A 64617-nucleotide genomic window follows, 5' to 3' on the forward strand; every position below is an offset into this window, starting at 1 on the left:
GATGAGTGGCGGTTGCCTAGTAATGAAGACGTGTTGTTGCCACCCGAAGGCTACGTTGTGTCCTTTGCTCACTTTCATGAGCGGGGATTTGCCACCCCTGCCCACAAGTTCCTTTGGGGCTACTAAACTACTACAAGGTGGAGCTACAGCATCTTACTCCCAATGGGGTCCATCACATTACGCCATTCGTTGCCCTATGTGAGGGGTTCTTGGGGATTAGTCCCCACTTCGACCTATGGTGGTATTTCTTCGCTGTCACCCTCTTGAAGAAGCGAGAGAAGAAACGAGAGCTGAGTGTGCCGATGGGATGCGCCGGCATCTCGCTCCGCAACAACCGGGTCAATGAGTACCTATCAATGCATCTATCAACCTCCAATAAGGGGTGGCATTCGCATTGGTTCTACATTAAAAACGATGCAACCGCCCTCTTGCCAGCGTTCACTGGACGCCTCATCGAAGAGGTCCTAGAATCATGGAGGATGTGGGTGTCCTGGATAAAGGCAAGAAGAAAATCCAGGACCATCTCACCGCCCTCCAAATTCTAAAGGAGAGGGGCTTAAAGGGGTCGGGGATCATCGACGCCTACCATATGTGGAGGGTGGTGCCGCTGATGAGTCGTGCACTCCCCCTATACCTGATGGCGCCTAGAGCATCATTCGATGGGACGACGCTTGTCGATGAAGTGCTCTTGCCCTTCGAAGTGGCGCAGCGCATCAAGGAGGCGATGGATCCTTTGAAGGATGATGCTGGCGTCGTTCTTGATTTTGTGTATCCGGTGCTGGGGCACCCTCAATGCGGTTGGAACCGAGGTACATCGACTTTGTAAGTTCTCTTTTCCCATGCCTCCTTTTTAATTGAGCTCCCGATTCCTTGATGCTGATATTGAGATAGCAAGACTAGCCAAAGAGGCTCGTCCTTATGGACCATGTGGCTCCACTGCCAAAGGACCCGCTCATGGTGATGGTGAATCGCACCACGGCCGAGTGGGAGAAGAAGACAAAGGAGGTCAAGAGGAAGAAGAAGCAGGAGAAACTATGGGCATGGGAGTGAGGAGAGGAGACAGACAGTGACGACGACGACGACAAGGATGACGAGGTTGTCACCGACATTGAGTGGGACAACCTGGGAAGCGAGGACACGCTGACAGGTACCCACTCGTCAATGCTAGGGACCCTTCCTGTTCCACGCAAGGGAAGGTAAGGTCGTGAGGCCAGAGGAGGTGGACCGGACCGCTGGCCCATCCTTAGAACCATCAGGGGCGGGCGGATTTGCCGCCTCACCCAAGGTGCTAGTAGGGGGGGGGGAGCGGCCCCACTGCCATGCCTTAGGAAATAGCGGGGATAGGCGTACCCATTGTTGCACCCCAAGAGCCGGCAGGAGTAGGCGGATCCGCCACCGCGCCCATGGTTCTAAGAGACGGTAGTGGCTCCACCGCTGTGCCCCTAGATACGAGAGAGGCAGGCCCCTTGGCCTAGGAGCAGGGGATGGGCTCAAAACAGTCCCACCCTGACGAGGTGGAGCAGGGAGCTAGGGGTTCGTCCCCCAAACGTCTCCACCGCCCAACAACGCCAACATAAGTTGCCGACTCCTCTATTATCTCTATTTTCTCTATTTTTTATAGTGACTTATGCCTTTTGTTTCTTCTGCAGCGTCGGGAGATGGGTCAGATAGGGCACTTCTATAGTGCTGGTGCCCAAGAAAACCATCGCCCTTTAGGCAAGGCGAGGGCCGCCGCCTGACATTGCTCCTGTTTCGGGCGAGAATGGAGCTGGCGTCACAGCCTCATCTGCCGGTCTGGCGCCGCCCGCGGTGGTGCTCGTGCCCATGGCGAGTCAAGTTGTCGGTGAGGCCGAGGAGGCACCCTTGGAGGTTGCTGCTCAACCGGCGATAGAAGTGATGCCGTTGCCGACGTCGGGGTAGGCGGAGCTGTTGGCCACACCCGTTGCGTCGTTCATGGTAGGCGCAACACAGCCGGACGAGGTCCCATCGATGGAGGTGGAGGTGATGGTGGCTACAATGGATGGGTCGCAGCCAAAAGCTATGGCGACAGTGCCCGAGGTAGCAGCGCGTCCCATGCTACCGGCGGCCCTAGAGACAACGTCCGTCATGGGCAGGACCGAGGGGGTCATGACCCATGGACCCTTGAACACCACGGTGGTTGCCGAGGAGATTGGTAGGGAGTTGTCCCTAGTCCTACCATCAGAGGGCCACCACCCACCCGCACGGGATGAGCCCCCACTCCGGTGGGTGAGTCCATGAGAACCGTCATTGGAACTCTTCACCCTCGATGATGCCGCTGAGGGCATGGAGCGGGAGAAGCTCAGCAAGGGGTTCATGACCATGCTAGAAGCTCTAAACCGGGCCAGTGGCACCCTTCGAGATGTAAACGTTCCCATTGGCCGGGTATTCACTTGGTCTTGCCTCTCGATCTCTTTTTTCTTCATCTATTTTTGTTTTTTGATCGCGTCTTTTTTTAGTCTCTTATTGCTCGCAGCCAGGAGAAATCCTTATTCCTTCATGAACATAAGGAGGATTGGGACTACCTCATCGATGAGGCACAACTACATAGGGACACGACCGCCCAGCTTTGACAGAGGGTGGCCAAGCTGACACCCCTCGCCGCAGAGGTGGACAATCTTCGACGACGGGCGACCGAGGCCCGCCGAGATGCGGAGGACGCCGAGAAGTCCTTTGATGAACTATCAGAGAGGGCATGGCAGGATCAGGAGGAGGCCGCTAGAGTGCAGAAGGAGTGGGATGAGCTGCTCCAGCGGGATGCCAAGACCCACCAGCGGATCATCGACCTCCTAGTCGAGGCTAAGAGGTAGCAAGATCTTAGGCTGGTGGCCGAGGAGAGGTCCGTGGCCCTAGAGCATAGGGCAAAACTAGATGTCATGACGGTCGCTTAGCTGTGCACAAAGCGAGATGAGCTACACCATACTGCGGAGAGGCTCCGCTCGGAGCACGGCACGGCCTATGGGGAGCACGACCAGGCCATCCGAGAGTGTGATGAGGTGTAATGAAGGATTAGCTCCCTCTAGGCAGAGCTGGAGACTGCAAGAGCCTAGAAGCTAGAGGCCAAGGGTGCCGCTACCGGACTGGCCATGGATCTCGTCGAGGCGAGGAGTCTTCTTTAGGCGGAGAGCGATGAGCTCGATATCCTGAAGGTTGCCCTTGGTGTAGTCTGTGATAACCTATAGGTGGTGTAGGCGGAGGGGACTAGCTTGCTCGTGGCCCGCGCCATGGATATCACGGCACGGGTGCGCCAGCTGGAGAAGGAAACTCTTCGCTCAGGGATCACCCAAGCCTTCGCCGTCGCCCACTTGCATTATGATGACAACATCAATTTCAAGGCGATGAGCCTCAGTTTCACGCCTGGTTATGAACCCTCTGAGCTGGATGACATAGAAGTGACAGTGACTCCTTTTGTGGAAACTCTGGCGAGCAAAATTGAAGATATGGTTCTCCCGAGAGGGGGTAGTCAGTTGAATGAGTCTAATGGACATTTATCTGTAATCTGTGGACAAAGTGTCGGCACTTTTGTTTTTTGAAAATAGATTCACAACTTTGTTTCATTAAACAAATTTGCAATTTTGTTTCGTTTGATTGAACTTGCTTTCTTCCCTTTTTGCATTCGAAAAAGGTGCTCATGCAATCTGACCCTTCCGTTTGTTAAGGCCGTAGGGCCTGAGGTGTATAAGAGGGGAATTTCGATTATGCTAGTGAGCAAAGTTACCATAGCCATCGGGGCTTGGGTTTTTTGTAATCTTACCAGGCATGCTCGGTTATTTGTTCCCACAAACCTTGCCGCTAACCTTAACAGGAGGAAGAGGTTTGATGCAGCGACTTTTTCGAAAAAGGAGGTATTTATACCTTTATCAGCCCCCGAGTGAGGTCCGACCCCTTGCGGTTGTAGGGGTTGGATGTCACTGGAGATTGAAGAGAGGATAACAAAACTACTCTGTATTCGCATGTATCCCTTCCTTAGGATTTTAGCTATCGTTCTGCGATCATGCGTTCGGTCTCGTTGCAAGTCCAACCTTCCTTGAGCCCCCACGCGTGGCAGGGATTCGGTCAAGGGTCGGCTCATTTTTGTGAGTATCGCCCCATCCATAGTTTTTGCAACGGGAGGGGTTGAGGCGATGTCACTTGCCTCGATGGCTCGAGTGACACGCTTGATGAGCTTGCTAACAGGGATGTTCGAATGGAATCGGGTCCCGTCGCTTGTGACAGTGTCGGCAAAGCCCTCAGGGTGGCATTCCATTTCTCCATAACCCGTATTCCAACAGATTTCCCCTCAATGGGGATTCTATAGGGCTCGGCTAGAGGCTGGATTGAGCTAGAAGGTTGAGATGACCCTATCTGCCTCTATGTGGGTTGGGCAAAGGCCGCTGAGGCTCATCTAGCATTTTCTCCCCTAGCTCTTGTTCGATGCGAGGCGGCCTTAGGCCCTTCGCAGGTGGCCTTTGAACCTTGGTCTCTCGATCTAGGATGAAGTGGCTCGAGCCCCCGAGCCCCTTGGGGTCTCACAGGGGTCGGCCATGTTTCACGCGTCAACCCAACCTTGATTTCTACAATCAGAGGGGCTGAGCTAACGACACTTGCCTCGATGGCTCGAGTTTTGCACGCCTAATGAGCTTGCTAATGGCATGTTCGTGTGGAATCTGGGTCCGTCATTCGCTGATGAGGTCAGTAGAGCCCTCATGTGGCATTCCACTACTTCTTAACCCACCTCCCGATAGATGCCCGAGCCATTCGATAGGCTCAGGTGGCCCGTTGGCCTCTCCTTGACGGAGATTCTATGAGTTTGGCTCGAGGTTAGAATTGAACGAGAAAGGTCGAGATGTCCCTGTCCACTTCTGAGCAGGGTCAGGCAAGGCTACTGGAGCTCATCTCAGTTTTTCTCCCCTAGCTCTGTTTGACATGAGGCAGCCTTGAGCCCTTCGTGGGCTGGCCTTCGAACCTCAGTCAGTTGCCGCTCATATCGAATGAGGTGACTACCGCTTCATGACGCGACGTGAAGCGTTGAGATGCGACAATTGCATATGCAATGCTTGAATATATGGAATGAATGTACAATGTAATGGAAATGAAAGCGAGGGCCGGTGATGTTACCTTGGTGGCATGAGTGATGTGAAGTTCTTACCAAACATATCCGTGTGGGGTTCGGGTTCGATGTTTGTGACTGGGCCAGTGTAACCTGCACGAGCATCACATTTTTTTCGTTTCTGTCTCACGGCGGCGATCTGAGCTGTTCGATTGACTTGGGTGACCTGATAGCTTCTCCTTTGAAGGAGATTTCACAGGCAGACCCCTTCAAACCCTTCTCGAGAAGGCAGATGCTAAAGCTCTGGGTGTGGAGAACTATGAATTTGATTACGCTTGTGAAAAGAAATGTCATAGCCTCTGGGACGTGGGGTCTAGCAGTTCGTTAAGTTTTACTCAAAGTTTTACACTCGCACACCGCACCTCCAGTTTTGAAAGGTAAGGAGGGGTCGGGCAAAGAGAATGTCTAAACAAGTAGACACCCTCGACAGCCCCCGAGCGATGTCCGCGCCATGCCGTTGCTGGGGTTGGAGGCTCGGTAGTAAAACTGACACGCAAAGTAAGTAAACAAGGGTGCTTATCTTTCAATGGCCATTCGTTCGACATTTGTTTGGGCTGTCCGATCAACCTAGGAGGCCTGTTGGGCTCCCCTTGATGGAGGTTCCATCGTTGGGTCCTTCTAGGTCCTGCCTAGGAAAGCGAAGAGTCACCTGCATGCGGGTGCGCCTTATTTCTCACGCTCGGCGTGCGGTAGTGGTGGGCCATGCCTAGGCCATGTCCTATTTAACTAGGCATCGTCTCATCGTGTAGGGCGCATCCCATCGAGCGAGGCACGTCCCCTCGAATTCCCATCAGTATCAAATTCCCATCTACATTGAATAGGGGAAGGGAGAGGGTTTTTTGTCCCAACCTTTTGCCTTTCTTCAACTGCTGCATCTCCTCCTTAAATAGGGGGAGGAAGAGGGTTCTCATCCCATTTCTCCACCTAGTCTTGAGCTGCTATCTCTCCCCCTTTCTCCTTCTCACCAAGTGTGTTCGCATGTCGCGACGGTTCCTAAGTGAGAGAGGGTAATGCGAGGGAGAGGAGAACTCATAGATCTATTCATGAATCCAGAGCATGATGTCGAGCTGGAGGTCACCCAATGTAGATGAGATGGTGCTAGTCGCCTTCATCGAGAAGGGGCCGCTTCCGCCGAAGGAGGAGGCATACTGGAGGGTGCTGAGCATCGTCGGCTTTGTCGTCATTCATGAGGCCTTCGTTGGGATGGAGCTGTATGGAAACCTCTCCCGATGAACCTTCTCCAAGCGAGCCCTGTTGATGGGGAAGCCACCTAGGACTGCGTTGATGGGGGGTTTCGCCCTTGCAGCCGCTCAGATCGGCCAGTTCATGAAGTTTGATGACATGTCAGAGACATCCATCAGCCATGGCGGCCATTCTTCGATGGGCAGCGCCCCCGTCTAGGTGTCGTTGTCAGGGTTGTGGCTGATCACGATGGCATAGTCCCTGGATGTCCTGGCGAACACACCACGGTCACCGATGTGGTGCTCGACGTTGCAGACGATGGCACCCTTAGGGATTTTGTGGAGCGGTAGGACGTTGCCGATGGAGAGCGTGGCGCGGCGACCATAGTAGTATTTAGAGTAGAACTAGTCAGAAACTGTATTCATTTAAGTTGTGGGGGGAGCCCCTGTGGGAATAGTTATTTGTATTAATGAATATATCAGTCCCTTTTTGTGATGAAATCGCTTTTGTAAGCGATGAATTTGTGCAAAAATAAACAAGTTCTTAAATTTCATTACGGCAAACAGCTTTTCAGCTCTTCTCCCTCTTTTTGTAAAGGAGGTTCAATGCCTTTCGACCCTTCTCGTAGTTAAGGTCGCAAAAAGCTTAGAGTGCGAGCGAGCCAATTCTGATCACGCTGGTGAGCAAGGAGACCGTAGCCGCTGGGGCATGGGTTTCCCGCAGTCTTACTAGTTATACTTAGAGTTTGTTCCCAAAATCCTAGCCCTTAGGACTTATCATGAGAAAAGAGGGAAAACACAGAGAATGTTTATAAGATAAATGTACTTATACCAGCCCCCGAGTGAGGTCTGACCCCTCGCACTTGTAGGGGTTGAATGTCACAAAAGATCAGGGATTTTGATGACAAAACTGATAAGAGAAAGTATGCGTTTATTTAGGGGTAAAAATGACGTAGCTACTCAATGTTCCAGGCGTTGGTGAAGACCTCGCCATCGATGGTTTTCAACTTGTAGGCGCTTGGCTAGAGTACTTCCATGATGATGTACAGCCCCTCCTAGGGTGGGGGAGCTTGTGGCGGTCCTTGTTGCTCTGCACGAGGTGGAGAACCAGGTCCCCGATGTTGAAGGCTCGGTCCCACACACGTCGACTATGGTACCATCGCAGCGCCTACTGGTACTTGGCCGAGTGAAGGAGGGTGATGTCATGAGTTCATCTAGCTAGTCCATGGCATCTTTGTGGGATGCCTTGGCTCCCTGTTCATCGTATGCTCTAATCCTTGGCGCTCCATAGTCGAGGTCGGTTAGGAGGACGACCTCAGAACCGTAGACCATGTAGAAAGGCATGTAGCTAGTGGCTCGGCTAGGAGTTGTCCTTAGGCTCTAGAGCACCATGGGGAGCTTGGTGACCCAGCGTGCGCCAAATTTGTTCAACCGATTGAAGATCTTGGGCTTGAGACCCTGTAGGAGCATGCCGTTTGCGTGCTCGACCTACCCGTTCATTCGGGGGTGTGCGACGATGGCCCAATCGACCCAGATGTGGTGTTCATCGTAGAATTGAAGGAATTTCTTGCTAGTGAACTATGTGACATTGTTCATAATGATGGAGTTTGGTACTCCAAAGCAATGGATGATGTCGAGAAAGAATAGTACGGCTTGCTCGGACTTGATCGTGGAGATCGGCTGAGCTTCTATCCACTTTGTAAACTTGTCTATGGTAACAAGAAAGTGGGTGTAGCCCCTAGGCACCTTCTTTAGAGGTCCAACCAGATCGAGCCCCTAGACCATGAAGGGCCACATGATGGGGATCATCTGGAGTGCCTGGGCTAGGAGGTGAGTTTGGCGAGCATAGTACTGACCCCCTTCGTAGGTGGGCACGATATGCTCGGCGTCGGCTACTGTAGTGGGCCAGTAGAAGCCCTACTAGAATGTGTTTCCAACTAAGGTTCTAGGTGCAGAGTGGTGACCGCAGACCCCACCATGGATATCGCTTAGCAAATGCTTCCCCTGTTCGATGGGGATGCAGCGCTGTAGGATCCCGATGTGGCTCTGCTTGTAGAGTTCGCCCTCCACAAGAACAAAGGACTTGGCACGACATGCAAGTTGTCAAGCTTCCATCTTGTCTGTTGGCAGTGTGTCACGGAGGAGGTAGTCGAGGTAGAGTGTTCTCTAGTCGACCAGAGGGTCAGGCTCTATCGCTGGATCCTCTTCAAGCTCCATGACCTTGGGGCCGAACGGAGCCGTCGGCTGGTTAGCCCCCGAGGCTGGATTGGATGGACCATCGTTGGCCTATTCTAACCCTTCATAGCGCACCAAGGGCTTGTCTTGGTCACTGGTGAAGACACCTACTGGCATCGGCTCTCGGCCAGATGTCGCCTTCGCAAGCACATCGGCCGCCTCATTGAGGTGCCTTGGGATGTGATTGAGTTCGAGGCTATCGAATTTGTCCTCCAGCCATTGGACTTCTTGGTAGTACATAGCCATCTTGGCATTGTGACAGCTTGACTCCTTCATGACTTGGTTGACGACCAGCTGAGAGTCGTCTTGGATGTCGAGGCGTCAGATGCCCAACTCGATGGCAATGTGTAGGCCGTTGATGAGTGCTTCATACTCAGCCACATTAATGGATGTGGGGAGATGGAGACGAACCATGTACCTCATGCGTACCCTGAGGGGCGATATGAAGACTAGCCCTGCACCGGCGCCCTTCTTCATTAGTGATCCATTGAAGTACATCATCCAGTACTCTTGATCGACGACCGTCGGTGGTATTTGGACCTCGGTCCATTCCGCATTGAAGTTAGCCAACACCTAGGACTTGATCGTCGTTCGAGAGGCATATGTAATGCCCTAATCCATCAACTTGAGCGCCCACTTTGCAGTTCTTCCCATGGCATCCTGGCTTTGGATGACCTCGTCGAGGGGGAACGATGTCACGACTGTCACCGGGTGTGACTCAAAGTAGTGGCGTAGCTTCCTTATAGTCCTCTGCCGACTCGAACGACCCGGTCGACTTCTTGGCGTCGGGCGCTTCTTTAGTGACCTCCTTGAGGGTGGCGAGTTCCCCAGAGGTGATGATCGCTATGGCATGACCGTAGCACTCGACCTCGTACTCATAGACGCGCTAGAAGGAGGTGCCGACGGTGATGATCCCGTGGGGGCCTAGCATTTTTAGCTTGAGGTATGTATAGTTGGGGACGACCATGAACTTCGCGTAGCATGGACGTCCTAGGATGGTGTGGAAGGTTCTGGGGAACCCAACCACCTCGAAGGTGAGGGTTTTTGTGGTAGAACCGCCCAAAATAACACGCTTACGGAGGTGCTCACCTTCCACCAGGCACTAAGCACCCCAAAAACAAGCTACAGCGGGCGGTATCCGTCGGGCACACCCCAAGGGAGAACCTAAAAGATCCACATTTTCCCAAGGATCCAATAATGAGAATGAGTTACAATACAGGTCCATCTCATACATCTGAGTTTCTTAAAAATTACATTATTACATTACTAAATGTTAGAGTGTGGAATGATAAACAATAGAATTTAAAATAAACATCTAGCAATAAGAATGAGGATCTGTCTGAGCCCACTAGAGGAATCCTCCACACAAAGGTACTTCTCATGCATCACATGCAATAGGAGTAAATAAACCCTGAGTACACAACGTACTCGTAAGACTTATTCAACTAGTGGGAATAATTTCCTGACTCCAAGGAATATGATAAGCTTCATGGTTTGCTGGTTTTCTTTTAGCAAAAAGTAATACTAATAGTGAGTCCTTATTTATGTTATGATTATCAGCCGTATTAAGTTATTATCTATCCAGTCTATATAAGCACATGTTATACTTTCAAGCAAGAGTTGAGCAATCAGTTCAATTTCTTCTTCTTTCAACTTTTAGTTCTTACTGTGATGCTAGAGGTAAGACAAGTCGTACCAACTCGACGATGATTCACGAACCAATGTGTCTAGCTAGGTGCCCCTAAAACACATGCCCCGCTTGTACCCTAGGCATAAGCAGGGCTAACCCATCACCCTCTTGTCCTGGGTGTCCAGGTCCCCGTCCAAACTTAGACTCCAAGTCCCCACTCCTGAGTCCTAGACTTAGTGAGGTGCAAGGACCTCCACTATCTCCGCCTCCAATCAGTCGGTCCGGAAATAGCCAGATCCATGACAAGAGAGCAACAATTCTTCCCTATGCCCATACCCAAGTATGCGCTCAGGACAATACATCTGTGACTTGCCTCACGCCCATTGCAACGATCGGTCCTTAATTCACACAGACACAGAAAAAGTGTAACCGAGCTATGCCCTGTTGGCCGTAGGACACAACCCTTTACACCCACTAGTACCCAAACCATATCCCTGCCTGGTCATCAATTTTCTTTCCACCATTTTATCATGAGTGATCGTATTTATCACCTATTTACGAGTAGCGGCATGTTACTCACGCTACTGATATCCTGAACATAGCAGCTACTTGACCTGTACTAGTAGGACTCATAGGTAGATATATTTATGCATGTAGTTTCCATAAAATGCCTATAACGTAAATACACATCATAAATATATATTAAGTGATTATTTAAAATAAGGGTTATGTACCAGGGCTTGCCTTGGGCAGGCAGGATGTCAGCAAAGTCAGCAACTGATGGCTCCGGGACTCCCTCCTGCATGAGAACCTCCTCCTCGTACTCCTCGATCACCTCCTCGTAGTCCTACTCGTTCACAGTCATGAACTCTACCAACTCGTTATCTACATACATGAAATAATAATGTAACGCTTAGTAATACGGCAACAATAACTCTTAAAATAAGAATACATCTACCAAACTACTAAGCTAACTCTAATGACTAATACGCAAAGTTACCTATTATTCCGACTAAACAGGTATGAAATATTTCATGTATTATCTTAGCAACTAAAGGCATCCTTATTGTTAATATCAATTTACTATATATAAGATAAAACAAGGTGCACTAGCTACCATATTTATCAATCTATTCTAAGGCTACAAAAATTACAGTGAGCACATAATAATACAATGAACCTACTATAAAAAAATTTTAGGGCTAGCACTTCTACCAATGCATCACAAAAATTCATTCTCTAAATAACCATAATAATAATATGTATTTCAAAATAATAAAGTAACCCTAAAGGTATCACTGAACTATACGAACTAATTACACTAACAGATAGATCATGAATTTAGGAATCTAACAAAATTTATTTTACAATAAATAAATAAATTCAAATAAGCTCTAGAGGTGAAGAAATAATATTATTGGAGGAGGCTAATCATGCTATTGGACTTATTGACCAGCACATGACTGTGAGTCTTTGGTCCTTAATGTGATGAAGGGGGTGCTGGTTCATTTATGCGGGTCAAGGAATTAACGGAGGAGGAGACCACGGGTCAAGAAAATATTGGAGAACAAGGGAATTATTGCAGGCTAGCTACCTCAGTCGATTGCAGCTTAGGAATGAAGTTCGACAGAGTGCAACTTTCTCGAGCAAGACAGAGAAACTTGATTTGAGGAGGAAGAAGGTGAGCGGCGAAGTGGGATGGCTTGGTGGCTCAAGGTGTTCTTTTATAGGTAGGAGAAGCGAAGGCGCGACAGCAACGCGTCGTAAGGTTAGTGGCTAACTAGCTTGCTTAAGGTAATAAAGCGCTGCTTGTGCACGACATGCTACTCGGATAAGCAGTGTTTTCTGTGGTGAACAGTGTTTTCTTCGTGCTACAGTTCTATCGTGTAGAAAGGTGTCTGAGCTGTGTTTGCAAAGCAACCGAGCAGTGAGTAAGCGGCGTGTGCAGCGGGCAGAGTTTGTGATTGAGATTAATGTGTAGCGTGTGCGATGCTGCTGCCGGTCGATCATGTGCTACCAACTTGACTTGCTTGACACGACAAAGTAAAAGCACAGCCTCTTGCCAAAGAATGTACTGAAGCGTGCTTCGCGGGCTTGCGAGTGCCGAGTGCGTGCATGGGAAATTAAGGAGGAGAAGAATAATAAGAGCTGGAGTTGGATCAGGATGAATGAAAGTGATTTGGGCTACGGGAGAATACTTGGACATAGAATAAAGTAGATCTCAATTTGAGAATTAGTGCAACAAAATTTAAATTCTCATTTTACCACATGCAATAATACATAAACATGATGCTCATGACATGGTTTTAGCAAAAATTGTACAATATAACACCGAGGGTATTACAAATCTACCCCCCTAAAATGAAATCTCGACCTGAGATTTTATGTGCTTGGTGTGAGAAAGAGATAGGAATTACATTTCGATGCAGCAATTAATTATCAGAACCAGAAAGGAGGTGGGGGTAATGGTTCAATAGGCCACTCTCTTATTCCCACGTGGCCTCAAAATTTTGTAAGGACCCATGTATCGGGGAGCTAGCTTGCCATGGATACCAAACCGATGTACTCCTCTCATAGGAGATACCTTGAGGTACATATAATCCCCAACTTTAAACTCCAAAGGCCTTCTTTGCTTGTCTGCATAGGCTTTCTGTCAGCTCTGAGCTACCTTCAAATGATGCTGGATAAGGACAACTTGCTCTCGAGCCTCCTTGATGAATTCTGGCCAAAGTATCCACGGTCTCCCACTTCAACCCAATTAAGCGGCGTCCGACATTTCTTCCCATATAAAGCTTCAAATGGTGCCATGCGAATGCTCTCTTGGTAGCTATTATTATAAGAAAATTCAGCTAACTTCAGGCATCCAACCCACTTCTCAGGAAAAGAAATGGCACAAGCTCTCAACATGTCTTCAAGCACTTGGTTCACCCTTTCGGTTTGGCCATCAGTCTAGGGGTGATGGGCGAAACTACGGAGGAGACTAGTTCCAAGACACTCCTAGAGTTGATCCTAGAAGCGAGAGACAAAAATGGATCCCCTATCAGAGATGATAGTGAGGGGAACTCCATGTAGAGTCACAATCAAGTCCAAGTACAACTCGTCATACTATCTGGCGGAATATTTAGAATTCACTGGGAGGAAATGAGCTGACTTGGTGAGGCGATCCACATTGACCCAAATAGAGTCATAGCCCTTGTATGTGCGGGGTAAACCCACCACAAAGTCCATAGAAATATCTTCCCATTTCCAAACAGGAATGGGCAAGGGCTACAAATATCCTAGAGTACGCATATGATCTGCCTTAACTCTACCACAAGTGTTACACTTCGCAACGTGCCGGGTGATGTCCTGCTTCATGTTGGACCACCAGTACAAATGGCGTAGATCATAATACATCTTGTTGCTGCCAGGATGAATAGATAGCTTTGAATGATGGGCTTCATTCAAAATCTTCATTTTTAGCTCCTCATTGGATGGGACCACCAGTCTATCCTTGTATCTCACTACTCTATGCTCATCAACACTAAAGTGAGGGCCACGCCCCTCGACCATCAATTTTCTGATGTGGGGAATTTCTTCGGGGTCTTGCTTTTGCTCTAGAATAATCTGCTCAAGCAACTCTGAGGTCAAAGCAATGTGAGCCAACACTTCTGCATGGTTGAGAGACAAGGTTGTTTCCTCAACCTGGCATGACTTTTGGCTCAAAGTATCTGCCACTACATTGGCCTTTCCTGGGTGACAATGGACTTCTAAGTTATAATCCTTTATCAATTCTAACCATCTCATTTGCCTTATATTCAGCTCAGACCGAGTGAAAATATACTTGAGGCTCTTATGATCAGTAAAAACATGCACTTGTTGCCCAACAGATAGTGCCTCCAAATCTTTAGAGCTTGGACCACAGCAGCCAGCTCTAAGTCATGGGTGGGGTAATTCACCTCATGCTTTTTCAGTTGGCGCAAAGCATAAGCTATCACACGCCCATATTGCATAAGCACACACCCTAGCCCCGTCTTCGAGGCATCACAATATACATCAAATGGTCGGTCAATATCCGGTTGGGCCAATACAAGGGTAGTGGTCAGAAATGTCTTCAGAGCTTGGAAGGCTTCTTCATAGGATGGGCTCCAATCAAACTTAGCTTCTTTTTGGACCAACTTGGTCATTGGCTGGGCTATCTTCGATAAATCTAGAATGAAACGCCGATAGTACCCCGCAAGACCAAGGAACTAACGAATCTAGTGCACAGATCTAGGAGACTTCCAATCCAACACATCTTGCACCTTGCTAGGATCTACTAAAACGCCGTCAAGTGTCAACACATGCTCCAAAAACTACACTCAATCTCCAAAATTCACACTTGCTGAATTTAGCATAAAGCTTGTGTTCCCATAGTTGATATAGTACTATCCAAAGGTGTTAGGCATGCTCTTCATCATTCTTGGAATAAATCAGTATATCATTAATGAATACTACCACAAACTTGTCCAGCTCTGGCATAAAGACTGAATTCATCAGGTACATAAAAAAGGCAGGAGCATTGGTGAGACCAAAAGACATCACTAGGTACTCATACAACCTATACCTAGTAGAAAAAGCTATCTTCGGTATGTCATGTGGTCTAATCTTGATCTGATGATAGCCTGATCGGAGGTCAATCTTCAAGAACACCTTGGCACCAGCTAGTTGATCGAACAAAGTATCTATGCAGGGCAACGAATACTTGTTCTTAACCGTTACCGCATTAAGAGGGTGGTAATCCACACACATCCACAGAGTACCATCCTTCTTCTTCATGAAAATGGCTGGGCAACCCCATGGTGAAGAACTAGGATAGATGAAACCCTTTTCCATTAACTCTTCTAGCTGCTTCTTCATCTCAGCCAATTCCCTTGGAGCCATGCGATACGGGTGTCGGGAGATAGGAGCAGTACTAGGCTCTAGCTCAATGGAGAATTCCACCTCTCTGTCCGGTGGCAACCTAGAAAGATCTTCAGGAAAGACATCTAGGAACTCACATACCATAGAAATGGGGGTAAGATTAGGAGAGGCTTCAGTATGGGCAGCAACAGGTAAGACTAGATCAAAGGGTACCAGAAGAGACATCCTATCCTCAGAAGAAGGAAGCCATAACTCCACACTTCTCCTCTTCGTATCCAAGACTACCCGATACACCCGCAACTAATTCATTCCAAGAATAGCATCAATGCCTTGCCTAGGCATTACCATAAACTATAGGCAGTAAGTATGGGTGGCTAATACCAAGCTTACTGTGTCCGTTCAGAAATTAATGAACATTTGCGAACCCATAGTACGGATTCTATAGGCATATGGTATAGCCATAAGTGGTAAGTTGTGCTGGCCTACAAATCTCATGCTCATAAATGAATGTGATGCACCAGAATCGAACAACACATAAGCTGGATGGGAATCGATGGTAAATATACCAGCCATCACTGGTTCCTGCTGCAATATCTACTTCGCATCTGTGAAATGCACCTGTCCGGACTGGCTGGGCACCTTCCTCTTGATCATGGTCCATTTGACTAGCCTAGAGTTCACCTATGGTTGAGCAGACAGAGTTGGCTGATTCTAGGGACACTCCCGAGCATAGTGGCCATCTTTGTCGCACTTGAAGCAAGCACCAGGCTCGTTTCCAAATCCTTGGTGAGGTGGGACCTACTGTCCCTAAGGCTGCACCTACTAAGTGGGTGCACGATACTATATAGAAGAAGTCTGAGAAGTCTACTGGGGCTGCCAAAATGAAGGCCTGCCTGATGATTAATAGGGCCCCTACCGAACAATATGTACCTTCTGAGTATGAGGGTGGCTAGAAGACCCCACATCCACCCACTTCCTCTTCCACTCTGCTTGGCAATCCCACTGTAAGCTCTCCAGGCTATGGCAGCATTCATTAGTGCCCCGAAGGTCTAATAGTTTGCCGTGTACAGCTTCTCCTGAAGGATATAAGAGAGGCCACGAAAGAAGCGGTCCTTCTTCATCTCGTCAGTGTCCACATGAATGGCAGCATACTAGGACAAGTGATTGAACTTATTAACATAATCCATCACTGTCATACTCCCCTAGCGCAGCTCTAGGAACTCAGTTAGCTTCCGATTGATGACACCAGCAGGAATATAGAACTCTCTGAATGTTGTGGTGAACTCCTACTAGGTTGCTAGATAATCTGGCTACTGCATGGCATGGAAGGTATCCCACCATGCACTTGCGGACCCTAATAGGTGTTGCGCTGCAAAGCACACTTTCTGCTCGTCAGCCACGTTGAGCAACAGAAACTTCTGCTCCAGAATGCGAAGCCAGTGCCCTGCATCCAGGGGCTCATCTATCTGTGTGAAAGTAGGTGGGTGGGTCTTGAGGAAATCCTAGTAAGAGGAGGGTCCCTCAGGATAGCGAACACCATCCTCGTTCCCACCATTACCCCCGTGGTCTCCGCGAGCGAAGCCCGCGACAGCTTGTGCCATGATTTCCATGGCACGGGCTAACTCTCGGCGAGCAGCCAATAGCTCCACCATCATCTTTGTGTGAGTCATCAGAGGTGGCGGTGGCAGAGGAGGAGCCAGAAGTGGAGCCCCATGGCTTTCCCTGTTGTGCTCATGGGCCTGGCCACTCTTGCCTTGGCCCTCGCCAAGACCGTGAGCCGCCCCAGCACTAGTGCTCTCGCGTTCGGACCTTAGATTCATCTATAAGTGGTAGGAACCATTCATTTAGAACAACCTTCCTGATCAAAAGCAGGGGATAGAGAAATGACAACACATTTAATTAAAGCATTCATTTAATTAATCCTATCACTTTACTAATATAATTATATGTGTAGGGGGATTTTAGTTTAAGCAAGATGCTAATATCATGATGCATGCTTCGGCCTATACATTCACTCAAGCCGGAATATAGCGGCATTCGTAAAATTTTCGGCACATCGCACACTCACTTTCTGTATACTAAGCGATTCTTACGCAACGTAAGTTAGTGTACCTACAGAAATCTGATTAGATAAAACCAGTGAGGCTATCCTAGATAAACCATATTGCTATTGCTTATACTTATTTAACTAACTTAATCGCATCCTACTTTTCACAAAACTTTTGTTGGCCAAATTTTTAAGTTTTGAAAAAGAGTGATGAAACTCGTAACCATTATTAGCTCTAGTACTAACTATGGTAGAACCACCTAAAATAACACGCTTACGGAGGTGCTCACCTTTCACCAGGCACTAAGCACCCCGAAAATAAGCTACAACAGGCGGTATCCATCGGGCACACCCCAAGGGAGAACCCAAAAGATCCATATTTTTTCCAAGGATCCAATAATGAGAACGAGTTACAATACAGGTCCATCTCATACATCCGAGTTTCTTAAAAATTACATTATTACATTATCAAATGTTAGAGTGCAGAATGATAAACAACGGAATTTAAAATAAACATCTAGCGATAAGAACATGGATCCATCTACGCCCACCAGAGGAATCCCCCACACAAAGGTACTTCTCATGCATCATCCGCAACAGGGGTAAATAAACCTTGAGTACACAATGTACTCGCAAGACTTATCCGACTAGTGGGAATAATTTCCCAACTCCAAGGAATATGATAAGCTTCATGGTTTGCTCATTTTCTTTTAGCAAAAAGCAATATTAATAGTGAGTCCTTATTTATGTTATGATTATCAGCCATATTAAGTTATTATCTATCCAGTCTATATAAGCACCTGTTATACTTTCAAGCAAGAATTGAGCAATCAGTTTCATTTCTTCTTCTTTCAACTTTTAGTTCTTACTACAATGCTAGAGGTAAGACAAGTCGTACCGACTCGACGGCGATTCGTGAACCAATGTACCCAGCTGGGTGCCCCAAAAACACACGCCCCGCTTGTACCCCAGGCACAAGCAGGACTAACCCATCACCCTCCTGTCTTAGGTGTCTAGGTCCCCGTCCAAACTTGGACTCCAAGCCCCCACTCCTAAGTCCTGGACTCAGTGTGGTGCAAGGACCTCCACCATCTCCACCTCCAATCAGTCGGTCCAGAAAGAGCCAGATCCACGACAAGAGAGCAACAAGTCTTCCCTGTGCCCATACCCAAGTATGCGCTCGGGACAATAGATCAGTGACTTGCCTCGCGTCCATTGCAACGACCGGTCCTTAATTGACATAGATAGGGAAAAAGTGTAACCGAGCTATGCCTTATTGGTCGTAGGACACAACCCTTTACACCCATCAGTACCCAAACCATATCCCTGCCTGGTCTCCAATTTTCTTTCCACCATTTTATCATGAGTGATCATATTTATCACATATTTGCGAGTAACGGCAGGTTACTCACGCTACCGATATCCTGAGCATAGCAGCTACTTGACCTATACTAGTAGGATGATATATTTATGCATGTAGTTTCCATAAAATGCCTGTAACATAAATGCACATCATAAATATATATTTAGTGATAATTTAAAATAAGGGTTATGTATCGGGGCTTGCCTTGGGTAGGCAGGGTGTCAGCAAAGTCAGCAACTGATGGCTCCGGGACTCCCTCCTACACGAGAACCTCCTCCTCGTACTCCTCGATCACCTCCTCGTAGTCCTACTCGTCCGCAGTCATGAACTCTACCAACTCGTTATCTACATGCATAAAATGATGATGCAACATTTAGTAATACAGCAACAACAACTCTTAAAATAAGAATACATCTACCAAACTACTAAGCTAACTCTAATGACTAACACACAAAGTTACCTATTATTCCCATAAAACAGGTATGAAACATTTCATGTATTATCTTAGCAACTAAAGGCATCCTTATTGTTAATATCAATTTACTATATATATGATAAAATAAGGTGCACTAGCTACCATATTTATCAACCTACTCTAAGGCTACAAAAATTATAGTGAGCACATAATAATACAATGAACCTACTGTAAAAAAATTTAGGGCTAGCACTTCTACCAATGCATCACAAAAATTCATTTCTAAATAACCATAATAATAATAATAACTATTTCAAAATAATAAAGTAACCCTAAAGGTATCGCTGAACTATACGAACTAATTACATTAATAGATAGATCATGAATTTAGAAATCTAACAAAATTTATTGAATAAAAAATAAATAAATTCAAATGAGCTCTAGAGGTGAAGAAATGATATTATTGGAGGAGGCTAATCATGCTATTGGACTTGTTGACCAGCACATGACTGTGAGTCTTTGGTCCTTAACGTGATGAAGGGGGATGCTGGTTCATTTATGCAGGTCAAGGAATTAACGGAGGAGGAGACCACGGGTCAAGGAAATATTGGAGAACAAGGGAATTATTGCAGGCTAGCTACCTTAGTCGATTGTAGCTTAGGAAGGAAGTTCGACAGAGCGCAACTTTCTCGAGTAAGATAGAGAAACTTGATTTGGGAAGCAAGAAGGTGAGCGGTGAAGCGGGACGGCTCGGTGGCTCGACGTGTTCTTTTATAGGCAGGAGAAGCGAAGGCGTGACAACGACGCGTCATAAGGTTAGTGGCTAACTAGCTTGCTTAAAGGTAATAAAGCACTGCTTGTGCATGACGTGTTGCTTAGATGAACAGTGTTTTCTACAGTGAACGGTGTTTTCTTCGTGCTACAGTGCTGACGTGTGGAAAGGTGTCTGCGCTGCGCTTGCAAAACAACTGACCAGCAAGCAAGCGGCGTGCGCAACGGGCAGAGCTTGTGATTGAGATTAATGTGTAGCATGTGCGATGCTGCTGTCAGTTGGTCATGTGCTGCCAACTTGACTTGCTTGACACGACAAAGTAAAAACATTGCATCTTGCCAAAGAATGTACTGAAGCGTGCTTCGCGGGCTTGCGAGTGCCGAGTGTGTGCAACAAAATTTAATTTCTCATTTTACCACATGCAATAATACATAAACATGATGCTCATGACATGGTTTTAGCAAAAACTGTACAATGTAACACCGAGGGTGTTATAGTTTTAGTCCTATAGTTGAACTGATTCCTGAAGGTAACAGGCAGATCGATCTGCCCAAGTGGCATGGCCTACTTCTCGGGCACGATGTCGTGGAAAGGTGCTCGGGTTGGGCGGAGGCGCGTCTGGTCGACGCTCATCTCGTCGAGCATCTTGGCGTACATGATGTTGAGGCCGCTGCCTCCATCCATCAGTACTTTGGGCCGACGATCAGGACGACCACAAGTGGATATCTCCCTAGGTACGGGATGCTATCCCGATGGTCAGTTCGATCGAAGGTTATGGCAGACTCTGACCACCGAAGGAAGGGAGGTGTGGCTGGTTTGGCCATGTAGACCTCGTGGCTTGTGACCTTTTGACGACGTTTGGAGTTATAGGCTGCTGATCCTCCGAAGATCATAAGGTAGCCGTCTGGCGTTAGAAAGCTATCGTCCTTCTCCTCGGTGTCATCCGTGGTGGGGGCAAGGTCCTTTCCTTGCTCCCCTTTGTTGGAGCCTCCAGACAAAAACCACCACATGAGGCTGTAGTCCTTGAGCAGATGCTTAACCGAGAAGACATGGTTCAGGCATGACCCCTCGAGTAATTTTTTGAAGTGGTTTGGAGTGCCCTCCGTGGGCTTCCGACCACCCTTGCGGTCAGCAGCGGCCACGAGCGAGTCCTCACGCCATTACTTCTTGTTCTTCCTTTTGGCGGAATGATTGGAGATGCCTTCACCGACACCCTTGTCCTGCCTTGCCTTGCCCTTAAGGTAATCGAAGATCGCTCTGACCGCCTCTTCTCTTAAGGCATGGCTGGTGGCGATGTCTAGGAGTTTCTTGGTGGTTCGCGGGCCCTTACATCCTAGCTTATGAACCAAAGACTCACAAGTAGTCCCGGATAGGAAGGCTCCTATAACGCTGGCATCGGTGATGTTAGGGAGCTCGTTGCACTACCGGGAGAAGCGCCAGATGTACCCACGGAGGGTCTCACTGGCCTTCTGATGGCAGTTCTTGAGGTCCCATGGGTTCCTAGGGCGCTTGTATATGCCATGGGAGTTCCCCACAAAGATCTCCTTCAGATTCACCCAACTCTGGATCGCATTGGACGGCAGGTGTTCCAACCACGCTCGTGCTAAATCGGCTAAGAATAGTGGAAGGTTGCAGATAATGAAGTCGTCATTATCCGCACCATCGGCATGGCAAGCAAGCTGATAGTCTTCGAGCCAAAGTCCGGGGTTTGTCTCCGTAGAGTACTTTGGGGTATTGGTAGGTGGTCGATACCTTGGTGGGAAAGCAGCATTGAGGATGTGCCGGCCGAAGGCCTGAGGGCCCGGTAGGCCGAGGCTCAGGCTCCGGTCCTCGCCACTGTCGTAGCGTCCACCACGACGAGGATGATAGCCACGGTGGGCTCCTTCTCTCGAGTCATCGTAGGTGCGTCTATGGGCGTCGAGGGTGCTGCGTGCATCATGGTTGTGGCTGAGACACTGATGTACCAGGACCGCGGCGCGCTACCTGTTGCCTTATGGTGCCTGGTGGACTAACACATCCCTAGCAGGGCGTGTCGAGGTTGTGCGCTGGCTGGCATCGAGCTCGTGTCATCGAGACAACTAGCTCTCTGTCTACTGTGCCGCTGCACGCTTGAGCAGTGTGTGAATCTCATAGTGGGCTTGACGATCCTTGGGCATCGTAGCCTCTAGAAGGCCATGGAGCAAGGCTGTCACAACGGCGATGTTCTGGCTCGCCCAGGCAAAGTGAGGAAGGGCTTCATCGTCGACGATGATCCTTCAGTTTACATCATGGGCCATGGTGCGTGTGCGCCCACCGTCTCCACAGCGCTTGATCTCCCAATCGAGCTCCGTGCATTCCTGCACAAGCTAGAGTCATGCCTCCTCAATCTCCCGCTGTCGGGCTCTTAGCTGCTCCACCCTTATGCGAGGTGGGCTGCTATCTCCCCTTCGATTTCATCACCGAGGTTGCCCGCCGGGGTAGCCTCCTCCGTGGGGATGCTTTCGATGTGTCCCTCGAGGGTACCCGCCATAAAACATTCTTAGGAGGGGTGATGGCTCCCCCTACTAGAGTCAGAGCCAGAGTTTGACCCTAGCTCCTCAACGAGGAGGCCATAGAGGGATTTCGTGATGCTTTCGATCATCTCCACGAACTCGTTGTTCGCGGGGAACAAGATCATGCGTTGTGCCACAAGGTGGCTAACAGTCGCCGCGATGTTGCGGAGACCAAACAGAAGCATCATCGGGGCGCTCCATGTGGAGTGTTCTGAAGAGAGGGTGAGGCGGCACGGGTCCTCCCTGAATGGCAGGGGTCTAGGGAGACGCCGGGCTGGTGCTCAAGCCTCGCATAGTTGAAGCCGATGAAGGAGAGAGATTGGATGGCGGCGTGGGCCAACGCCAACTCTCCTTCCACCGTGACGATGAAGTCTAGGTCACTAAAATGCACATGTGTGCCTAGGACACAGCTGATTGTGTGGCTAGCCATCTAATGTCTGATATGGAACGCGCAAAGGTCCCCTACCTGGCGCGCCAATTGTCGGTGTTTCGAATAAACACCAACTAGTAAATTTATATTTGTTGCGTGTTAGGCCCGGATGGTGTGCTAAAGGACACAAGGTTTATACAGGTTCGGGCAAAATGTCCCTACGTCTAGTTTGCTACTGCTCGTGTTATTAGCACAAAAAAGGTTCGTAATAGGGGGTATAAACAGTCAAGAGAGGGACAGGTCCCAAGTCTCTGATGAAAAGGTCGAAAGGACATCAAGAGCTTGGTTGCTGCTCAGCTGGTGTCGAATTGATCCATCCTCTTAGTGGGGTGCTCTGCCCTCCCTTTTTATAGACCAAGGGGAAGCAGGGATTACAGATGGGAAAAAGAGGAAAAACTAGAGACAGAGAAGGTCCTTCGAAGGTCTCGGGTCTTCCTTTTCCCTTGAGCCTGCCCTGCTGACATGGCAGATGGTGCTAGGGATAGCATGTTCGCTGATCCTGATAGGGCCATGCTCTGGCTTTGTTCAGCAAGTGGTTACGTCCCATCCTACTTCAGCGGACGGTGCGGCGTGCCAGGGTGCCGAGCCGTGACTCTACGGGGAGCAGACGGGGAAGTGACCATATGTCTATTACTGTAGATGATGTGAGTTCCAACCTGGATCGTAGTGGTTGTCGTATGCTTATGTCAGGATCCGTGTCTGAGGGCTGATGGCGGCGCCCACAATACTGTAAGACAAAAGTCGATGCCTACAACACTGTTCGGGCTCTATGATGTCTAGAAGGGCTTAAAGCGCCCGTCTCATCATATCCTGACGGCACTTGCCCACAGACGTGTAGGGTATGGTCCTCAGTACTACGATTGACTTTAGTGTCCTGTCCTACCCTGTGCTCGTCATTATGAAGGAGTAGGGTGCAGACGTTGGGCGAGGCGAAGCCTGCCCTGGGAGATCGGGCGAGGCGAAGCCAGCCCTCAGACATCGAGCGACGCGGAGACAACCCTCAGTCGTCGGGCGAGGCGAGGCCAGTCCCCGGTCGTCGGGCGAGGCGGAGCTAGCCCTCAGCCGTCAGGCGAGGCGGAGCCTGCCCCCAGACGTCGGGCAAGGCGGAGCCCATCCCTCGGGGGTCGAACGAGGCGGAGCCTAGCCCTCGGGGGTCGGACGAGGCGGAGCCAGCCCTCAGCCGTCGGGCGAGGCGGAGTCTAGCCCTTGGAGGTCGGGCGAGGCGGAACCAACCCTCAGGGGCCGGACGAGGCGCAGCCAACCTTCGGTCGTATGGGCAAGAAGTGCAGTTGTGTTCCTCTCTGTTTGGAAGCATCAGCGTTTGATGGTTATTAGTTCTACCTCTTTGGGTACCCCAGTATTCAGTCCCCGACAAGGAATAAGCAACCGGAGAAATCGATAGGAAGAAGATGATTCGGGGAGGAGTGCTAGATCATTTAAATGAATTTTCCTGTTTTTGTCAAGTGTTTTTTATTTTATTTTGATATGTCTAATGTTTACACTATCACATAGAATACTGCGATACCCAAATACCTGTGAACTTACCTTAGCTAGGTTCGTTGTGGTAGAATTTCTCGACTCAACACCTACGCTGCCTGTATTTTTGGTTAATTGCTATTTTAGTAACAGGCGAGGTGCCCATCAACAACGAGACATTGGTAATAACATTTTCAATCTTAAGATTTACAGGCTCAGTTTCTTAGAATTGGTTACTATAGAGATATAGGACGTGGATGTGTATATGTGTCTGTATTTACAATGTTTTTTTAAATAAATATCCATACATTCCCTTTAAAAATTCCATGTATTTCACCTAATAACATGTTTTCTAACCGGTGGATCTCACCCCGAGTGATGGCGGGGCCCACGCCACCTTCTATATAATCATGCTGAATAGCTCGACAAAGCACGGTGCACCCATCAGTCATTACACAGAGTGCGCCATGGCGTACAGGACGCTGGAGGTGACTCTCCTGTCGGCTAGGGACCTCAAGAGAGTGAACCTGATCTCGCGCATGCAGGTGTACGCCGTGGTGACCATCTCCGCCAACCCTCTGACGCGGCAGTGCACCCAGCCGGACCCCTACGGCGGGCGCCACCCGTGCTGGAACACCTCGTTCCGGTTCAACATCCCACCCAGCGCCGCGACGGCCACCGGCTGCCTCCACGTGCTCCTGCGCACCGAGCGCGCCCGGGGCGACCGCGACGTCGGCGAGGTCATCGTGCCCTTGGCCGACATCCTCGCCGGCGGCGGAGCCGCGTTAGACCCCGGGCCCCGGCCGCCGCAGCTCGCGTCGTACCAGGTCCGCAAGGTGCACCGCTGCGAGCCGCGCGGCGTGCTCAACGTGTCGTACCGCCTCGGCCCCATCGTCGCCCCGCAGGCGAGAGCCGTCGACGAGGCCGACACCACCTTCGTCGGGTACCCGGTGCCGCGGCAGTTCTACACCCCGCCGTATGCCTACCTGCCCTCGCCGCTGTCCCTGGCGCCGCCCCGTCCTCCGGCGCAAGCTGCCGGTCGCGACGCCCAGCTGCAACCACCTGCACAGTACAGCTTGCCTGCTGCGACTTATCCGCAGGCTGCTGCTACTTATCCACAGCAGGCGGCTGCCGGGCGCGCTGCTGTGCCGGCGCCGGCGAGCGGGGAGAGCAACGGGGAGCTGGGCTTCGGGGTGGGCCTCGGCGCGGGGCTGGTCAGCGGCGCGATCGGCGGGATGCTGGTCGCCGGCGACGTGATGATGTCTGACGCGGCGGCTTACAACTCCGGGTACCGCGCTGGACTGGCCGACGGCGGCGCGGCAGCTGTGTACAAGAACTCTCATCGCGTTCACGACAAAGTCGAAGCAAAACGGACGGCGGTGTGATTCACTTGAATAGACGCATACTGTGTGATTATTAGTCGTCTTGTTTAACAAACCAATAAAATAGTACTTTATATATATATATAATATATATAATTGCGTATATATTGTAATAATATATAAGATAAGAAGAATTTTACGAGGCTCGAAAATTTTAATAGTCGTCCACAGGTTCAGATCTAAGGGTTAAAATATGAAAGGCATCTACGAGTAAGTATCGTAATTAAGCCGTGGCCCACGAACCAATCTATCTATTCTATTATCTATTACATTATTATTATTACATAACATACACACCTAAAAAGGCTCGGAGGGTTTCGTCCGCAGCAGGACTCGACTACGACATCGATACGGGCTTTAGTCACTCTGTCGGCTATGCCCCTCAGCTCAAAACCAAATTGATCCGAGTACCTGCGTGTGCGTGCGCGCAGCGGCGCCGCGCCGAATGCTGGCCGCGCTCTGCTCCTGCAGCGTGATGATAGCATGACATCATGCTTACGTCATATACCATACTTTCCCTTCAGAAATAAAATGAGAAATACAATAGAAATACAAGAAATCCGTGCACACGAGCCATTGAACGTTGATGGTGCACGTGAGTAGGACAGCCAGCTCAAGGCCTATATATCTTTGTTACTTTGTATATAATTTTAACTGTATTTTATATTCCATGCAAGTAAACTCTTCTATTTTAATTGTATTTTATATTCTATGCAAATAAACTCTGCCATATTGTGTTGCTCGTACAACTGAAACACTTGCCCAAAAAATGATCATATAAGGAGGCTCGTATATGTCCATACACTCATCTCCTATAAACGCAACCCCTTTGAGCATCTCCAAAGACGATTTTCTGATCTCGCCATTTAAAATTAAGAGATTTAAAATTTACCAACTTAATTGGCAAGAGTAGTATATCTCTACGATTCTATATACGGGCAATAAATTTAATAAAAGTTCAATTAATCTCTACACCTAAACATATTGTAACATCACCATCTACCCAGTAATACCAAGTTTTGATTTCTGCTTACGCGTCCGCATCCGATATGAATCAACCTACACTCGTAGCTCACATGTTCGCGTCCTACCCGGTTATACTACGAAGATCGGATCAACGTGTCCACGTATGATACGAAGTTCTCAGAACTCACGCATCCGTGTCCGATTACTGATGTTCAATCCAAACAAAAATATGACCCCGATGCAACGCACGGGCATATATCTAGTTAGAATTAGAAAAAAAAAATATAAGGGTATACCGATAATAATAATAATATAAACATGTCAGTATTGTCATACCTTTGTTTGCTGCATGTTTTCAGTTATGGTTAAGGGCATCTTGGCATTTGTCAAGAACCCCAAATTTCGAAAACATGTGTGTACAAAATGTCATTAATTAATGAGGTAAATGCATCGTAGGCCCTTGAACTTATCTTGGGGTGCCACTTAACTCCACAAACTCTCAAATCGCACTTCTGGCACCATAATGTTGTTTAAGTATGCCATTTAGGTCCATAACTCATCGAAGCAAGGTTTTGGCCGACGTGGCGTGGACAGCATGGCACTGACTGTGTCCAAGCGCACGTGAGCCACGCGTGAGCTTGGTTTAGGGCGTGCAAATAAGCAAAGAGGCCCCCTAGTTCTTTTCATATCCTCCATTTCACCTCCTCTTACTCTTCCCTTCTCTGTCTCTATCTCTCTGCCCAAACTCTAAGCCATCATCGTTGTCGTCGCTGCCTTGTCGATCTACTCCATGGCGTCACCAGGGAGCACGTCGTGCTCCAATAGGCGTGCGGGCGGCCTTCCCCTCATCCTGTGCACCGAATGCGGCGGTCGAATGGTGGTGAGGCACGTTTCCATGTAGCCATTGAGTGCAGGGAAGGTATTCTATTGTTGCCTAGACCATAAGGTGAGTTAGGGTTTGATGATTCAAATCTTTGGCACTTGGATTGCTGTGTCCTTGTTGCAATTGAGTTGGATTTGGTTATTTTAGCAGAGGGATAGCAGCGGGTATTCATTTTTCTACTAGGAAGCAGACTACATCAAGCACATCTTACAGATGTTGAAGGAAGACGGCAATGGCACATGTAAAGCCCAGTCCGAAGGAGAATCAAACATATGTCCCTATGCTGGCCTGATGGACAATGCAGTGGCCAACAAAGCTCAAGGAAATCAAGGGAAGGACCAAGACGTAGTTCATTTGCTGAATGTGATATGTGTTCTCTGTGTGTGTATAGTGTTGGCACTTGTGTTAGTTGTGGTTGTTCAGTTGTGCAAATAAACTCAGTCACAACTATGTAAGAGTACTCATTGTGTAATGTGAACATCAGAAACAATGGAAACCATCCTTTTATCTCAATTTTCCATCTATTTCATAGTTCACCTGATAGCAATAATAGCATCCATGTGCACATACACTGTTTTGGTCAGTGATTCATGTGATGATCTAAACAAAAGACTATTGCCACCATCTCAAACATTGTTCTGGGGCCATGATAAGCTTTACAAAAGATTGTACAGCACAATCTAAAGCCTTATGCTGGTGCTGAGCAAAAGCATAGAAGGACTACACAAAAGCACAAAAGGACTTGTCATCTTCTACTGCTTGTCTGTAGACTTTGGAGATGGGGTCTTCTTCTTCTTAGGGTCTCCTTCCTTCTTCTGCTGACCTTTGGATTTGTCACCCTGCTTGGCACTTCTCTTAGATGCTGTTGACCTCCTCAGCTTTGATGCAGTTGTAGGTGGCAGTGGTCTTGTGGTTGGCAGGTTTGTTCCAATGAATGTAGAGGCTGGCATGGGTTCCTGTTGCCTCACCATGCTACTGGTCTATGAAGACTGAGAAAACAAGTATTTGTTAAATGTGACAATAGTAGTTGTTAAAGCATAGTGTCGTACCTCTTCTTCTAGCTATGAAAGCATAGTGTTTGTTAACTGTGACAGTAGTGGTGTGTTGGTTTCTGGAAAATGAATGGCAACCTGCAAGCATAGACAGTTAGCTGTGCAATCATAGTGTAAAATTGGTGTATTGTGAGTAAAATATTTGGTCAGTCCATACTACCTGTGTAATCACTGGTTCTTCATCTAAGTTATCATCCATTTGCTGTGTAGGGTCCTCTTCTTGTGGTTCTTCCATAGTTTTTCTCACAAGCTGCAATTTGGGCCTTATTCCTGACTTCCTTAACTGACAGCCTGCTCTGTTGTGGCCCTAATCCCCACAGTAGCTACAAGTCATTTGCATTTCATGCTTTGACATTTTTGTTCCACTAGTTCCTTTTAATTCCACTGGTTCTTTCCTTCTATGCTTAGGAGGTCTGCCCACCTTCTTTTCGTACAGAGGAGGAATCACAACAGGAAGTCCTTGGACCTTCTCCCAAATGGACTTGTCAGCACATGGATAGATCTTGGGACCATATGCAATCAGAAATCTTGCTGAAGTATAGCAGTCATGGCCCATTGTTTCAGTGGGTATCCTTTCATGCCTTAGGCAAGAAATGGCATGTGAATAAGGTATACCAGTGAGATCCCACCTTCTACAGTCACATTGTTTCAGCCCAATGTTAACTACTAACTGATACCCCCTATCTTTAATACCCATTTCTTGTGGTAGTTGTGCTCACCACAAAAAGTCTTTATCATTATTCCATGAGCCCTCCTATCATCTGAAGCATACAAATTCTAAGGACATCATTTCTCACATATGGCTCGCAGCCTCTTCTTCTCATTCCTTGGCATCTTAATATCCACCATGTGCTTAATACTATATTCTATAATAGCCTTCCATAGCAACTCTATAGACTCAAAGATCATTCCTACTTTGAACACTGGATTGACCAAGTCTTCATGCTTGAATGACTTGAAATTGAATGTGACATTGTTTTCATCATCAGAGTTTAGAACCATCAACCCTTCATCATCAGTTGAGAAATCCTCATCACCTCTGCCCACCACAACTTGAGCTCACTTTCCCTTGGATACCTTCTTTCCCTTGGCAACTCCTTGATCAACCACTTGGTCATCAACATTATCCATGAATAGATCATCATCTTCATTAGCCAGATCATAATCACTATCTTCAAAATCCGAGTCATCTTCACTAGAACTATACTGCACATCATCTTCATAAGTTGCATCCACAACATCAGGAATATTGTTCATGTTCCTGTTCTGTACTCCCACTCTACAGGGACTCATAACCTTGGGCAGTGAACTTATTGGGTTTGCCACAATGTCATCCCAATCCAAGCCAGCTAGAGAGTCATCATGATCAGCATACAGAACAAATGTCCTCACTCTACCTACTAGAGAGGCCATCACCAAGGTATCTGAGTCACTAAAAATCAACCTAATGCCATCTGAAATGTCTTTCCCAGGTAAAAGCCAGTACATCTTTAAATTTGAGTTCTTCGGGTAGTGAAGCATGAACAACAACTCATTAAACCACACTGGAGACCAAGTGCCTGCCTCACAATGATCAAAGCAGTGAACTTGCCCACCAACATAGGCCCAATTAACTCCTGTTCCAGTAAAAAAACCTCCATGATGAATCTCAACCGTGAACTCACCACTATCATCTCCTAAAATTAGAAATATTGCTAACAAATTAGGTCAATCCCAAACCCTAGATGAACCAAAATCATAAAAGATGGTAAACATTTGTCATTCCGATTCACAACATCATCTAACTACATTCAATGCGAAGACTAAGATTACAACGAAATGAGCTCAAGGGGATTCACTCACCATACATAGGTCGGCCTTGCCCTTTCGGCCGCAACACCGCCACCATCGTGCAAATTCACCACGACCACCGTGGGAATCCGCACATCACCGAGCTTCGGCGTCACTCCTCCGCAGTGTTGGCCTCCTAACTCGCCGGCGATTGCCTCCACTACCGGCCGCCCCACGCGCTCCCCGCGAGTTCGTGTGACCGTGATGGCGGACTCGAAGAGGTGAAGTACTGGGAAGAGGATATGAAAAGAACTGGGGGGCCTCTCTGCTTATTTGCACGCCCCAAACCAGGCTCACACGCGGCTCACGTGCGCTTGGACACAGGCAGAGCCACGCTGTCCACGCCACGTCGGCCAAAACCTTGTTCCGATGAGTTATGGATCTAAGTGGCATACTTAAACAACATTAGGGTGCTAGAAGTACGATTTGAGAGTTTGTGGACCTAAGTGGCACCCCAAGACAAATTCAAAACCTTGTTCCGATGAGTTATGGATCTAAATAGCCCCCTAGCGCTGCCAAACCTTTGGAACCCCCACCCCTCTTAAGTCTTACCCCATCGCTAGATCCGCCCATGGGCATATCCTGTGATGTCGATGTCACACACCAAGTCAGCGACATCACCACCAAGATCTTCTTCAATGTTGCGGTGTACGGCGCTCATGCTCCGGTCGTAGTCTCGTTCTCGAACTGGGGACCGAGCTTGGCCTTCCAGGGATTTCTCAAGCCAGATGTTCTAGTACCTGGACTGAACATCGTGTCGGCGGCACCACCAGCCCCGGGATCACCGAGCCTGCAGTTGTCCCGATTCCAAGTGATGTCGGGGACTTCCATGGCAGCTCTGCACAACGCCGGCCTCGTAACTCTCCTCAGAGCAAGTCTAACAATTTAGCCTGCTGCCGGCTGCAAGAGCATGCCATGTCATATACAGTCAATTATATAGCCAACTCATATTATGGCTTAGCTGTTTGACGGGCTGTAGCATTTAATGATCACAGTACAAGAGTACGTGAAATGGGAAAGAAACGCCAGCTTCTTGCTCGCAGCTGGCTAGAAAAAGACGTTTTCTCCTCGTACGTTGCGCTGCAGTCGGCGAGGAGTTTACCGCCCGCTCCAAATTCTCTCTCTTTACGTGGCTGGTTTTTCGATGACGTGGATCCTCCTCGCCGGCTAAAAGGCGATTATTATACCTGCTCTCAAGAGCGCCCATCCTGATTGCGAGCAGCAAGTAGGCAACAAGATTTTTCGTCGACAGCCTTGGCTCAATTATCCAACAATCATGGTGCCACTCCTGAAAGAAACATGCGGTGTGTACTGGACTGTAACAATTTTTGGTCCGGCGGCGGAGACATACAGGGCATTGATCTATGAGCCGGCGGACTCCATACGAGGGACTGTCTTCCCTGATACTCTGACATTCTCTGCACCTGGTGAGAAGAAGTCGTTGGTGACGGTGAATGGCAAGGGATACCATGCGACACAAGGCACTGTGATAGAAGTCAGCCTCACTTGGGTTTCTGCAACGCACAGTGTGCGAAACCCAGTCATAGCCGTCTTCGGTCTTCCAGAATGATAAAGTGGTGGTGGCTCTACTGAATTCGGATGCAGAATTATCGGCCATATGTGCCAAATACTATTCAGTCAGGTGTTGATCTGTTCTTAATTCGTCCCATCTATCATCAAGAGAAAGTAATTCGTCCCATCAAGAACAAGTTTTTTTTAGCTTGTAGTTTGTACTTTGGTTATTTTTAATAAAATTCTGTAGGTGCCTCGGCCCCCTCCCGTCCCCTCAAAAAAAAAAGAATATTTTTTTATAGATAAGGGAATCAAGAGAAAGTAATTAGGCGTGTGATCCGTTCGTTACCCTGTCTGCTCCTCGTTCTTACGAAATAAAAGTGACTAGCTGTAATGTGCAAGTTAACAAAGAAAAAGGGCAGATGATGTGTGTAATAAATTTGCAAGTACGATGGATGTCCTAATAAAATCTGCGCGCCTCTGCACACGTGACCGAGAGCACGCGCGTTCGTGCTTTGCCGCGCGGCGGCGCCAACGGGCACTGTGGTCGGCAGACAGGCACGTTAAGTTCCCAAATTTTTTTTGGTTGAACACTGTTTGGCTACCGTAGCACTTTTGTTTGTATTTAGTACTTAGTATCTAATTATGGACTAATTAGGTTCGAAAGTTTCGTTTCGCGATTTCTCACCTAACTGTGCAATTAATTTTGTTTTTCGTCTACATTTGGTACTCCATGCATGTGCCGTAAGATTCGATGTGACACTTTGGATTGAAATTTTTTGGAATCTAAACGAGGCCTAAGACATGCACGCTGGCCCCCGGCGACCAGGGGCCAATGGCCGGCCAGGGTGGGGTGGAGGTGCCAAGTTTCTCCAGCAGGAGACGAAGGAGCGGACTCCTTCCCCAGCTCCTCATCCGTGACCGTGGGCACGGCCACAACGGCAGCAGCTTTTCAGTTTCTCCCGTGCTTCTCGCGCCTTGCCCCAGCCAGAGCACCATGGACAGCCCCGCCACGATCCGGACCAAGGATCAACGAACCGTGCATAACGTCCGGTCCATGTAAGTAAGAACAACTGATTCGATGGTCAGTAGTAGTTCTGCTTTTAATTACCGCGTAGGCCGACGACGACGAGTAAAGCCGGATGTCGAGGCCGAGGCTCCAACCAGTGCGGCATGCATGTCCCAGTCCCTGTACTGGAAGCAGAGCAGCGCCCAAGAGACACACCAGCGCGGCCAGGGATGGAGTAGTGGCACGGGAACACCTCCCTGAACCCTGAACCTGGCCTGGATGGACAGCCAGACCGCGTAGCTGAAGCAGATGGCGGTGGCGAGGCGAGGAACGAGCCCACGATCCGGCCACGGCCAGCGGCGGTGGGAGGTGTCATAGATATAGATTCAAGATCCATCATCCATATACATTGTGGTTACCCTAACAGCAGTTTGTTTGGTTCCCATTCATATTATATAGGGATATAGGGAAGATGTTTGTTTGCACGTGTCCTGCAGTTTTCGCTGTCACAAGGGAAAGCACTCCTTCGCACGCGCGCCGTCCGCACCCAGCGCCGCCTTAGCCCACGCGCGTGTCGTCACTCGCCGCGAACGCCTCCGGCCAGAGCCGACGTGCCTAGTATCTGGCAACGCCGCCACCGCCTCCCAGTTCTTGGGTTCGGTGACGTCGTCTCCTTCGCCATCTGTTCGTTGCAACTTGGAACGTGCTGTGCATGGCCGCGCGCGCTGCCTGCTATTCTCATCCAGTCTGCCGGCCACTACACTCCGCCGGACGCCGAGGACGCTACCAAGCTGGGGCTCGCCCTCCATCGGCGTCTGCTTCGTTGGACGCTATGTCCGACTGCGACACGGAGGATGGCAACTCCGATCCGGTTGCTGCGAGGTAGTATTGGCCGACGGCGCGCGCCGGGCAAAATTTCTCACGTACGCGCACTCCGATGCAATTCCTTGGACCAAGATGATTCAAACCGTTAAAGATTCGTCGTGTGGCAATACTAGTTCGATACGGTTAAGTATTCATAATAATAATTATAGATACGAGTTACGAGCTAGCGTCGTGGTAGCGGTCTTCGACGACAGCACGAGCGATCGATGACAATGTCGGTGTCTTCCTCTGCCGCTGGTGCACGCCGCGTTCAACAGCAACGCCACCTACTTCGTCGCGGCCACGGCGTCATGCATCCGCGTATTCTCCTGCGCCCCGCTGAAGCACGCGTTCAGCATGGGCTTCGTCCCGTCCCCGGGCGCCGGCTCCCGGGTGATCACCGCCTACCTGGCTCCGTCCGGCACTCTCGCCGCCGTCGTGTTCAGGCTGGATCCCTCGGCCGCCGCACCCGACGCAGACGCCGACGACGAGGGCGACAGGATCAGGTACTGCAGGTACGTCCTGCGCGGCGAGATGCTGGGCGAAGACATAAGCCCCTCCACGTCCTCCTCGTGCCGCGTCCGCGCCGTCCGCCACGCGGGCGGCCACGTCCTCGTCGCCGGCGACGGCAAGGCGGCGTTCCGCTACACGACGTCGGGGCGCGCTGTGAGGCGGTGCATCGAGGTGGACACGGGGCCCAACCCGCTCGGGGTGTGCGCGCTGGCGGAGGCGCGCCATGGCAAGGCGGTCGTCCTTGCCTGCCCGCGCCCGGCCAAGGGGCAGGTGCAGGTCTGCCGCCGGGGCACCGGCGGTGGCGGCAGCGTCGACGTGCACGCGCATAGCTCCAGCATCGTCTGCGTCGCGCTGTCTCGCGACGACAGGCTGCTCGCCACCGCCAGCTCCAAGGGCACGGTCGTCCACATCTTCACCGCCGCCGACGGTAACAAGGTCGACGAGGTACGCTAGCTATATATATGCATGGCACACCCGCTAATTCGTTAGCCATTTTGTCTTAAATGTTCGTTTCTTTGGATCGACTAGGGTAGATCTAGGCGAATGTGCTGTTGTACATGATGAACTAGAACAAGCAGAGAGTGGGAGATAGGGTAGAGGTGCTGGTGTTGAACCTGAGCCTTCGGATGAAGTCGCAGTTGAGCTGGCCATCGCTGGTTCGTTGATGGAGGCAGCACACGGGCAGTGACGGGTGGAGTACAGGTTGCATGGACGTCGATGCAGTGTAGATGGGGCGTAGCAGTGACGACGGCGAGAGTCAGCGGAGCTTCCCATCGCTGGCTGCGCGCCCTCTTAGATCGGTCTAGGATTTGTTGGTGGGGTTTGCAGCTCACGGCGAACCTCGTGCTTTGAGCCGCCGGCCCCCACCTCTTTATATAGCGCAGTGCGACGGGGGCCCACCAACCATGTAGGGTTGGGCGCCCCCGATCAGGGCGCGTGACCAAGGCCCAATAGGCCGTTGGGCTTATTGGTTGGGAGATCAATCTAACATTCTTCCCCTTGATCTCACTATTACTTTTATCTTTAAACTTTAAACTTCAATCCTTTTATCCTTACTCATTTCTTCACAGATGATGCATAGAGCATGTCTCATCATCACGGTCAATCGCCGATAGATTTAACAGCTACAATGCACGTCTTTAATCTGAAATAGTTACTTTAACTTTTGGGCCCTTTATAGTTCAGGAATCATAGGCTTTCCCTTAAACCCATGCCGGCTACATGTTCTCTGAACACGTTGGGTGGTAAGCCTTTTGTAAGCGGATCCGCGAGCATCTTTTCGGTACTTATATGCGCAAGACTTATTATTTGATCCCGGACTTTATCCTTTACAACATAATACTTTATGTCAATGTGTTTGGCAGCACCACTTGACCTATTGTTGTGAGCATACTGTACTGCTGGATTATTATCGCAGTATAACTTCAGTGGTCTATTGATGTCGTCAACCACCTTCAAACCGGGTATGAACTTCTTTAGCCAGTTCACCTGCCCCGTTGCCTCATAACATGCTACAAACTCGGCATACATTGTGGACGATGTAGTGACGATTTGCTTTGAGCTTTTCCATGAAATAGCTCCCCCTGCGAGAGTAAACACATATCCAGACGTGGATTTTCTATTATCTCCCGTATAATCAGAATCTGAATATCCCACTATATGAAGTGAATCAGATCTTCTATACGTCATCATGAGGCCTTTCGTTCCTTGCAAATAACGCAAGACTTTCTTTACCAATTTCCAGTGTTCTATTCCAGGATTGCTCTGGAATCTGCCAAGTAACCCGGTAACAAATACCAAGTCAGGGCGCGTACACACTTGAGCATATTGCAAGCTTCCGACAGCTGAAGCATATGGAACCACTTTCATTTGATCGATCTCATATTGGTTTCTGGGCATTGAAAATCCCCATATCTGTCGCCCTTGACTATAGGAGCAGGTGAGGGACTATATTTGTGCATACTGAATTTCTTTAAGACTTTTTCTATGTATGTCTTTTGTGACAGTCCTAATATCCCTTTACTTCTATCTCGGTGAATCTCGATCCCTAGAACGAACGAAGCTTCACCAAGATCTTTCATATCAAATTTTGAGGACAAAAACTTCTTTGTTTTCAGTAGTAGGCTGACATCACTACTAGCAAGTAAGATATCATCCACATACAGGACAAGGAAGATAAACTTTCCATTCTTAAACTTTGCGTAGACACAATTGTCCTCAACATTATCTTTAAACCCAAAATTCTTTATTGTCTGATCAAACTTCAAGTACCACTGTTTTGAAGCTTGTTTTAATCCATAAATAGATTTCTTTAGGCGGCATCCTAAACGTTCTTTTCCTTTCATGACAAAATCTTTCGGTTGTGCCATGTAAACATTTTCTTCTAAGTCTCCGTTGCGAAATGTCGTCTTCACATCCATCTGATATAATTCCAAATCGTAATGTGCCACTAATGCCATTATGATTCTAAAAGAATCCTTATATGAGACTGGAGAAAAGGTCTTATTGTAATCAATCACTTCTCTTTGTGTAAAGCCTTTTGCCACAAGTCGGGCTTTATATCTCTCTATATTCCCTTGAGAGTCAAGTTTTGTTTTGTAGACCCATTTAAAGACTACTGTTTTGGCTCCTTTAGGAATTATCTCCAAATCCCAAACTTTATTTGCATTCATTGATCTCATTTCATCTTCCGTGGCCTCAAGCCACTTTGATGAATGATCATTTTTCATGGCTTCTTCAAATAAGGTGAGATCATCCTCCATTTGAAATTCTTCAGTGTTGTATACTTCATAATCAGTAGGAATAGCTGATTTTCTAACTCTTTGAGACCTTCTAAGGGCCTCCTCATTTGGCACATTTTCTGTTTGAGGCTGTTGTTGCTCCTCCTTATGTGTGGCAATATGTTCTATAGGATCCTGAGGCACAGGTTTCTCATCATCATTCATTGTTGCCACTGGCGGGATAACAACAGGTGCTGGCACCACAGTGTCTTGTACTGTCGGTGCAGCAACAGCAGATAGTGAGAAAAATGGCTCATGAATTATTGGAGTGGGTGCATACACCCGCTTCTCTTCGAGGTCAATTTCTCGAGCTACCATGCTCCCCCTAATCATTTCATCCTCTAGGAAGACAGCGTGTCTCGTTTCCACAAACTTTGTATGTCTGTTAGGACAGTAGAAACGAAAACCTTTTAACTTTTTTGGGTAGCCAATGAAATGGCAACTCACTGTTTTGGGATCTAGCTTCGCAATGTTTGGGTTAAAAACTTTAGCCTCAGCAGGGCTCCCCTACACACACAAGTGGTTAAGTGAGGGTACTCTTCCTGTCCACAACTCATACGGTGTTTTGGGCACCGACTTACTTGGTACTCTATTGAGAATATGAATGACGGTTTTTAACGCCTCCATCCACAGACTCATGGGTAAAGTGGAGTAACTTATCATACTACGCACCATATCCATCAGGGTACGGTTACGTCTTTCAGCTACTCCATTCTGCTGAGGTTCGCCCGGTGTTGAATACTGAACGACTATACCATTCTCCTGTAAGAACCTTGCAAAAGGTTCAGGAACTTGTCCATATGGGGTATGCCGACCGTAGTACTCTCCCCCATGGTCAGACCTGACTATCTTAATCTTTAAATCATGCTAATTTTCAACTTCTGCTTTAAATATTTTGAATTTATCCAACGCTTCTGTTCTTTTTTTAATTAGATAAATGTAGCCAAACCAAGAGTAATCGTCTGTGAATGTTATGAATGAATCATAACCATCCACACTTTTCACAGGAAAAGGACCATATATGTCTGTGTGAATAATCTGTAGAATTCCTACGCTTCGTTTGGCATCTTTCTTAATTTTCTTTACATACTTTCCTTTTATGCAATCTCTACATTGTTCTAAATCTGAGAGCTCTAATGGAGGAAGAATATTATTCTTAACTAGTCTTTCTATTCTCCCCCTCGAAATATGGCCTAAATGACAGTGCCATAATTTTGACAACGCATCGTGAGCTCTCTTTCGTTTTCTGTTTCCATTGTTCGATGAGGATACATTTTCATTCACATCACATACGAAATTCACATTTTCACGAAGTGATAACAAATAAAGCTCGTCTTGTCGGAAGGCAAGACCAACACATTTATTATTAAACAATATCTGACATTTGCCATTTCCAAAATGACAATCATAACCATCATGGTCCAACTTTGATACACTAATCAAGTTTCTTTGCAAAGAAGGTACATAAAGAACATCTCTAAGAAAAAGTATGAAGCCATCAGCAAGCTCTAGCGGAAGATCGCCAACGGCCTCAACATCTGCGTGTACTCCATTTGCGACTTTAATGAAACTTTCGCTTCTTTGCAAAGTTCTCATCGAACGGAATCCCTGTAATGAATTAGCAACATAAATAGTTGTACCTGAATCAATCCACCAAGTAGATTTTGAAAACTTTACATACAAGGATTCATTTACAAATGTAATGATGTTCTCACCTTTATTTTTCATAATCATCTTTAAGAAATCAGGACAATTCTTTTTATAATGTCCCGTCTTCTTGCAGTGGAGACACTGGTCTTTAGCCACTGGGAATTGCTGGTTCTGAGACTGTTGTATGGGACCTTTTCCAGATGACTTAGAGGAAGAGCTGTTATTATAGTTCTTTTTCTTATCTTTTAGGTAGTTGATAGAACCACCTTGTGAAACTTTTATTCTTTCCTCCTCCTGCACACACATGGCTATGGGCTTTTCTAAATCCTATTTTTAGGCTATATGTTATAATTAACAACAAAGGTGTCAAATTTTTTTGGGCAAAGAAGCAAAAATCAAATGAATAAGAAACTCATCCTTGAGTGCCAAATCCATTGGTTTGAGCTTAGATGCCAGATTGCTCATTCTCAGTATGTGCTCTCTAATGCCACTGCTGCTACCAGAGTACCTTTCTGTAACCAGCTGCTTGATCAGCTGGGTTGCATATGTCTTTGAAGAGCCAGTGAACTGACTCTTTATTCTATCTAGGTACTCTATGACCGTGTCACAGTCTGGAATTGAGCCCACAATAGCAGACTCAATCGTGTTCTTTATCACTACCAAACACTTCTTGTTGGCAGTGACCCATTTCCTATGCTCAAGGTCATAGGACATCTTTACGGGAGCAAAATCTCGCTCTCTGTTCTACCATGCAGCATCAGTCTCATCTGTCTCCCTCACCGGTGCCATAGGTTCTCTGGGACACGGTATGATGATAACCCAGTCCACCTTAGCGAGGATAAAAGCCAGGTCTATCTTTTTCTTCCACTCAATATAGTTATCACCTTTTAGAGTGGGGATCTCTTTGATACAACTCATTAAGTTGTATCCTCCTGAAAACACAATTTAAATAGTGTGAGAACAGAAATAACAACAATAATTGCATGCCTTAGTTTAACGTTGGTCAAAATTAAAACATACAATTATTTTATACATTAAATCTACATCACCGTTAGGCAGAAATAGAAATAATGCATAATCATTAAAATTATAATATTGCTATTAACAACGTTGGTCAGAAAATAACAATATCATAATCAACTCATATTTATCTCTTGACTCTTAAAATCAAATTCTCCCGTTGGTTCGAATTTAATTAAAAGTCCATAATTACTTTAAATACGCAGCGGAAAATTTAACATTCAATAATCATTTTCCTATTTTCCAGAAGCAACTTTACTATTTACTGAACAAAATTATCGTTGGATAAATTTTGTACAGAAAATTATCACAAAAATTCAATTCAAATTGATCAAATTGTTTTCTGGAAAATAAGAAAAATCAAAACTGTGACTTTACTATTTATTTGGCCATTTCAGCCCGATCCAGCAATCAGTTTGCGCGGCCCAGCAAATGCGGCCCATGGCCTGTTCACGCGCGCGCGTGCCAGCGCACCCGGCCCAGCTACCCGCGGCCCAGCCGCGCGCGCCAGCTCTCCCGGCCCAGCTGCTTGCGGCCCAGCCATGCGCTCCAGCGCTCCCCCGCGCCCAGGCCGCAACCTGGGCCTGGGCCGGGAATTCGGCCTCGCGCCCTTTCTCGCCTGGGCTGCGGCGCTGGCCCAATTAATCTCAGCCGCTCGCGCCGATCGGACGGTTGGCCTTCAATGTCGCTGGATCAAAACCAGCGAACGCCGTCGCTCCCTGAACCCTAGCCCTCATTCTTTCTCTTTCTCTTCGCCTCACAGCTCTCCCCTCTCCTCAGTCAAACGCCGAGCGAGCGACAACGGCGAAGCAGTGAGGTCCCGGCGCCGTCGCCGGCCCCCTCGCCGGCGTGCGCGCTCCCCAGCGGGTGAGCGCGCCGCCGTCGAGCGGCCTGGCCGCGGCGCCCCTGTGGCCGGATCCCGGCGAGCCGTGCCCCCTTCGGTCGGCCTTTCTTTTCCCCGCGCGCCGGCGTGACTGCAGTGCCGCGCAGACGCCGAGGTAGGCCATCCTCTTTCCTCTTTCTTTTGATTGATTGGTTTGTTTAGATTTGACCCGATTTGACGATTAGGGTTAGGGTTTGCTTTTCCGATTTGAAATCGGTTCTTTTTCCCTTCTCAGTCAGTCACCGAGCGGTCGCTGGATCCCGGCGCGGTTCTTTTGTTTCTCAGTCAGTCCCCTTCCTGGGTTAGGGTTAGGGTTTGGATGTTGAGACCATGTCTCAATCTGTTCGCACTTTTCCCGTACCCGATTGAGGATTAGGGTTCGATTTCTTTCTTTCCCCGATCCAGATCTACCGCTAGAAAAAAAAAGGCTCTGGTACCATTGTTTGTTTCTTTGGATCGACTAGGGTAGATCTAGACGGATGTGCTGTTGTACATGATGACCTAGAACAAGCAGAGAGTGGGAGATAGGGTAGAGGTGCTGGTGTTGAACCTGAGCCTTTGGATGAAGTCGCAGTTGAGCTGGCCATCGCTGGTTCGTTGATGGAGGCAGCACACGGGCAGCGACGGGTGGAGTAGAGGTTGCACGGACGTCGATGCAGTGTAGACGGGGCGTAGCAGTGACGACGGCGAGAGTCAGCGGAGCTTCCCGTCGCTAGCTGCGCGCCCTCTTAGATCGGTCTAGGGTTTGTCGATGGGGTTTGCGGCTCACGGCGAACCTCGTGCTTTGAGCCGCCGGCCCCCACCTCTTTATATAGCGCAATGCAACAGAGGCCCACCAACCATGTAGGGTTGGGCGCCCCCGATCAGGGCGCGTGACCAAGGCCCAATAGGCCGTTGAGCTTATTGGTTGGGAGATCAATCTAACACTAAAAAAAACAAATCTTTTTTCGATGAATTGTTAATCTTTTTGGGACACATATTAGTTATAATAATATAAAAGAAAGCAACAAAATCTTAACCAACTTTTGGAATATTCACTTCTACGTATAACAACGCCCGCAGCTTTGCCGCTGATTCCCTCTCGACGAGAGAGAGGAAACTAACTAAAACAATGGCGTCCTCAGTCGCTAGGACGTGGACGAGGCCGGCGCCCACGCTATCGCATCCTCTCATCTACCTATCCTTTAGCCACGACGCGTCCTGCGTCATAGCGGCGGACGCCTCCACCGTGCACTGGCTCAGCTGCGACATCTTCGCCCTGCGCGGCCTTTACCAAGAGAGACACGCCAGCAGGGCCGTCGTCGCCGCTTGCGGCGACATGCTCAACGAGAAGGCGTCCACCTGCGCCGTCGTGACGACGACGTGCGCCGCCGCAAGCCCTTCTGGCGGCTCCGAGACGACGACGTTCGCCATCCGGCGCTGGAGGCCAGGCTACCTGAACTACCACTGGCGCTACGACGAGTGGGCGGCGGATATCGAGGCCGTCGAGGTGCGGGCGATAGGCGTCCGCGGCGACAAGACCTTCCTCGTTCTCGACGGCCGAGTGGACGTGTACGGGCTCGGCGGGGACGGCCGCGTGCATGTGCTCCACCGGGTGGAAACGTGCAGCGCCAGGCCCCTCAGCGCCGCGTCGCGGGCCGCGCCGGTGGCGATCGCGTACACCGGCTCGGAGGTCGGCGAGGTGCGCGTGGAGCGGTGGGCGGCGGCGGCGGGGCGGGTTCGCGCCGCTGTCGTCCTTCCGTGCGCACTCGTCGCGGCTTGGGTGCGTGGCCGTGTCCTGGGACGGCCGGTTCGTTGCCACGGCCAGCTTCAAGGGCACCATCGTGCGCGTCTTCCACGCCGCCGATGGCATGTTGCTTCGAGAGGTCAGATCGTTTTATATAGTTTATTAGGTGACTAGATCATAGTGGCGAATCTAGCTGAGAACATCGTCAGATTATCAGGTTTAACTTCAATGTAGAATAGGGTTTTTTCTTAAATCATAGTAATATTTTTACTAAAGGTTAATTTTTCAGACTAATTTTGTTTGTGGCCACTCTGAAATCTGAATGTTTTTTCTTAAATCTGATCTGAATGCGTTTGCATCCCTCAGTCGAGCACACATTGCCTGAAAGATTCTATTTTGAAGATGGCTATAGCTAATGAATCTCATCAGGCACATTGTTCATGTCGTTGGATGCAGCTACGAAGAGGCGCTGACAGAGCAGACATCTACAGCATGGCGTTCTCCCCCGACTCCAAGTGGCTTGCCGTCTCCAGTGACAAGGGGACGATCCACGTCTTCAGCGTCAACGTGGATGTGTCCTCGTCGTCGCCGGCACAGGAGGACACCCACAACCCTGACAGTGACAGTCCCAATGCAGGCTCTGCACTGAACACCAAGCAACCATCGTGGTATTTCTTCAGTGGTAAGTACAACGTCTTTGGTCAACTCAAGTGGTTTCAAAATACATCTATGTTTAGCCTGAAGAAGGTAGCTTGAACCAATGAAATATGCATGGCTCATCTATGTTTTGTTTGTTTAGCCTGAAGAATGTGTTGTTTCTGCACCTTTTTTTATGTATAAATGTAAGTAAGAAGGTGGTAAAGCTAGGAGTGCCTGAAACTCGTATACTTGCTGCAGGTTTTGTGCCAGGATATTTCAGGCAAGATGGTTCACTTGCAAAGTTCCGCTTGCGTGAAGGCGTGAAGTACGTGGTGACCTTCAGCCATCATGAGCCAAACACCGTCCTCGTCATCGGCATGGATGGAAGGTGAGTCGATCTCATGAGATTAAGACCGCTCTAAATTGACATTTTTTCTGTTGTTCCTTCATATTGAAGTAGCTTGTGATGTTTTCTTTTTTTTGTGTGAGACGCTTGTGATGTTTTCTGACTGTACGTTGTGTAGCTTCTACCGCTGCGAGTTCGATCCGGTGAAAGGAGGTGACATGAAACAAGTGGAATACAGGAACTTCATGAAGATGAAATGATGATGGCCCAACAGATGGCTATTATGTTGCTGATGGATGCTATTTGTAGTTTGTGCAATCTTCTGATTGGAATCTGGCATTCATCAGTGTGACCAAGAGTCCAAGACCAATTTTAATGGTTGTATATATATCGTTAGTTTGTATAAAGTCTAAGTAGAAGATGAGACACCTAGTACATCAATATATGCAATCTACGCTATTGAAATTGCCACTGCATTGTCGTCTATCTAGAGTCTAAACAAAAGATGAGACACCTACATTAATCTATGCTATCGACAAGAGTGGTATAATGTAAATGAAATGTTCACACAAGTCAAGAACCAACTGTGTCGTGTATGCAATTGCACGCCGGGGTCAATAAGTGGTACCATTACGTAGGTTATATAAAAACCGGAATGTATGGCCAGCCACCACTATATATACGTTATGTAACTTTTGATACTTGGAATGCTGACGTTTTCCAAATATTGATCTTGATTACATGGGAACTATGTGCTTATTTGTGCGGCGGTGCTAGCACCCAGACGTCTGGATGGACGCCCGCGCTACACTCCCGTTTCTCGCACTCGGGCCAGCAAGCCCCTGCCCGAGCCTACATTTCGTGTGCCCAAGTGGGGCCCGCGCCACCCGGACTACGCGCAGGGACCGCTCGCGCCCCCTCTGCTTCTCACGCACATTGCAACATGTGCAACACCCGATCTACTTTTGCAACATCCAAATAAAACACTTGCAACATACGTCTAAAACAGCCGAAACACTTGCAACATACGTATGAAACACTTGCAAAATACCAGAAAAAAACATGAAAACACGTGTGTAGCCATTGCAAACATCAAGATGAAACACTTGCAACATATGTGTGAAAACACCTGAAACACTTGCATATATATGCAACATCCCAGTCTAGATTTGCAACATTCAAATGAAACACTTGCAACATACGTCTTAAACAGATGAAAACATTTGGAACATACACTTGAAACATACGTGTATAGCCCGTTGCAATATGTGCAACATCCCGATTTACTTTTGCAACATCCTTATGAAATACTTACAACATACCTCTAAAGCATCTGAAACATTTGAAAATGTACGCATGCAACATGCATCGTATCTCGGTACGACCTCTGCCGTCTGCATCGGGGCGCCGTAGCTGTAGCAGGAGGCGAGGCCGGAGGGCTTCCGCGCCAGGGCCCGACATTTCTCCTTGCGCAACGGCCTCAGTGGCTAGCTGGCAGCCGAGGGAGCGGTCACCACGCGTGGCCACGGCGGTGCCCGCATCGTCAGATGAAGTGGTCCGTAGAGCAGAAGCAACGGCCGAGGAAGCGGTGGGGTGGTGCGGTGGAGCAGAGGAAGGAGCAGCGCGGGATGTCCATCGACAGCGGAGCGGGCGGCAAGAGCAGGAGCAGCGGGGCGGCCGACGGAGCAGGAGCAGGCAGGGTCACCGTCGACGTACGGAGCAAAGCGAAGCAGGTCTCTCATCTCCTTCTCCTTTCGTTATCCAACCGGCGCAACCGAAGAGACAGGCATGGATACCGTAATGAAAAACGAGCGGACACATAGCAGAGGTTTATTGGCTCTATATGCATGCCCACGCAGGAAGGGGCGTCTGGACGGACGGGCGCCCTGTACATAGCTTTTCCGTTGTCAGAAAATATCAGTCTCATTGTTCTTGTATCCATAAAAAAAAATAGTACTAAAGTTAAAACATCACAAGAATAATATGGTACTCTCTCTATTCTAAATTATAAAACGTTTTGACTTGTCTATATACATTGTTTTATCTATGTCTTTTTTCTATATATAATTGTTTTATCTATACACTGGAAGTAGTTTATATGACCATCTATGCAAACGTTCTCAAACAAAGTTAACTTAGAAAATATAAAACTCCACCCACATTCCATCAATAATATGTACTGTGAAAATCAGGGCCGTCCAAACAGACGCCCAGGACTTTGATCCAACGGTCAAAGATCTGTTCGCCCAAACAAAATAAAATCACCTCCCACCCAAAAACCCTGCGCTCCGTCCCCAACCCACCTCCCGCCGCCGCCGACGCGCCATGAGGCCTCTCGACGAGAAGGAGACAACGCAAGTATTCGAGAAGCTGTTCAAATTCACAGGGCCGAACCTGAAGCACCTCCTGGATCGCCCCGCGGTGCAGGGCCCCGACGCGGAGCCCGGCCGCTACTGCCTCAGTCTGGTGGCGTGCCCGACGGATCTCCCTTGGCGTGCCCGACGGATACCGCCCGCTGTAGCTTGCTTTCGGGGTGCTTAGAGTCTGGTGGAAGACGAGCACCTCCGTAAGCGTGTTATTTCGGGCGGTTCTGCCACATCCACGTTAGGGCCCGACATTTCTCCTTGCGCAGCGGCCTTAGTGGCTAGCTGGCGGCCGAGGGAGCGGTCACCATGTGTGGGCGTGGCGGTGCCTGCATCGTCAGACGAAGTGGGCAGCGGAGCAGAAGCAGCGGCCGAGGAAGCAGTGGGGCGGTGCGGTGGAGCAGGGGAAGGAGTAGCGCGGGATGACCGTCGACAGCGGAGCGCCCGGCAAGAGCAGGAGCAGCAGGGCCCCCGATGGAGCAGGGGCACCGTCGACGTACGGAGCAAAGCGGAGCAGGTCTCTCATCTCCTTCTCCTTTCGTTACCCAACCGGCGCAACCGTGGATACCGTAATAAAAAACGAGCACACACAGCAGCAGAGGTTTATTGGGCCGATATGCATGCCCACGCAGGAAGGGGCTTCCAGACGGACGAGCGCCCAACACATAGCTTTTCCGTTGTCAGAAAATATCAGTCTCATTGTTCTTGTATCCATAAAAAGAAAAAAAAGTACTAAAGTTAAAACATCACAAGAATAATATGGTACTCTCTCTTTTTGAAATTATAAAACGTTTTGACTTGTCTATATACATTGTTTTATCTATGTCTTTTTTCTATATATAATTGTTTTATCTATACACTAGAAGTAGTTTATATGACCATCTATGCAAACGTTCTCAAACAATTAGAAAATATAAAACTCCACCCACATTCCATCAATAATATATACTGTGAAAATCAGGGCCGTCCAAACAGACGGCCGGGACTTTGATCCAACGGTCAAAGATCTGTTCGCCCAAACAAAATAAAATCACCTCCCACCCAAAAACCCTGCGCTCCGTCCCCAACCCACCTCCCGCCGCCGCCGACGCGCCATGAGGCCTCTCGACGAGAAGGAGACAACGCAAGTATTCGAGAAGCTGTTCAAATTCACAGGGCCGAACCTGAAGCACCTCCTGGATCGCCCCGCGGTGCAGGGCCCCGACGCGGAGCCCGGCCGCTACTGCCTCCGCCTCCACCGCAACCGCGTCTACTACGCCTCCGAGGCGCTGGTCCGCCGCGCCACAGCCGTGTCGCGCCCGCGCCTCGCCGGCGTGGGCACGCCCATCGGCAGGTTCACCCACCACGGCACGTTCCACCTCACTGCCCACGCGCTCGACCTCCTCGCCGCGCACGCGCGCCGCCGCGTCTGGCTCAAGCCCGACACCGAGCGCTCCTTCCTCTTCGGCAGTTCCGTGCCCAAGTCCTCCCTCGCGCGCGTCACCGAGAATGCCAAGGCCGGGGACCGGGTGGTCGTCATGTCCATGGCCGACGTCCCGCTCGGGTTCGGCATCGCGGCGAGGTCGGCGCAGGACTGCAGGAAGGCCGACACCAGCGCCGTCGTCGTGCTGCACCAGGCGGGCGCCGGGGAGTACCTCCGCAAGGAGGAGGAGCTCATGTGAGGTGAGCGCAGAGGCTTGGCTGATTAGAGTGAATTAATTCTGGAAGATTGTGCCTTGCTGTTGTGTTCCAAAGCTTGAGGCATAAATCTATGTACTGAACCATTAATTGCTGGCCTGGTTATGAGATGTGATGATTGCTGTCGCCAGCTTTCATCTTTGTTGGTGCTGATAGCTGCTTTCTTATGAGTAAATCCAATGGTGGTTTAGGATCAGATTACTTGCTGATTATGTGGCATTGATCAATCGAAGTAGTTTGTAGAAAATGACTGTTTCGAATGGTTGTTTTGGCATTCGATAGTAAGCTGTTTATAACGTGAGGAAATTTGACAGCACCCGAGTTGATTGAAGGGATGTGTCAATACTCAATAGACTTCAAACCAATTGGAAGGCAGGAGTGCAGGATGAATAAGATGAATGGACAAGGAATGTTATGTCCTATTGTTCTGTTCAAGGCTTCATGTGCATGTGTATTGATGCACACTGAGTAGTTTCTATTATGTGATCACTTGGGGCGTGTATGGTTCATATTATAGCTCCTACAATTGCAAAGTATGTCTTGGTGTGGAGCTGTACTAGCTCATCATTTTAGAGTTCTGTACAACAGATCATCAACAGTTACCTGTGTATATATGTGAAACAAACTTAAATTGAGTTGCATAGTCGAAGATGATGTTACATTTATGCCAAAAGATGGCCGTCCAGTCTTTAGTCCAGCAGCCTTGATAAAGTAGTCTAGAACCTTGAAGCTATCTCCAACTTCATTTTCTTATTGTAACTTGAACCCATCAGATTGCTTAGCCAATGATGAGAGCTCAGTTCCTGCCAGTTGCAAAGGGATTTCCTTTTCCATCATGAACTTTTGATATGCTTGTTGGGTTGCAAGTTTGATGCTTTGACTCCTTTCAGCGTATGATTATCATAGCGTGCCATCACTTATCCATTGGGCTAAGGTGTATCGTGTATGATTACTTTTCAGTATCTGCCATGGAAATCTGTTTAAGAGCCATACTAGCAAATGTATCCCCTAAATATCGTCAGCAGTTCAGTGTATAGATCTCAGTGACTGTATAATTATTCACTCAGTAAGCTAGTACTGTATTCCATGACAACCTATAACATCTCGATGTACTAATAAATAGGTGTATTTATCATATTCCTGAATATGGCACTTGTAGATGTTGGTTTGAGATATCATGATTCTGATTTTCCACTATTGCCATGCTTGCAGGAGTAACATGGCTATGGAAAGATATCTGTCGCACTGACAATCTGTAAGCAGCTCTCCCATCAGTCTTCAAGCCTTCAAGGAGACAAGGATGCAGTTTTTACCTGGTGCAAGGAAAGGCTGGAAACCAGTATTAGAGTAGTTGGCATCTCCTAAAAAAACAGAGTTGATCTACCGTGCATCCTAATAGAAGCCTTGTCCTCAGGCAGATGTGGGTTTATAAATTACGTCACGTTGTAACCTGTGGAGTTTGTTAGTGCTAGCCGTGGTCTAATTCTCTGGGCTGTTGGAGTAGATGGTGAGCGCCCTTTTGAGTGCTTTTGTGTTCTTGTTATTCAAAAAGAGTGTTATACAGACTGATTGGAAAGGAAAACTGCTAACATAGATTGAGGTGAATTTGAATTTTTGAGATAAGCCACTGTCTTCTCTTTCTCTGTAGTAGAACTGTTGAAATGCACTTCTATGTTGTCAGGTTGCTGACGCTATGTTCTCAGGTTGTTGGCCCTAGACCAAGGCAAAGGCAAGGCCATCCCACCCGGCGTGAGCATCTGTATCACTTTCACTGTATCACTGTTTGTCTAGGGGAATATCGGCTCAGGAAAAGTAAAACCATGGCCCTTGCAAAAGGCAAATTGCCAAAAAAAAAATGTGTAGGGGAATATCGGATCAGGAAATGTAAAACCATGGCGTTTGCAAAAAGCAAATTGCATAAAAATTTGTCTTGCGGAATATAGGCTCAGGAAATGTAAAACCATGGCGCCTGCAAAGAAGAAATCTTAAGTGCTCATCCGGGGAATCGAACCCCGGTCAATACCGTGGGAGGGTACTATGATACCACTACACCAGATGCGCCTCTTGGATAAGGATTGTGTTTTTATTTTATAATTGAATGTGAACATTGAGGCTTAGCTGGATGGAGCAGTCACCTTAGATCAGAGTAGCCGGGGCCCGGGAGTGGAGGGCATGAGAAATTTTATCTGGGGGTAAGACTGAAACGGCTGGCATATTGGAATGGATGGAGTGCATCTTATAAGACATGGCATCTGTCAGCAGTCTGATCTGATCTTCGGATGCTCCTTGTCATTGCCAGTTGCCAATGCGAGCCGTGCATGGCAGGGCCGCATTTAGTTGCCGGCCGAAGTTGGCGTCGCCGGAAGGAGAGATCACTGTATTGTACTGTAGCATTTCATTTGTATTTGGTAATAATTGTCCAATTGTTGACTAATTAGGCTCAAAACGTTCGTCTCGCAAAGTACAACCAAACTGTGCAATTAGTTTTTGATTTCATCAACATTCAGTACTCCATACATGTACCGCAAATTTGATGTGACAGGGAATCTTCTTTTTGCATAGTGCCAAAGTTTGGATTTTAGTGAAACTAAACATGCCCCAGAATTGCACCCACCACACGAGTGCCGACGCTGACCGTGACCGGACCGGCCGTCATGCGCTGCACGCGTGTGCACGGGCGCTGGCCCGCTGCCGCCACCGCCACACCCCGAAGCGGAAAGGCGGCGGCCAACCACCTTTCGGCTGGCGGCCCGACAGCGCGGGGCGGGGGCAGCAAGTTGCGGCGACCGGCGGCACCCGCAGGCACGGTGTGGTGTGGGAACGCGGGCCACGTGAAGGCCCCGACGCGCGATGCGCCTCCCCCGCGTCCACGGATGCACGTGACGGCCCTCGTGCGACAGCGCCTTCCGGGGCCCCTGTCTGTGCGGTGCCCACCCCACGGCCCGCAGGGCTTTGCGCGCTGCATATTCTGCCGTGGGCCCGCGGCCCGTGTGGATGAGGCTGACTATTATTGCCGCGACGGCGACGTCCGCCGGTGGATCTGAATGGATCGCCGCGCCTGCCTTTTCTATATATATATATAAATATATGCAATGATAAATACTCCTCTATATATATCCTGTGCGCGATGCCGGTGCTATTCCGGGACGGAAAGATGCATGCAAATGCAATGGACAATTGGACTTGGACATGGTGTTGGCGATTGGAGATCAAGGGAATCTCTATCCCAGCGGCAAAGCAATCCCGGACATTCAGAACCTCCAGGAACTTTCCAGACGCTTTGTGTGCACCTTTTATTCTCCTCTATATACTTCCTCTGTCTTTAAAAAAAAGCAACTATATGTTTGAGGCACGTTAAAAAAATTAAACTTTATCAAATTTATAAAAACAATATTAATATTTATATCTCTAGATATGTTACTTTATAGTCAATCTAATGCTACTTATTATTCGTCTATTCGGTATCCTATATGTTTATTTACGTGTGCAATTTAAAATTGTAGAAGCGAGAATTACATTTTTTTTATGTATATATATCCCACCGTCCTGTTGTTGAGGCCGCTCTTTCATATACTCAAGCTAGGTCTTACATTGTCAAGTACTACTTCAGTTTTCAGAAAGAATTAACGCCAGTCTAATTTTGTCTTAAGTCAAACAATCTTATACTATTATTAAGTTTATACAAATGAGTATGTATATGTCGGTGTTTCGGACCGGGGGTCCTCAACCAACTAGTAAATTTATCCTGCGTGTTCCTGATTCCGGATGATGATGCAAAGAGACACAAGGTTTATACTGGTTCGGGCAATTCGGGCCCTACGTCCAGTATGGGAGATCGATCTTGTATTCCTTACACCGAAATGCTTGTGGTAGGGGGTTACAAGCTAGGTGAGAGAGGGAGTTCGTCCCAGGTCTCGGCGAGGTGAGGTGTGGACTGCTTGAGACGTTGCTCTCAGGCGGCTGGGAAGTGTGTGTTACAGGGCCTTGTTCTCTGTCCCCTAAATGGCCCAAGTCCTCTCCTTTTATAGTTGAAGGGAGGATAAGGACAGTACATGTGCTAACTATACGGCGTCGTGCAAACAGGGGTGGCGCGTCCGAGCCTTGTGGCGGCGTGGTCGTCGGATTGGTCCGTCCTTGGAGCACTGGGGCGGCGTGCTGGTCACATCCGATCCTGTGCGTCATGGGAGCTCCAGGACTGCCTCGGAGTGGGTGCGGCGGTCAGCGTGCGAGTCGCTGTGGACTGACTGTGCGCGAGGCCGAGGCTCGGTCGGTGCCGAGGCTGTATCGCAGTGGGGGGTCTCGGCAGACACGAATCCCAAGATAGCCGAGACCCTGGTGCATAGTGCTGAGGCCCGGAGAGAGCGGTTGATCTGGTGTGCTGGCTTGGAGACGGTGATGACCCAGGCCAGGCCGTCCATGTCGTGTTGTTTTCGAGGCGGGGATCGCGGGGCACAGTGTAGTGCGGGCGCTGATCGTGGGCACAGCGTCAGGATACAGTGACTGGTAATCCCCGCCGTGCCCTATCTCAGCTGGTATGGTGCTGATGCGACCTCATGTCCCGTCGGCCATTCTGCGGTGTCGAGCCATCGTCCGGCTGAGATTGCGGGAGTGGTTGACGTATTAATGGGACATGACGTGCTGTCGGGAAGATCGGTCGAAGCGGGGGGCAATGGGCTATGGACAAGCCGGCCTCGAGCGATACGGAGAATGAGGCCTCGCGCGAGACGGAGATCGGACTCCTTGCCGAGGCCTTCCGTGAGAGGCCTCGCGCGAGGCGGAGATTGCACTCCTTGCCGAGGCCTTCCGTGAAAAGCCTCGCGCGAGGCGGAGATTGCGTCAGGACGCCGAGACCTCCTGTGCGAGGCTCGAGGCGAGGCGGAGAGCCTGGTGGGCTCGGATGTGGCCGGTGAGGAGTCCATGGCTTACCTTCTAGCTTTGTTTTTTGATGGGACTTAAGTGACCCTTTTGATGTTCGCTCGGGGTACCCCATTCTACGGTACCCGACAGTATATTTATAACTTAAAATACACTTATTTGATATCACAAATAGGGATACTTTTCAATATAAATTTAATCAAACTTAATGTAGTTCTAGTTAGATGCAAGGTGGGTTGTCTGCAAACCTGCAAATGTACATACTGATGTGTAGTAACAATTCCTACTCCCTCTTATTTCATAAGTATTTTGTTTTACATTTGTGCGCAAGGGGATAAGGATGTACACCAAATTTAAAAGCCAAAAAGATGGCCAGCTCCTCCGCCTGCGCCACCCTCCACGTCGCCCAAAATAGCCTCGGCCGTCCGATCACGCGTTTGGTGGCCCAGATCGCTCGAAGCAACAGCTTCTGCAACAGCTTCTCAGCTTCGACCACTCTTTATTGGCATCCACTAGCTTCCCGTGTAATTCTCTCAGCATAATCCGGCTTCTGCTCTGGAGCCAATCCATCAAATATATACTGCGGCTTCCGATTTTGGGTCCAGATCCTTCTATAGGAAAAAAAAAGAGTCGGCCTCATCACTTCCCCGTTCTCCCCCACTCCTCCCGTGGCTCGCACGGATGCCGCCGCCGCCGCTCGCGCCTCCCCTTCCTCTCCTTCTCTCCCACGGCGATGCACCGGCTACGGCCACGCCGCTGGTCGCGGGGTGCGGGCGGAGCACAGCCCTGGCGCGGCGTGGCTGGCGAGGGCGCCGGTGTGGAGGCCGCCGAGCGTCCGCCGGCGCGGGCGGCTCGGCGACCACCCGGCGCGAGCAGACCCCAGGTAAAGGCGGCCTCCCTCCCTTGCTCCTCTTCTCCTTCACACTCCGGCGCTGGGGTCAACCGGAGATCTGCGTGCTTGTCGTCCACCTTTGCTGGGGTTCATCGGGGGCCTCCATGACTGGATCCAGTGCCTCCATGGCCGGATCCGTTAGTTCCCCCACAGGATATTTGGAATCACATGATCCACTGGTCCGTCGGCGTCTTAGGTAAGTAAATGGCCTTATCTCTTTGCGTTATGGTTAGGGGATGCACTGATATTTGGGGATTTTGATTTCTAGGGTTCTGGATTGGGCAAGAACAGGGGCATTTCTATGGTGCTCTATCTTCTCCTCTCTGTAGATCCATACTCCATCTTCTTTTTTCTATGGATGCAAATGGAGCAGCCAAGGTGAAAAAGATGCTATCGATCTCCGCCACCAGGTGCCTTACCCTCCTCCCTTTAAACTATGATGCTGGATGAAAATAGTGCAGATTAAAAACAGAACTGTGTTAGGATAAACCATAACACGGTTGCTTCACAGGTTGGCAACTTGCCAGATGCCTCATTTATAATAAGGAATGTTTCTTTTCGGTGCATGGAGCAGATACTGAGTCTAGAAAATTCAGTCTCAATCTCTTTTCTGCATATATCAGTGCCAGTGTATGTGTTTTTGTTTTTTGAAGCAGACATATTATAACACTGAGATGTCAATAATCTTGCGCTATCAAATTTGGTTTTTGTATACGGGAATCATACTAATAGCATGTTGTTACTGTTACTAACATCCTGAGTTTTGTATATGCCATGCTACACTATTCATGCCTATGGTCATTCCAGATATAGCAGTCCACATATTTGCCTCAGAAGTTAACTTTAAATATATGTGCTAATACTCTGGAGAGCTTGATAAGCTACATGCTTGCCACCCAAAGTTTAGCTTATCAATTCCTAATGGTCTTAGTTCACCTTCCTTTTGTCTTCAGGTTCTCAGGTAATATGTGGTTACCTTTTCTCAGGTGGCAGCTGCCAACGCAGGTCTCTCCATGACAAGATTTGTTGATGCCGGTTTTTATTGGAGAATTTGATGATTTCAGAGGAAGATTGATCATGTTTCTTGATTATTGGTATTTTCGCACCATCTCCTTTATCAGTTCTACCTATTTCCCGATACATTCGTAAATTCTAAGTTCTATGCAACTGCTTGCTGTCTAAGATGATGCAACGAAATTGACTAATTATCCAGTTAGTCCTTCGCTCTATCGTGTACCTCAAAAAATGCACAAAATGAAATCAAAAGAGATTTGTTGCGTCATCATATTTTTCGACGCCAATTCTAATATGGCTTTATTTTGTAGGTTGGGCTCCCTTAATCATCCAGGGGGAACACCTACTCAATCCTCGGGAGGACACCTAGGGTTCAGTTCATCGTTTTGGTATGTTATCCACTTTCTCTGCCTTCCTTAGATGTTAGTTTAGATTATTTCATAATAATAGATCGAAATGCTGCCTACTTATGTACTCATATATATGTCCTTTCCTTTGTTTTCTGTGTTCAAATAAGGTGTAATATGTGTTCAGATGGCATGAAGATATTCAGAATCAAATTCCAAATTGTTTTGGATATCTTATTGGATTTCGTAGTTTCCAGTTCCTCTAATTGAAGATGGTATCAAGTTTGAGCTGGTCCAAATATGCTTATCTAACTATCGTGCAGTACATGCTCCTTGCCGCTGCCGACCCACTTATGACTTATCTCAACATATACGCTGTATAAATAGTTGTACAACAGTACCACTATTGTTTATTTATAGCTCATTGCTTTCCTGCAATTTGCGTCAATGTGAGCTATAGGATTTTGACCATCTAGAACGAACCATGCTGCCATTAAGGGACCCACTATGCATCGTTGTTCTATTTGTCCGATAAAGTCAAACAGCTATAAGGCCTTTTTCTTTTATCATGCATTATATTACCTTACAATCATTCCAGTTTATTACATCACACAGGCTAGCCATTCCATGCAGGACAGAACCAACATCTACTTGTTTTTTCAGTTGCCATGCATAGCGTTTTTATTACATGATAATTGAATCAATGTTCTGTTGTGAGCGACAACATTTCCAAAAATTCGTCGGCTACTACAGCACATATGCTTCGAATTCAGTAGTATAGTTGAAATGTTTAGAGTTTTCATAAATACAGGTCTAATGAGCTCCTGATTTTATTTTCTAGCTTCCTCCAATATACCGCTCAAGGTTTGTTTAGCTGATCACAGATGTCAGCTGCTACCCTGCTGCCTAAAGGTTAATTTTCTTTATTGTTTTTAATTTACTTCAGTACATGTGTCTTTGGTTCTCCAAATAGGAGGTCTTTTGTTTGCTTCCATACGTCATGATTTCAACTTCCTATTTCTGCTCCCTATCCCAAAATGATGTACAACATAAATGAGTATGAGTTCCCTAGCTGAACTTATTTTCTAACTTATCTCTGTGTTTCGTTTTGCTTCACATGATGTTTGCAAACTACAGCCGAGCTGCACATGTTTTGTGGGCATAGTTTCTAAGAAAATATGCTAGATAAGGGGAAGTCAGCTGATGATCGATTCATCAGCAACATTAGTTGTTGCTCTAAATTTACGTACTCCATGTATTTCAGTTGAGTTGTTTGGTTATTAAATAATTGGGACATCAGAATCCATTGCCTTTGACTTTGATAGATCCTAGAGCTCATGGATTAGTTTATTTACGAATGTTTGACACTCCTACAACATGTTGTATAGAATATGTGTGCATGTAAATAGAAAACTACCTCAGGAACCTTAGTTAGCTAAGTGGACTGAAAGGGCCACCAAGTTTGATAAACTCTGTTAAGTTTCAGCCATCAATCATGGGTTTGGTGCTAATAGAAAATTAAGCAGATCATCCTGCATATATAGCTTTGCCTGTAGTAATTACAGATATTGATAGAAGTTATTAGTTTATAATTCAACTAATGATGATGATAGTGGACTCAGCAGTTTATAGTTCGGTTTAGATAATAGTCATAGATGGAACTGCTGCTAGAAAACTGTTGTTGGTGACTGTTGCAAACAATACAAAATCTTTATAGTTTCAGTGATGCTGTTGTTGGTCACGGTTGGGGAAAAAGTAATAAATAGTTTATTTTCCCATTTATTTCCTTATGAACTCGTGTTGACGAACTCACAGCGACGAACTCACAGCACTACTATGCAAAAAGAGGTCTAATTGCAACAGCGTGACTCCTGCAAAATAGTTAGGCCCAACCTGCAGCTTCCAGTTAATCTTAAATATAGTTGGTTATGAGCACCATTCAACTACACTGAACACTCTCACTTAAAATGTCCAACTGGTTAAAGAATGTGCTGCCATGTCTGCCTCTAAATTACATTTAGAAAAGATTAGTAATGAAGCTACAAAGGAGGAACCTTGTCTATATCGAAGTAAGTTCCACTAAGGTTCAATGCAGTGTCCAGGAAAAAAAAGCTTTGGTTAGTGCTGTTTTGCTGCTTTACTGACCTCATCTTTGCCTTATTTTTCCTTCTCCATATTCTGGATGCACCAGTAGTTAAGTTGATCCGTGCCTGATATGTTATATATAGTACACGTATCATAAGATAATATAGCTCAGTTAACTGATGATGTAACTAATTAGAGGAACATACTAAGAATTTCTGTAATGAAAACCTCTTGGATTCGAATGGAATTCATAGGAACTCTGACATGTTGCTTAAGACTCTAAGGCGGTTAAGAAGACAAGTTTTTCCCAAGCTATCCTTGCAGATAGAAAGGCAAATCAGATTGCCCACATCGGAAACTGTTTTTTTTAGCAGTGTTGTTTCATATACAATTCTAGGTTCTATTCATGACATAGGTATCTACTGCCATTTCCATTTACTTTTGTAGGGTATACATACAATATACATAGACAGCTAACACATTAAGGGTGCACTTCAATGGCGTTAACATCTCAAATTTGCTTGCTCTTCATTTTCAGATTGATGTCAATTTGTCCGGTTCGTCATATCGATCTTAAACAACCTCAACACTACACAGATTATGGACGTTGTGGTCATCCATTATTTATTGTTGCAGGACACAGGCTGCTCATTAAGAGGGCACACATTGAAGCCCCCAAACAAATGGCCAGCCATTGATCAACATCTGCGTTCAATTTTACGTATATATAACTTGGCTCCTCAGCTTCTTCTATACTTTTGTGCACTTATCCAAGGGAGTCTTAAAAGAAGATTACCATGAACTGATCTCAAAAAGGCTGAAGAGGAGACCACCATGATCTCCATAACCATAAATGTAAGCGAGATATGCTTGTGTAACTGGTTGAACATATTCTGAGGGCCTTGTGTATGATCAGGATATTGTCTACTATTGTATAGACTCTTCTATGTAGATCAGCTAGCTTTTCTTCATTGTACTGCTTTGTTGTGTCAAGGATGAGTAAAGGATAAATGATTCAGGGCTAGATGACTTTTTTCTAAGTCTTCAATTCATAATATACTAAATCCATGGAACAGTTCAGTTTCATACATGTATTGCGCACTTGAACATTGTACTGCTTTCAACTTTATACTTAGTTCACTTAGATTTCTAACACGCCCATTGTTACACAAAATCTCCATTTACAGGCACACAGGCGCGCGGATGCGCGCGCCAATCTACTAGTGACCTATAAAGGAGGGCCAATGAAAAGAAGAGGATAAAGATACGTAGAAGTTCTAAAACAGCCTATATGTATAGAATTGGAGAGAATACGGCCGGTTTGTGGAGTACACATTGCTGTTTGTTAGGTCAATAAGATAATTATTTGTTCTGTTTTTATTCATGAGAGTATGTAGGCCCAAAATATGAATATGGCTTCTTACTTTTGGATACGAAGACAGTATATCTATATTTCTTCTTTCTTTTGAACTATATTCCATGTGTCCTATAAAAATATGCTATGGAGCACGCATTTAATATGCATGATGCAGCAATTTACTGGGATTAGGAATAGCTTAATCGAGACTTATGAGAGTATATATGTACTGCTTTGAGTGGTAATGTGTGCGTGGCTAATCAAAATCCGAGCTTGAAGAAACGTTCTTCTTTGTTCTTAATTTATTTATTCCCTCTGTTGCTATCTCACTAGAAAAGGCTTCTTGCTTATATTCCATCCCCAAGTTGCTGGTGCCTGAGTTGAGGTCTCTGAGTAGTTACTCAGCCTGTTGGCTAGTTGGCTTCTGGCTGATAAGTCTAGCCGATGCTGGTTTATTATAAGAAAAAAACACTATGTCATAACTAATAAACCATGACTGAAACCAACAAGCGAACAGCCACCGAGTAAAGTAGATTATGCTGTGGAATTCGGAAAAGGCATACTATGTGCCGAATCTCTCTGTACAACACATGTTGCTGTCACATAGATGCGACATAGATAAAAGTTTGGGCTATTTTTTTCCCCGAAAAAAAATGTGTACATTTATCGCTGCTCGGCGGTCACTGAAATGCCACTAAATTTCTGGTATAAAAGGTATATCGTGGGTGGAAAGGTAAGTATTATAAATGCATGTGGAATTGCAAACTTAGGGCATACTTTTTTTTTTGACAAAAGCAAACATTTTATTGCCTTCTCATGGGTTCGCCTGAGTCTCGAGTTACTCAGGAATATGCAAACTCTTGGAGGGGGGCATACTTATTTATTACCACTTATAAATTGTTTATAGTCAAAATAAGCTAAAGTTATTAGAAGCTAAACGGTATGTTTTTTATTTGTAGCCTTTTCTTTGCCACGTTTCTTCTCACAACTACATTTGTACTTAAAAAGTAGAAGCTAGGTTAAAATAAGTTATTCAGATAGCTCTTTTCCTCCGTTTATGCAACTTCTCATGAAAGTAGTTATCTGACCGCTCTATTAAACAGAGCTTTATTTGTTCCGATTGACACAATCGGCTTGCCCTATGAAGAGATATTGAAAAATAGCATAGGAAGATATCGAAGACTTAAGTAATTAAAATATACATATCCTTTTTTATTGAGTATAGATATATCGTATTATTATAAAAAAGATGCAACATTTAGTGTGTTGACAAGTTTCGATGCTCAAACTAGTTAACCAAACCTGTGGCAGAACCATCCGAAATAGCACGCTTTTGGAGACGTTCGTCTGCCACCAGACACTAAGCACCCCGAAAGTAAGCTACATCGGACGGTTCCGTCGAGCACACCCCAACGGAGAACTCGAATAATCCACGTTTTTCCTCTAGGATCCAATAATGAGAACGAGTTTACAATACTTAGTCCATTTCATACTACAAGAGTTCTCAGAAATACATTATTACAACACCAAGTTCAGAGTGCGGAATTTAAATAGCGGAATTAAAATAAACATCTAGCGATAAGTTACAAGGATCCGTTTGTGCCCACCAGAAGAATCCTCCACACAACAGCTACTCCTCAAGCTGCACCTGCAACGGGGTAAATAAACCCTGAGTACACAATATACTCGCAAGACTTACCCGACTAGTAGAAATAATTTCTTAACTCCAAATGATATGATAGGCTTTATGGTTTGCTGTGTTTCCTTTTTACAAAAAAGCATTACTAGTAGTGAATCCTTATGTATGTATTTTATTAGCAGTCATGATTAGTTCGTTAGCTAACCATTCTATGTAAGCACCTGTTCTACTTTCAAGCAAGAGTTGAGCAATCAAATCTATTCATCCCCTTTTATCTCCCAATTCTTACTACGATGCTAGATCGTAGACAAGTCGTACTGTATTGTACGGCGATTCGCGAACCAGTGTTGCCCAACTAGGTACCCCGGAACACACGCTCCGCTTGTACCCTAGGCACAAGCCAAACCAACCCACCACTCTCCTATCAAGGGGTCCAGGTCCCCATCCAAACTTGGACTCCAAGCCCCTACACCTGAGTCCCAAACTCAATGTAGTGCTTAGACCTCCACCATCTCCGCCTCCAATCAGTCGGTCCAAAAAGAGCCGGAACCTACGACAAGAGAGCAACGAGCCTTCCCGCTCCCATAAGCAAGTATGTGCTCAGGATAATAAGTCTGTGACCTAACTAGAATCCAATGCAACGGCCAGTCCTTAACCGACACGGATAGGGTAAATAGTGTAACCAAGCTATGCCCCGTTGGCCACGGGACATAACCTATTACACCCACCAATACCCGTACCATATCCCTGCCCGGTCTCTATTTTTTCTTTCACCATTTTATTATGAGAGTGATAATAATAATCACCTATTATGAGTAATGGCAGGTTACTCACGCTACCAATATCCTAAGCATAGCAGCTACTCGACCTATGCTAGTAGGACTCATAGGTAGGTTTATCTATGCATGTAGTTTCAACAATAAGCATGTAATGTAAATGCACATCACATATACATATCCCGTGATTATTTAAAATAAGGGTTATACACCGAGGCTTGCCTTGGGCAGGCGGGGTGTCAGCTCAGTCAGTTAGTGGGGGCTCTAGGTCCTCCTCCTGCATGAGGATCTCCTCCTCGTACTCCTCTATCACCTCCTCGAACTCATGGTCTCCGATGGTCACGATCTCCACCAACTCAATCTCTACATGCATGCGATGATGATGCAACACTTAGTATTTTAGCAACAGCAGCTCCTCAAATAAGAATACACATGGTCAACTACTAAGCTAGCTCTAATGACTAAGATACTAAGCTAACTATCAACTTCATCAAGTAAAGTATTGGGTTCAACTAACAAACACCTAACTTTACAAATGAAGGATATATCTATATTTCTACTAATGATTTAATGTATATTTCAAACAAAGAGCATTTAACTACCCTTACGTTAAGTCTATTCTAAAGCTATAAAAATTACAGCGAGCACATAATAATACCATGAAGTTACTATAAAATTTTTAAAGCTAAAGCTATCACCATTTTACCACAAAAATTCCTATAATATTTAACCTAATAATATTAAGCACTCTCATATGATTTAATAGCTCCTAGTATCAACATGTATATATATGAACTAAATACACTAATAGATAGAGCACAATTTTAGGAACTTAACAAGATTGGTTTCATAATTTTTGGATACCTACATGATTTTATATGATTTACCAAAGATCAGCTCAGAAATAAAAATGAAAAGCTATTTCTATTCTCCACGAAAAAGCCAAACTGATTTTGGCCCAACGCGACCCACGCATGGAGGCGGCCCGCGGCGAGGAAGCCGGTGCGCGCTGGCACTCTTGCATTGCCCTCGCGTTATCAGAAAATAGGGCGAACACTACACGCACTATTTCTATAGACAACGACTTTGCAACAGAACACTCAAATCTTTCTCCTCTTTACAATGGCAAGGCCCCCGACCCTCCCCCACGCGCTCCGACGTGGCGAGCGGTGGCACTAGAGCTTGGGCCGGCCACATGGGATCCACGCTGACCTATCTACGAGGCCAATGCTCACCAAGGGTTCGACGCAAAGCGATGGGCGGTGGTGGCACGAACGGGGGTGAAGCAGAGTGAGCTCTCCTCGGCGGTGGGCGACCTACAACGGCGGCAACCGTGTTTCAGTGAGCCACAACGCTAACGGGATGGTAGAGATAGGGGATAAGCACCAGGGGCACACCATGAACTAGGCCGAAGTGGTGGTTCAACCGGTGACAACTTGAGCAGTGCTGGACACGTGCGCGTGCCGAGCAGCGAGGAGGCGGTAGCGCTCCCACTGGCATGCACATGGTGGAAACTAGAAAGGGAGCCAAGGTGAGCTAGTGGTGTAGAGGAATTAGCGTGAGGTGAAGTGATGGAGGCTGGCCACGACGCGGGCGGTGATGGGCCTCAACGGCATGGTGGCGGGTAAAGCTCCAAAATTGGAGCTCAGTTGAGCCGCAATAAAAGCGGGGGAGGGTCGACTAGAGAGGGGACGTGAAGGCGGAGACACGAGCATGAGGAATTGATGAGTGGTGCTCGCTCTCGGTCTCACCGTGACGCGACACGACGACGGCAAAAATAGAGAGAAAAAGAGAAAAAGAGAGAAATAGAGCACGGCAGTGGGCTCGGCTCATCCTTGCCTTGGTAGGACACGAGTGGCAAGCTCGAGAGGCCCATGTGCCGATGCTACGGACAACGTGTGCCCGCGCCCAACCGGCGTGGCCCGCGCGCCGTAGTGCCAGAAATGGCATGGCGACGGCGGCTCGCCCACATGCGTACGACAAAGACGACATGCACAGGGCCAGTAATAGCACAAAGATGCAGCGGACCGGCACAGACACGATGACAATGCCACAGCAGCGGTAGCATCGTGACGCAAGGAGCAATGGTGGATGTGACGGCAACGCAACGTGGGACGGGGCAGGTGGCAACAGCGACGGCTTCGAGCGGCGGGGCCAGCGGCAGCAGCGACGGCTCCACGCGGCGGGCCAATGGCAGTCGAGCCATGGCCAGGCCAGAGGTGACCAACATGACGATGTCGAGCGCCCAACCAGCCCGAAACCAGTAACATGCATGAATTTTAAAGCGCTCAACATGACTAAACAGTTGCTCCTAAACTCAAACTGACTTCACCATGCTCTAGATGGCACAAGAGACTACCAAAACGAGCTATAACACTACACCACTCCTTAACCCAATCTCTCACAATGAACTGCTAAACATAGTAGTGTCGAACTGTTGGCAGACTTGAAAATTCCTAAGTTTTTGAGCTAAATTTGATTTCCATTTACGATTTCTAAGCTAGTGGAAATATTAGCTAGTAATATCATTTTTCGACCATAAGTATTTCACTGTCATCTACAAAGTTTGTACTTCCAACTTTAATAAGGTGACACATATATGTTCTATAGCATTTTTGCTTAATAAAAATTGGTTTTAAACCCTAAGTGATATAACATGACTATCGAACCAACTTTCGTTTTGCATTTTAGTTGATCGTTTCGAGTTACAGAAATTGATCTACACACTTTATCACATGCATTAACACATAAACATGATGCGCATGACATATTTTAGTAAATGATTTACGGTTTAACACCGAGGGTGTTACAAATCTACCCCCTTAAATAAAATCTCGTCCCGAGATTTCATGTGCCTAGTGTAAAAAAAGAGATAAGAAATAAATTCTGATTTAAACAATTACCTCGGTGAACTAGAAAGAAGGTGGGGATACTGCTTCAAGATATAACTTTCTTGCTCCCACGTTGTTTCATCCTCCGAGTTATTTTGCCACTAAACTTTATAAAACTTCACCATATTATTTCTAGTCACTCTTTCTTTTTCATTGAAGATCTTGACAGGATGCTCAATATAAGACAAGTCGGGCTGAAGGGGAAGTCCTTCAATTTCCACAGCTTCATTGGGGACCCGCAAACATTTCTTTAACTGGGAAATATGGAAGATATTATGCACTATTGATAAAATATCCGGGAGCTGGATACGGTAGACAGCAGAACCACACCAGGCCAAAATCTTGTAAGGTCCAATATAGCGAGGGGCTAGCTTTCCACGGACACCAAAATGATGCACCCCTCTCATGGGTGACACTTTGAGATACACATGATCACCAACTTCAAATTGCAAGGGCCTTCTTCGCTTGTCTGCATAAGTTTTCTGACGACTTTGAGCTGCCTTCAAATGACTCTGAATAATACTGACTTGCTCTCGAGCTTCTTTGATAAAATCAGGTCCAAAATATCCACGATCACCCACCTCAACCCAGTTAAGAGGTGTTCTACATTTCTTACCATACAGGGCCTCAAAAGGTATTATCACAAAAATTTAATAGCTCCTGGTATCAGTACTCTAAATTTTAGAGCTCTCCCCACCCCCTCTTTACGAGACTATTTGATTCTTGTGAGATCTAGAGAGTTGGGTTGTGAGTAATAGAGAGTAATCCCATCCTTGAACACTAGGTAATTTTGTCAAGCATTCAATAAAGTGTTTGTTACTATTGGAGGTAAATAGAGCCTCTTAGATGGCAAGGAGTTCTAGGTAAGCTCCCATGCTTGTGGTGAGCAGCGGGAAGTTTGTGAAGGCCAAGTAAAGAGATCAAGATAGTGAAGCAAAGAAAGTGGTTGAAAGGGACCTAGATCCCTTGGGAGCTCCTCAGTAGAGATGTAGGATTTACCGAGGTGAACTCGAACTTTGGTAAACGAATTAGGTGTCTCCTTTGCTTGTCCGTGTATTCTTATTGTTGAACTGTACTTTTGGGCAATTGGCCATGATCTACTTGTTATTGTGTGTGTGTGTGTGTGTGTGTGTGTGTTTTCTTCGATTTTGGGAGGAATCAACCTACTACGTGTCCAATAATTCTCAGTAACAAGTAGAATCGATTAAATAGGAGCAATCTTTGTTAATTTGTGATTTTGGGTTACCCAATACCGGAAATTCTGATCATGATATTCGCCGAAAGTTCTATATTCTTTGAATGACCTATTCAAAACCCCTACCATGTAGGCTATATCTCGATTCTTTCAAAAAAGAAGTAGCAAGTCCTATTAGATCATCTTAGATCCACCACTGTCATACAATCATCAAATGATTTTTTGTTATGTGCATTTCCTCCATCATCGCAAGTTGTTAGGCTTCATATTCTAGTGTGTTGATGTACAACATGCACATTGAACATTCCAACATGTATAGAACGCTAGGGCCTTTTAACTTGCGCACCCCACTGGACCAAACTCACTAGACCCTACGGCGTGTA

The 64617-nt window shown here is 47.4% G+C and overlaps 2 protein-coding genes, 1 long non-coding RNA gene, 1 other non-coding gene and 1 pseudogene across 10 annotated transcripts; 4 read left to right on the top strand and 1 right to left on the bottom strand.

The window, feature by feature from the left end:
* The first annotated feature begins 24515 nt into the window (after positions 1-24515).
* Positions 24516-25582, top strand: LOC136552897 (protein SRC2-like). The gene has a single exon (XM_066544473.1). It carries the CDS (start codon positions 24536-24538, stop codon positions 25451-25453), a length of 918 nt encoding a protein of 305 aa, XP_066400570.1. The 5' UTR covers positions 24516-24535; the 3' UTR covers positions 25454-25582.
* Positions 25583-32528: 6946 nt separating this feature from the next.
* LOC136549221 (autophagy-related protein 18c-like) lies at positions 32529-43383 on the top strand. Its single transcript, XM_066540475.1, has 5 exons — positions 32529-32752; positions 33845-34523; positions 42595-42820; positions 43036-43165; positions 43302-43383. The coding sequence occupies exons 1-5, from the start codon at positions 32529-32531 to the stop codon at positions 43381-43383; spliced, it is 1341 nt and encodes a 446-aa protein (XP_066396572.1).
* A 3172-nt stretch (positions 43384-46555) lies between these two features.
* LOC136552898 (uncharacterized) lies at positions 46556-48774 on the top strand (annotated as a pseudogene).
* A 379-nt stretch (positions 48775-49153) lies between these two features.
* TRNAG-CCC (transfer RNA glycine (anticodon CCC)) lies at positions 49154-49224 on the bottom strand. The gene has a single exon. It is a non-coding gene; the product is annotated as a tRNA-Gly (tRNA).
* Positions 49225-52395: 3171 nt separating this feature from the next.
* LOC136550563 (uncharacterized) lies at positions 52396-57466 on the top strand. Of its 7 annotated transcripts, none has more exons than XR_010782337.1 (5): positions 52396-53126; positions 53199-53340; positions 53884-54024; positions 54256-56933; positions 57013-57466. It is a non-coding gene; the product is annotated as an uncharacterized lncRNA (long non-coding RNA). The 7 variants fall into 7 exon arrangements; XR_010782340.1 differs by having other exon boundaries at positions 54256-55203; positions 56824-57466; XR_010782341.1 differs by having other exon boundaries at positions 54256-55203; positions 56915-57466.
* Positions 57467-64617: the final 7151 nt, after the last annotated feature.

The sequence above is a fragment of the Miscanthus floridulus genome, chromosome 4 (assembly GCF_019320115.1).
Source record: "Miscanthus floridulus cultivar M001 chromosome 4, ASM1932011v1, whole genome shotgun sequence".
NCBI classification, from domain to species: Eukaryota; Viridiplantae; Streptophyta; class Magnoliopsida; order Poales; family Poaceae; genus Miscanthus; species Miscanthus floridulus.

Bases quoted from the DNA above. Each gene is read 5' to 3' on its own strand.
- LOC136552897 (XM_066544473.1), top strand. From the start codon at position 24,536: ATGGCGTACAGGACGCTGGAGGTGACTCTCCTGTCGGCTAGGGACCTC.
- LOC136549221 (XM_066540475.1), top strand. From the start codon at position 32,529: ATGGCCGGCCAGGGTGGGGTGGAGGTGCCAAGTTTCTCCAGCAGGAGA. The intron at 32,753-33,844 runs GTAAGTAAGAAC...CGCGTTCAACAG, and splicing joins GTGCATAACGTCCGGTCCAT to CAACGCCACCTACTTCGTCG. The intron at 43,166-43,301 runs GTGAGTCGATCT...TACGTTGTGTAG, and splicing joins GTCATCGGCATGGATGGAAG to CTTCTACCGCTGCGAGTTCG.